Below are 72089 nucleotides of genomic sequence, written 5' to 3'. Positions count from 1 at the left end.
TCTAAATGTATTTCCATCTGCACCACAGGGATGAGCTACCCTTTCCTCTCAAATGATCCAGCCAAAAGCACGGTCAAGCCCAACTTGGCGTGAAGACTCTCTGCCTGCCCTCAGCACCTGGCTTGGAGGGCGTCTTACAGAGCAAACTTATGTGACCAGAAATTTTTCCCTTTTTTCCTGCATAACAGAGTGCTGTAAAATTAACATCACTGCTTTCAGCAAGACAGCTAATGTCTCTGACGTCCTGCAGCATCACTGAGTGCAGTCACCGTATCGTTAGACCCTGTGAGGCGAAGGCGAGTGATGGTTTACGGTAAACAAATCAGGACTTCTCCCCTCTTCTGCATTGGAAGCCCATGGGCAGCAGGAACAGTGTGTAACAGCTCCCATGTGGGGCCGTAATGAATCAGGAGGGTTCAGGAACAGTGTCGAAACAGCGTCCAGGGTTGGCAGTGAGCTTTTGGGAGGCCCAAAAGAAAGGAGGATTTCCCCTTCTAAGGACTAAAAAGGAGAGCGAGAAGGGGTTGCTATGGAGGCAAACAAGGATGATTTGCCTACATGGTGTTCAAATAAAATAAAGGATACACTAAAACTTCTCTAACGGGGAAGGAAAGAGCTGTCACTGGTTTAAACATTTAAATGAACACTTTTTACGATTTTGGTCATGAGGCATTTTCTGTGACTGGAGACAGTAAACAGTGACTCTCACAAAAGAGGATTTCTTAGTTTGTGAGCTGAGGCTCCTGAGAGGTTTAAAGTCCATAGATTTTTCCTTTCTTACTCTTCTTCTGAGGCCAGGGAAAACATGTCATGTAAAACCCTTAAGTGCAAAGGTAAAGCATGGAGAGGGTCCTGCAAATGGAAGTGGTCAGTAAATATCTCCAGCTTTACGGTAAGTAGGCAAAGATTTTTTCATTTTGAAGGAGAGCAATTAAAGATTTTAAGAATATTTCCAGCCAGGCTCCTTGACTGCAGCTGCCAGAGGCTTGAGGCAAAATCCTGCCCTTCACCTCCACTTCTTATTGGACTGGACTGTGTTTGGAAGCTGCGGGCTTGTATTGGGTTTGCGTGGCAAGGTTTTGGTAGCGGGGGGGCTACAAGGGTGGCTTCTGTGAGAAGCTGCTAGAAGTTTCCCCTATGTCTGACAGAGCCAATGCCAGCCGGCTCTAAGATGGACCCACCGCTGGCCAAGACCAAGGCCATCAGCAACAGTGGTAGCACCTCTGGGATAACGTATTTAAGATGGAGGGGGGTGGGGGTGGGTGAAAAAAAAAACAACCAATGGGACATAAACTGCAGCCGGGGAGAGGAGTGAGAATATGTGAGAGGAACGACCCTGCAGACACCAGGTCAGTGCAGAAGGAGGGGCAGGAGGTGCTCCAGGCACCGGAGCAGAGATTCCCCTGCAGCCCCTGGTGCAGCCCCTGGTGAGGCAGCTGTGCCCCTGCACCCATGGAGGCCCCCGGGGGAGCAGAGATCCACCTGCACCCGGGGAGGACCCCACGCCGGAGCAGGGGGATGTGCCCGAAGGAGGCTGTGACCCCGTGGGAAGCCCACGCTGGAGCAGGCTCCTGGCAGGACCTGTGGCCCCGTGGGGAGAGGAGCCCAGGCTGGAGCAGGTTTGCTGGCAGGGCTTGTGACCCCGCGGGGGACCCACGCTGGAGCAGTCTGCTCCTGAAGGGCTGCACCCCGTGGGAGGGACCCACGCTGGAGCAGTTCGGGAAGAACTGCAGCCCGTGGGAAGGACCCACGCTGGAGCAGTTTGTGGAGGACTGTCTCCCGTGGGAGGGACCCCACGCTGGAGCAGGGGAAGAGTGTGAGGAGTCCTGCCCTGAGGAGGAAGGAGCGGCAGAGACAACATGTGATTAACTGACCCCAACCCCCATTCCCTGTCCCCCTGTGCTGCTTGGGGGGAGGAGGGAGAGAAAATCGGGAGTGAAGTTGAGCCTGGGAAGAAGGGGGGGTGGGGGGGAGGTGGTTTAAGATTTGGTTTTATTTCTTATTACCCTACTCTGTTTTGACTGGTAATGAATTAAACTGATTTTCCCCAAGTTGAACCTGTTTTGCCTGTGATGGTAACTGCTGGTTGATATCCTTGTCCTTATCTCAACCTACAAGCTTTTCGTATTTTCTCTCCCCTGTCCCATGGAGAAGGGGAGTGATAGAGTGGCTTTGGTGGGCACCTGGCATCCAGCCAGGGTCAACCCACCACAGAGCTGAAGTGGGAAGATAGTTTTAAAGAAAATTGTCCCAGGTCACAGAAAGGAAAGAACATACAAATGGGACAATCAGTGAGAAAGCAATATGATCTTGATCCTAATTGCTTTAAGCATGCCATCAGTCTGCCTTACCCACTACATGAGAAAAAATTCAATATCTTTCATGGGTTGTTTGTGGACAGTTGGTCATGGCAGTGTGTTACTTAAAGAACATCAGCTATTTCCAAGAACAAAATCATGGGATGTTTGATGAATCAGTTAAAGATAAAATATTAGCTGGTAGAAGATTAAGAAGAAGAGACTTATTGCCTCAAAACCAGATAATACAGCTGGGAGGCGGGGGCTGGTGATGTGGAAGCAAAAAAAATGGGGTTTGTTGGAAGGGATCAGTTGGTTTGGAAGCCAGCTGAGTTTTCAACAGCCAGTTGTACTGAAGTGAACAAAACTTCCTTCAGCACAACCCGGATTTTGCAGAGGTACCAATGTTTTTATCAAGATGTTGATTGACAAAGTGAATATATCCTCCAGCCATTGGAACATTAATTAGCTGGGAAAGAAAAAAAAGAAAAAAAACAGTGAAAAAAAAGATTAGTTGTAGCAACAAAAATTCACTCTGTGGTAAATTCTGCAGTCAGTGTTGTCAATTCATCTGAGACTGGAAACGTTCAAATAGTTGTGTAGCGGCAAGCTTCCTACCAAGACTATGAAGACCATTCTTTAGAAAATAGCAGTAAAGTCTGTATCAATTAAAGATGCACTGTAGATGCTGGCCAAGAGAAAAACTGACACACTTTTTTGCTTTAGCTTCAGAAGTGCTGAAGAGTTTACAACATTGCAGATAAATCTGACTAAAAAACTATAGCTGCAGAGGAATTACTTGACTTTTTTGTTTGAAAACACTGACAGAAGGAAAGAAAAGACGATGCCTGTAGGGATGAAACCAACAGTGAGTTTCTAGCAGTACCTATAGGGACTTCAGTCTGAAAAATGCTGCTAACTGAAAGAGCGCTTTGTCAGGGTGACTGACTCCATGTGTCTCTGTTATTAAAGCAGCACTGCGGGAAAACAATTAAGAAAATAAATGATATAGAGAAACAAACTGTCATCATGGATTTCTCTATCTGAAATAGTTACAGCAATAAAGAAGATGTATCTGACTTCAACTGCACCAAAATTCATCTTTTAACAGAAGAGTATGTTGGAGTTTCTTAACTGCGCTGTAGCTTAGACTTCAAGCCACTCAGCAATCATCTTGGATGTTCAAAGCTAGACATCCCCTAGCTTACATCTTCAGTTTATAAAAATGACAGGCAAAAGTGATCTTATTTCTTAGTAATTAATTAGGCCATTAACTAGGTAAAAGAAACTCATCACTGAGAATATCCATCTCTGTCTGTTTACTTCTGTTGTTCTCTAGATACCTTAGGAAAATTTGAACTCTGCTTTATTCTGAAGCTCCCATGCATTTCTCTGAAAGCCATATTCTGGAATTGCTGCTTTCATTGTCCTTATTTTGTTCAGGCTCTCTTGGATCTTTAGATTCAAAACCTCATTGTTATAGGTAACTCTGATGCAAAATACAAAGTCAGCATATAATGCACCATCACTGCCTCAGAGAGGCAGAACTGCTCCAGTACACAACTGTTTGTGTCAAGGACGTCCCTAGGATGAATGGTATAGAAATCTGGAGAAGCTTTGGCAAAACAATGAATGAACCAACACAAAAGAAGCTGCTTAAGAAGTCTGACCATGACGTGGTGAAAGAGGTCACTTTTTAAATGTCCTGTATCAAAGCATAAAAAATGTTCAGAAAAGGGAGAAAGAAACTTGAAGGGAAAGTATCACCTAATGCACAAAGGGAACGTACAAACAGCAAAGGAGATTGAGTGGACCAGTGGAAAGGACACAGATGAGAAGGAGGGCTAGAGGGATAGCAGGTCAAACACAGCTGTTTTTTAGAAAGGAGGGTCGGGACGAAGCATTTGCAACACATTCTCACTTAATGCATAACACAAGAGAAACGATGACACAGATGAAAAGTCCCCCTTTGGAAAGGGCAAAAGAAACCACCATTGTGGGCAAACCTCAAAGGGTGCAATTGCTCTGTTTATACTGAAAGAAAAATGTTCTGCAAAGGAGCCAATTTACATAATGTGGAGGCATTTAGAGTGATTTATAGCCCCGCTCAGAGACTTCAAGGAACGTCAGGAACTTAGAGACTGCGGAGAAGCTGCAGGTGGCCCTGTGTTGTTGCACAGTTAGATGGGGCACAGCACGACATCTTTTCCCTGCTGCCGTTGTGGGGATCTGGAGGAAAGCGCCTTGCAGCCAGAGTCAGAGCACACGAGGCACTGAAGATAACGCACCTCCCACCGGTGCTCTAGTGAGTGGTGCAGGGGTGGGGATATACCCTCCATCTTCAGCATACAGTAGCAGCTGCCTGCCTTGATGCCTTCCCCCAAGTTGCCTGCCTGCCTGTGCTCTAGCTCGCCCATGGTATCTCACTTGGCAACTTCCACCCCCAAACTGAGGGTTATGGGATGGAGAAGACAAGGCAGTGCTGGGGTGAGAGGAGAGAATACACTGTCACACATCTGGTTAGGTGTTGGAGGCTTTCCTACCGCTCAGAAGGCAGGAGCATCTTTTCCTTCTCCAGCCTTTCTGGCACTCCTCCTCTGTTACAGGCATCAGGATGCAGAGCCCAACTGCACTGCCAACCTCAGGGCTCACAGTGCCCTCCTCATGGCATCCCAATGTACCCTCAGCACAGGAGGTAGCTGTTTCCCAGCTTATAATTTGCCTCTTATGCAGTACCTGGTAGCTCCAACACACACTGAGAATTGGCATGGCTTGCTGAAAGATTGTGCCCTCTATTTTGTAGCACGAGGCAAGCTCCGATGCAATGCACGCTACCTCTCTTGTCCAGATCCTTCACCCCACTGTAGCCCCTGGTGCGTGAGGAGGGTCTGGCCCATCTTCCTGAGGTGTGCAGCTTGACTGCTGAAGTCTCTCCAGCTCCATTGGCCTTCTCTGGCCACAGCTGGGAGCTAATCTGGATTAAAAAAGCATTTCTTCATTTCTTGCTGCTCCTGTGGTCATCTGGACCAGCTGCTTGAGGCTGCCGAGCTGCGTGAGTGCTCATGGGAACACAAAGGTGGATGTGCAAAATGCATGGCCCAGCTGAGGGGCACGCAGGACCTCCCTTTAGACAGCTGCCCCCCACTTTTTGCAGCTTAGAGCAGCTGCGATACAACAGCTTCATTCACCACAGAGACCCTGGCGGGGAAGAGAGCTAAATCAGTGAGAGAGGTACAAGGCTTGAGACTGTATCAGGCTCGAAATGTAATACAGCTTTCTGATCCCAATCACATTACACTCAAGTCAAGATAAAGGCGTAGATAACTCAGAAGAGTCTCTGTTACACCAGTGTAACAGGGCTGTCCGAAGTTCATGGCAGGGGAAACCTGGCACAGAAGATCTGACAGAGCTTTGAGAAAGAGTTGGCTTTAGGCGAGTTTCCAGCTCTCCGTGGACTGGGCTGCTCACTGCCTGCCCGTGCACTCAGAACGTATGCGCAGGAATGAGTGCTTGCTACCGGGTGTCGTTAGGCTGATGAACTTAAATTTGAAACCCAACTTTGCTGCTGGGAGCAAAGGCACATTTATTGCCAGGCTACTTCTAGCCTGTGCCTTGCTCTTGCAAAGTGACTGCCTTCCCCGGGAAGGTGCTACCCCAGCACCCGCGTTGTCGTTGCTCTCTGTGCCAGTCCCTCTGTCCTTTTCCTGTTCTGCAGCTCCAGAAGCAAGGCGGTATTGGCTCTTTGCGACTGGCACGTGGCTGTTCCCGTGGGTTCTGCGTGGCCTGCGAGATGGCCTCCTCTCAGCAGAGCCAGTCTGCAGCGCTGCTTACCTTCCAGCTGAGGTGGAATTGGTCACGTGCTTATTTTGGTTTAGATCAAAAAAGGTTATCATCTTTTGATTTGCCCATGGATACTATTTAGTACAGGCTTTTAAAGGGGAGACTTTTTGCTTTGTTCCGCAGGATGTTGAGCGCTCCCAAATCTCACTGATCTAAATGAGAAATCATAATCCCCCACAGGACAAGGGAACTATCTTGACCATGTTCTGGTGACAGTCACTGAGAAATGTGTGAAAGCTAGAGCTAAGCATTCTTCTTTTCAAACTTAGTGTACTATTTACTTGCCTGAAAATGCAGGGATTAGGTTTCCTCAGCTGAGTACAAAATAATTGCTGCCAAACAACTATTTATGGAAGAAAACTGTTCATGTATTTTTTTGAGAGGAGTAAAAAAAGAATGAGAATATTTCTGTGAAAATTGCCACAGATAATGTTTTACTGTTTACCTTTGAAAATAACAACATTAAGCTAAAGACTCTACCTTTCACAGTGTCAAGAGCTTCTGCTAACTGGGAGTTAGTCAGTGGATAGTGTGTGTAAAATCAATACCAGATAACTTAATTGTTGACTAATCTCAATTCACATGTTCCTAAGGAAAAATGTACTATAGAGCCTGCTGTGATTTTTATCCTATTTGGTTAATGGAAAAGGAAAGATCCCTTCCAAAAATACCCAGGCTGTTCATTTTATAGATTGTCCTGTGAAAAACACCATTCTGCAAAAGTGAGGAAAAAGGAATTACACATCTGATACAAAAGGCAGTTGGGTAATTCATCATTTGAGATCCCATCATAAAAGTTTTAGCTTTATAAAGGTAGAAAGAGATTTACCTTCACACACACAATCTAACTCATTACCCCTGTCTGATGCTATAGTCTCCACACTTGTCATTTGAGCACTATTTACATAATTTAAACTCATTAGGGACCACAATACCATCACTTACAGGGAGCCACATCTTAGATCATGAGTAGTCTCACTGATCTAACCTATGGAATAAGGTATTGACCAACATCAGCACAGATAGTGCAGCAGGGTCCCAGTGCACTGGTAGCCATAGCAGAAAGAGCAATAAAATGTCAAGGTATTATTATGTCAGCATGAAAGGTCTTATTGTTCCCAGTCCAATCCTCTTTAGTCCTGAACACATTCCTATCACACACTTGCTGTGGGATACTCAGGCTATTTTAGAATACCTATGACTCAGTTATAAATCTTCATAAACACAAATCATGGTCAGCATGGTCACAAGTGAATTCAGCATTTCCAAGGAGAAATAAATAGCTATTAAGAAGCATACTTCTCATTTCACATGTCAACTCAAATACTGTCTCACATCAGTCAGATCCATACACTTTAAAACCTGTACAGAGAGACTACAACCGCGCTTGTAAATAGGAGCAGGAGTGCTCAACGAGTTGAAATGGAGTCACTGAAACACAGAGAGAGGGGATGCCACTGGGTGCAAAACCTAGCAAAGAGACTCATGATGCAGTATGACAAAATGAGAGCCTTGACAGAGCGTGGATTGTGTTAATGTTTTACAGGTGGTTGGTTTTTTTTTAAGGAGAAGAGTCTTTATTTCCAGAGTGGCTAAGAGTTTTATTTATGACTTCATTCTTTTTGCTGTATAACAGCACTTCACTCCTATGTCTGTCTTTGAATCCCTCAGACAATATGCATTGCTGCTCTGAGCAAGCAATTCTGCCAAAGGTAACACACCTAAGCTTAATAATGGTCTTGCAGGGAGATGGGTTACATTTCAGCTGTCTCTCAGTCCATCCTCATTGTCTGTTTCTCTCTTCAGTGAAAGAGAAGTGAGTCACCACACACTTCACAGGGCTTTGCTCCAACAGCCATGAAATTGCTGGATGATTACACTGATAAGGACTTGCTTATCTGGCTGAAGCTGGTATTTCTATAAATCATTACTAAATATCAGCAATTCCAGAACTGAATATTTTTCCTCCTTTGTCTGATAAGAATTGCATTTGTAAGAGAAGTTATTTAACTTTCAGGGCATAACCCATTAGCAAACAGATGTTTGCCTCTTTATTTATAGGTTGTGATGCCTGAACCTAAAGGAAGCATCGACCCATTTCAGGTCAAAAAAAAAAAGAAATACATAAAGGAACATACATCATATCCTGCATCTATCCCCATGCTGTAGGGAAGGGGCCTGTGGCATTAACCTAAAAATCTGAAATCCTTTCCTCTATTTCTAATAAATAAACAGCTTGGGGGAGATGAGGAGAAGGGTAGTTTTTGGAATCCTGGTATCTATTACAGAAAAGGTGGTAGCACTTCATCCCTGACAGGTATCTGCAAAGTGTTTGCAAGCATGCCAGTTCCTCTTGATTAGGGCCACTTGAGCCAGCTCCAGCGAAAATGTTAATAACTCTATTGAACCAGCTACAAGAAGGATAAGATGAGGGAAATTATTATTGATGGGCTGGTTGGAACAATGGCCGCTGCATTCAGGGAAGGTGCAGGGCCAAAGGCATTAACAGAGAGTGAAAGGCTCAAGAATGGGAAGAAGATTAAAAACCAGGGTGAGAAACATAAGGATGGCCAGCCGTGGGGCTGTGTGAGTGCTCTGTGCCCTGGTCCTGGGAGTGAAGTGGAAGCCCTGCCCCACTAACACGTGCTTACCTTCCCCACCTTCCCACTTGTTCACTCCTTCAGTGTGCTGCGGATGAACGAAACAAGCTACAGAAGCATCTTTATTTTCTGTCATCACACAGTGCTTTTCACTCAGGGCCACAGGGGTGAAATCCTGACTCTGCTGAAGTCAGCGTGCATCTTACTTTTGGTTTCTGTACATCCAGGTTTTCGCCAGCCATGCTTATTTCCAAAATTTAGAGATTGTTGCTAATCATTTCCTGGGGAGAAGGTGGACAGCCGCATTTTTCAGAGGTGAAGAGGTTACAGGTGAGAAAGTCTCTCTGGAAATGCTGTGCCTCCATCACTGCTGAGCTTGGTGGCATTTAGGGGTCCTGCAGCTACCGCTGGGGTCTGCATCTGCTCTCAGGGCTTGGTTGGGTGGACCCGGCCCCTTGGGAATCCTGCAGTTTTATGAACCAAATTTGCTGAACTTCCACATTTCACACTAAAGTTTACAGGTTTGGAAACACTGACAGACATATACTGAAACTCCAAGCAAATTTCCTGCAATTCTAAGTAAGAGTCTTTGAACTCTGTGGACAAGTTGATACGTGATTTCTCAGAGTGGAAGACTTTTGCTTGTAGCTTTTTATTGTGGGTAGGTCATACCCTCATGAAACACTGAATGAGCACTGTTAATAACCATTCTGAGTGAAAGAACAGCTTGGGCAGTGAGGTGAAGTACCTCCACCTGCTGTGTTAGCCCAGATAAAAAGAGCACTTCAAATTGCCTTTACACACACAGAGGTCACTGTCAAAAAAAGGTTTTTTCATCTATCAGCTCCCTCACAGAGACTTCATAATAACATTTTCTAGCTTTTCTGGTTCTTTAGTCTCAAATTAGAGCTATTTGAATGGGAAATGTAGGGTGTCTTTCTGTGTACAAGTACCTTGATACTTTTTAGTCCCAGTTTAGGCAAGGTTTTCATGGTAGGAAAATGGCTGTGGTTAGACATTGACAGAGAGCATTCACAGCTCAGCCTACCAGTGTAAATGGAAAACCTCCCATTTGACTACTGAGAGTTAGAAAAAGAACTACAAAGACTGTACTGAGTTTTCAGATGTGGCTGAAGCTTTACAGCTGTGTTGGGTTAGGTCTGTCTGAAAATTGTTTTAGATAGTGCCATGGACATGGTCTCATTTTACCTGCATCACATTTAACTTACTTGAAACGGTCCATTTGCATTACACATTACAGGGAGCAGCCTGAACTATTACTGCTGTAAAATGTTTTCTCAGTTCTACTGATGGGGTTTTTTTTCATCTAAGGGACTGAATAGTTTTTAGATTTGGAGGGAAAAGCATTTAATTATTTCTACTCTTTCTTCCCCTAGTATTTTTCACATTAATATCCTATCTGTATTTTGGCACACCCAGAAAATCAGACGGGATTAGACTAGAAGTTTAACCTCACAGAAGGTGAGTGAAGGATGCTCTAGTTCTCAGTCATTGCTCAAGTTCCTAGAAAGGATTTGCAGTGTGACATCATAAGTGGTGTGTTACAGATGTTGATAATTCAAGCTTCTGTGATGGCTTTCTTCTGTGTGTCAAATGCCCCACCAGAACAGTTATTTTTCTGAAGGTAGCTATTCTCCTTTACTTTTCAAAATAAATAATTCTTGCTTTGCAAAATAAATGCCTACTAAGGTTTTATCTTTCCTGTCAGATTTGTTAGGTGGAAGCTGAGGACCCAGATGTTCTTCCAAAATGTTCATATTGTGTAAGATTTTAACTCCTTTGCCTGAAAAGAAGCAAATATCTTAGCTCCAGCTGCGTATCAGCCAGACCCAACTCTGGTATTTGGGTATGCATCAGTCAAGAATTTCTGATGTTGATTTAAGACACACTCAGCCATTTTGAGACAGTCAGTATTTATAGTTACTAATGTGCCACTCATGAGTATGTAAGATCATTTTTTGCTTATCTGGCTTTATCTGCACTGCTAAATGCTCCTGGTCTGCAAAGTGGTTTCTGACTGCCAAGGTTCACAGGGTGTCACCCTCGCTGTTCAAGTCTGCCCTGCACAGGTTGGCTGGTGCATCCACACTGTACAGCACTTGATGCAGGCCTCTTCTGGGTCCCAGCTCATGGCCCAATACTCACCAACTTTGTCATGTGTTTTCTCAGTTTGTAGTGTCTGAAATACATGAAGATCTGGGCTGCAGCCTACCAGAATGGTATGTTTACAGTGGGACACCAAGACCATGTAGGACATGCTTTGGGATGTGGTGGTGCAAGAATATTTGTAGAATACATAAGGGTGTCAGATCCACACGAATGGTGTTGCAGGACTGTGATGGGTTAAAGGAGGCAAACTTGATGAAACCTACTCACTCATTGACTGTTGAGAGTGGTCCCTGGTGTTGTTTGGGAGGAAAGTAATTGATTCAGCCTCGGGGTCATGTTTTATGCAGCATGGACAATCAGTGGACCAGGACCTGGGAATGAACTAGAGAGCTGTCTTTTGGCTGTATAAACATCCTTTATATCTTTATTGTTCAGTCCACTCACCCGTGACTTTTTGGAAGATACCGTGTATGTGATGGTACAGCACCTGCTCCTGATGGGGAACTTCCTTGCCCTTTCTTCCATCCCAGCTTTCAAGGTAAGGAGCAGGTGTTGTTTGAGAGGGAATTCAGCTAGCAGGAAAACTGCCAATGACCATAAATTACTTGAGGGGTTCACATTATATTTGACATTTGAGTGAAAAAATGAGTATTCTGTACCACCTGGGAGCCTTGTGTTGTGTGAGTATTAATGTTGTAGCTCCTGCCCTATGGCTGCTGAAAGGTGAAGCCCTTCTAGAAGTGATGTACATCTACTGAGCATACGGGAGCATATTATGATCAAATCTGTTTAATTCAGCTGGAAGCAATCTCTGTGAGCACAAATTTGCTGACATCCATTAACAGTTCTTTTGCATTTTCTAGCACAGCATATCGTATCCAAATTAACAACCCAAGCAGATTGGAAGTAGGCTAATAAGTAGATTGCATGGAGGGTGAAAATCACTCCAAAATAAGTAAATGTCCTACGTGAGTGTGTCCCAAGAAAAGGGATCAAAGCAAAGGGATAAAGGTGTCATAACTACAGCTCTAGTTGAATGATTGCATAGAATCATTTCTTGGTAAAGATCCTCAAAGCATTTGTCAGATGCTTTTGTCTTTTCCTTTATTCAAAGTTTCACTGAACTTCGAGGGTTATATATTCACTTTGTACTTGAATTCCTGTCTCTTCTAATATTGCAGTCTGACAGATAATAGGATTACTTCCATGAAATGCAGAAAAAGCAATAGTTATACTTGTTGTTGTATTGTATCAGAAGACACTCACTTGGGATTTCTATGAATAGGATGTTTGCTGAAGCACAGTGCTAAGCTGAGGAAATGATTCAAAGTCATTTATTTTCCACCCACTTGTCTGTCTGCCCAGAAAACTAATAATTTGTTTATTCAGTTAAATAAGATGGGACTCCGACTTGCCAAAACTTTGAAAGGAGCTTTGAAAGCTGTCAATATGTACATGAATACAAATAGTGTTTCACACTGATTTTGATTTAATTTTAGCTGAGGGTTTATGTATCTTTCTGAAAGTTTTTTTCCCCAATAGCACTCAGACTGAGACACTACGGCCACTGTTAGGGCTGTAAACTCCAGGGATCTCCTGCCTCTCTTATTTCACATAGATAACATGCAGCGTAGGAAGCTGTGGCCAAAGAAGAGGTATATTTTAGTGGAATGACCTAACTTGGTAAATCATATCCATCGGCATATTCTCTACAAACCTTTTGCAATCTGATTTCCCAGTGAAGTTTAGGAACATGTTTATGAATGAATTTTCTGCAGGTGGAGTGGAAATCGCACATGTGCCTTTCTTGTTTACAAAGGGCGGTGAGCTTTCTTCACCTGATTCAGGATTGTTTTTTCCAAGTGCACGCATAGTTCTGCATCACAGTTTTGCCTCTCTCTGCAGTTGCTATAAATGCAGAATTGAATTTGCTGAACATTGTTATGTGCATTTTTCTGGTAAATCAAGACAGTAAACCACTGAGTTCAGGGAAGTTATGCCATTAGGAAACCAGTGTGTTATCAGAATTGGCTCTCTGTCTCATTGTAAGCAAAGCTATGCTCCAAATAAGACAAAGCTTGACCAATTTCATGCTTTCAGGTTCCCTTCTGATGCCTTATCTATTCTGGGGATAAAAGCTCAGTTTTTTCAGCCTTGTAATCCTATTTCAAAGCCTTCACCTCCCCTCTGTCTTCATTGTAGCTCATCTAATCGCTTGTTGCAAATGATTGATTTTGCCCTTTTTTTCCTTCATTAGTTCATCATATATTAGAAGCTCAGAGATATCACTAGACCATTCTGAATATCTGTCAACCCATATATTTTCAGAAGTTGCTTGTATGAAGCACTCCTCTGAATACAACATCTCCTTGGCCAGTTAGCCTTGCCTTCCCCTAACAGAGTCTGTCCTTCAGTTGAAACCACTGAACCTTGAAGCAGGGGTGCGGTTTCACATGGGGAGGGCTACAGGAGAGGTCCTGGTGTGAGGACATCCCACTCAGTCCCAGTCCCCAGGTGCTTGCTTCCAGCCCCACACCAGCGCATGTTGCCTCGCTGCCGTGCTACATCTTCCTCGTCCACCTTTCTGTTCCTTCTCAGCACAATGGTGGAGGAAACTTTCTTGCTAGTGGAGAGGAGAGGGGAATTATTTAAGCCTCTGCTGTCCTCAAAGCCCTCTCTCAGGGAGCTACTGAATTGTGTCTTCTGTCAGAGAGAGCATGCACAGACAGGTAAAATAAGATCATTTCGTCCACCAGCCTGCTGGCAGCTTATCACCATAGTGTGACTACTGAACACTTTATTACATTGAGAGCCTGGTTCAGTATAGGTATCTAAGTTTTGAATAGCTGTTCACCTGGTCATAGCCTCCCATTTTTTGCTTTATTTTGTTTTTAACCTCTCCACTTCCTGAAGTTCCAAATTGCAGAATGTCCAAAATCCCCTATAATTTCCTGTCACCTTGTGGTCTTCATTCATTAATGGACACCACTGAAGCCAGCAGACATTTAGCTGCAAATTTCTTAGACAATTTTGCTGTCAGATCCACTCATCTACATCATTATGATTTGGTACAGTCATCAAGTATTTCCTTCAACTGTTCATAAACTGATAAAACAGTAGTTCGTTGCAAGCTACATTTAAATAAGCTACAAAGAAATCCAAGGGTCTATTCATTTCTTCTGCATTAGTCAATTTAGCTTTTTTTTCAAGGGACAATGTCTTAGCTTTCTTTATTTGAATCTGAATCTTCTTCCCCTTCAAGTGCAGAAGGATGACTGTGCAGTCTACAGCAGGGACAAGGACAGCACGACATACACGGAACACTGCAGGGGCTCTTGTGGTTTTTGTAAGAATTACTTTCTGACTGAAAATACAAAATCAAATTTCCCATCAGGAAACTCCAAATAAGTCTTTAGATTTGGGTTGGTTCAAACTGAAATCCTCCATTTTCCTGAACAGAGTAGAAATGTCTCATTCAGCATCAATTATTAAAAAAAAAAAAAAAAAAAAAAAAAAATTAAATTACATACCATATCAGTCTGCCTCTGCATAGAGCTGTAATTTATGGTCCTATTCTTTTTTATGGATCCAGATGTATTTTCCAGAGTGAAAATATGTTTTTTCTTGTGAAGTCAGTGATGTGGGGCATCATAGAGGATGCTGTAAGATTTGGCTTACAAGAGAGAGTTGCCTCCCTAAATGAAATGTTCACACAGTAATGTCACAAAATGGAATATGCAATGACTTATTTAGCTGAATTGAAACCAATTAAATTTATTTTATTGGAGAACACTAAAATGAAGTGTTTTGAGTGCATTGTCAATTGTCCTTATTTGGGTTTGTCCTGGTTTCGGCTGGGATAGAGTTAATTTTCTTCCTAGCAGCAGGCATAGTGCTGTGTTTTGGATTTAGTAGGAGAAGAATATTGATAACATGCTGATGGTTTAGTTGTTGCTGAGTACTGCTTATGCTAGTCAAGGACTTTTCAGCTTCCCATGCTCTGCCAGGCACGCAAGAAACTGGGAGGGGGCACAGCCAGAATAGTTGATCCAAACTGACCAAAGGGCTATGCCATACCATATGACGTCATGCTCAGTATAGAAACTGGGGGGGGTTGGCCAGGGGAGCAGCAACCGCTGCTCGGGAACTGTCTGGGCATCGGTCGGTGGGTGGTGAGCAATTGCATTGTGCATCACTTGCTTTGTATATCATTATTATTATTATCATTATTATACTGTTACTATTAGCATTACTATTTTACTTTATTTCAATTATTAAACTGTTCTTCTCTCAACCCAGGAGTGTTTCTCACTCTTACTCCTCTGATTCTCTCCCCCATCCCATCAGGGTAGGGGGAGTGAGCAAGCGGCTGCATGGTGCTGAGTTGCTGGCTAGGGCTAAACCACGACAGGGTTGAAAAAAAGACTGAGCTATCCCAGTTTATGATGGGAATCTGGGATATCTTTCAGGGGTACTGAATGTGAAAGTAAAAGCATGCTTGCTATCACAGAAAGCCATATTTGTCTGAAATTTTAGTTCTTTTTCATTGCCTTTCTGTCTAACTAATTAGAAAATCTAATAATGGTGATAGCAGATACTGACTTTTACTTTTTTTTTCTAATATTCTGACTTAAGCTTATGGCACCACTAGCACTCGATGTAAACTTCACTGATGAGCAGAACTGTGGAGCTCTTTCAGGTGTCACTGAGGTGGTGATTACATCAAACATCAACTCTCTCCTCTGAGCCCAGAAATGAGTACTGATAGACCATAACCTTCATCTCAGCTTGGATTCTGATGATATTGGGATATTCTTGACAGTGATGTATTAGTTAGCACATTGGCAGAGCCCAGGGCTCATATCTTGTCTTTAAAGACTATATATGAGCGTCCATCAGAGAATGCGAGCCTTGGATATGTCAATATGTTAATTAGCACAAGAACGTCAAGAGCATCCAGAGATCATTATTTAAAATTTAATCCATGTTTTACTAGTTCTGTTGATCTATAGCTACTGAATAAGAAGCTGGCTGCAGATGATTGTATTCACAAAGCATTTAGGTACTTAACTCCCAAGGATCACAATGGGACTTATGTTCCTAAATGTTTCTGTGGATCTGGACCAATGGTGGTTATATGTCTTTCTGATCAGCCTGCAGATGAATTCTGGAGGCATGGATGATAATGTCCATGGTTTTCATAGCACATAACCAGTTTCTCAGCGTAAGACTGAGTGTAATGTAAGTACTTCAATTCAAAACCACTAAAAACTAAAGATTGCCAGCCAATGCTTCAGCATTGTACAATTTTCTGCTGTACTGCAAATAAGTATGTCCCAGCGGCCTCAGACACTACCATGTGATAACTGCTGGCAAATGCAGATTAAGGCATTTCATGTCACACACAGTGTGGCATTTAATGCAGTTATTGCTACAGTTTGTAAGGGACAGGAAGCCCAGGCATTAAACTGAGTGACTCATTCCCTCCTTATTCCTTCATCACCCCTTCCTTGTTTACCTTTAGGTCTGTGTGCACTGAGCTGATGTTTTCAGAGAATTAATCAGAGTGATTCCAAGGTTGCTTTTCTTACTAGAAACAGGGTGGTTAGATCCTATCAAATATGAGTATGATTAGTCAAAGTCATTTATTCCTGTGAGTATTACATTGTGCTTCTTGTCCTTTATTGTCCATCCCCTCAACCCAAACACCAAATTTTCTGCCAGTCTTAGCAATCAGCTTTCCTTGTTACTTCCTTGAGCAACTCAGGACCGCCAACAGACTTGTGGTCCTCCACAGCTCATTCCGTTTTCCACATCACTTCTGAATATTTTGGCCTGCACAGAGTACAGGACTGCTCCCCAGACTGCCCCTGGTTGCCTTTCTCCTTCCAAAGAGTAACTCATTCCTACTTGGTTTCCTATTTTGTAACTATTATTAAACTGTAAGTTTCTGAAAGCTTTCAGAGTCCAAGCACACATGTATATCTGATTACCCCTATTTACAACCTCACTGACACCTTACTTAAACAGTATTAGGTTTGTGAACTATGACTTCCCTCTATGAATGTTGTGTTGATTTTTCCCCAATACTATGTATTTCTCCACATAGCTACTGATTTTATTTTTTAATGTACTGTCTTCTTCAGATGCCAGAAGCAAGGTGCCTGTCCTGCAGCACCCTAGGTCTCTGTCCACCACACTTTTTGGACATCCATGTGACATTTGCACCATCTTTTCTTCTGCTACCCTTTGTCAGGGAAAACCCATTTCTTGGCACAAAACCTAGTACTGCCAAACTCATAGGAGGTGTTTTAAGAAACTAGACTACATTGGTAGGTGGTTTTGCTTTCCAGAAAACCCCATTCTTCCCTTGCTCCTTAGACATGCTCATGTCTTAAATTCAGCTGGAGTTAAGCAATAAGGATGAAGCCAGTCAGACAGATGTTCTGTTGATATGCAAAGCCACTAAAATGAATCCTGTGAATGGGTGGTGGGTATAAGGGGGCACAGCCGACCAAATTAAACCTAGGGTTAAATTAAACTGAGACAAGAGAGGAAGCTGTGTTCAATTTCTGCCTCTTCCTCTCACTGCTGTAGGAGGATCCTCCAAATCTGTCACCCATCAGCACAGCTCAGTGCAGTGGAATAGTTTGCTGGCATCTCATTTTCCCATTTCTCTCTGTCCTCCCAAGAGCGTAGTGACATCCTGTTAGTCATTTCTCTGTCCCAGAGTGTGGACAGGTTTTCAAGTGCTCATGTGGGATGCTTTCCAAACACCTTCACATCTGGCTCTCCATCCTTCTTACATGGCTTTATTTGTGACCTTATTAAAGATTTTTTTTTTTTTTTGGTCCTTGCCAGTTTATCTCTCCTGCTGACACACTGACTGCAAAAAAGGGGCAGTCTCTAACTACCCACTCATGCAGTCTCCCCCAGCTCTTGCTACCAGTGCTCAGATGATCATAGAATCATAGAATCACAGAATGCTTTGGGTTGGAAGGGACCTTTAGAGGCCATCTAGGCCAACCCCGCTGCAGTGAGCAGGGACAGCTTTAACCAGATCAGGTTGCTCAGAGCCCCGTCCAACCTGACCTTGAATGTTGCCAGGGATGGGGCCTCTACCACCTCTCTGGGCAACCCGTTCCAGTGCTTCACCACCCTCATTGTAAAAAATTTCTTCCTTATATCCAGTCTAAATCTATTCTTCTTTAGTTTAAATCCATTTGTCGTGGTTTAGCCCCAGCCAGCAACTAAGCACCACGCAGCCACTCACTCACTCCCCCTACCCTGATGGGATGGGGGAGAGAGTTGGAGGAGTAAGAGTGAGAAACACTCCTGGGTTGAGAGAAGAACAGTTTAATAATTGAAATAAAGTAAAATAGTAATGCTAATAGTAACAGTATAATAATGATAATAATAATAATGATATACAAAGCAAGTGATGCACAATGCAATTGCTCACCACCCACCGACCGATGCCCAGACAGTTCCCGAGCAGCGGTTGCTGCTCCCCTGGCCAACCCCCCCCAGTTTCTATACTGAGCATGACGTCATATGGTATGGCATAGCCCTTTGGTCAGTTTGGATCAACTATTCTGGCTGTGCCCCCTCCCAGTTTCTTGCGTGCCTGGCAGAGCATGGGAAGCTGAAAAGTCCTTGACTAGCATAAGCAGTACTCAGCAACAACTAAACCATCAGCATGTTATCAATATTCTTCTCCTACTAAATCCAAAACACAGCACTATGCCTGCTGCTAGGAAGAAAATTAACTCTATCCCAGCCGAAACCAGGACACCATTATTCCTTGTTCTGTCACAACAGGCCTTGCTAAAAAGATTGTCCCCATGATATTAGGGTTGCTGTCTTAATCAGGAGGGAGAAGTCCTGGAGATAAACATGGGTTTGTGCTCTCCAGGGCCTTTTCCTTGATGAGAAAATTTGTACCCTGCAAGGAGCCACCCCAGGGAGCAGGGGGAGCCACCTCCACATCCTACCACCTCTAGCAAGGGGACACGCCAGCCTACGTGCTGCAGACCTACTAAGAGGGAGCCCAGCAGTCCTCGCCAGCCCCAGCTGGGCTCCACGGAGCGTGGCTGGGCAAGGGGCCCGTCTCAGGCCTGTCCTCCATCGGCCATGCTCACACACCAGCCGGGGCGAGCAAGGAGGGTGTCCGGGGTGCCTCAGCCTCCCCCCGGGGACGGCAACCTCCCACCTGCCAGCCCTGGTGAAGGCGGTCCGGCCCCGCCAACTGACTTCCGCACGGCGTCCCATTGGATCAACTTGAATAAATCACAAAGGACCTTCTCAAGCAAAACACCGCCCTCAATGTTTCTCTAAGGGTTTTGGCGTTCCCTGCAGGTTTGGGCCAAGGGGTGCAAAGCCAGTGCTGAGATTCACATGGGGCTTAATCCAGAGCATCACCGGGGGCTTGGCCGGCTCTGCTCCCTTTGACTTGTCACATCTGCAGCCGTCCCCCCTGGTCACTTGGGAGACAAATCATTGCCCTTATGTGAGCTCTGCTCTCCTTCTCATGTGAGAGAAGATAACAGAAAGTAAATCAGATGCTAGATGTAGAGAAAACCATTTTTTTCAGAGTTATTGTTATTGAATGCCTCTATATTATGCGATTTTCTTTTGGAAACATCCCTCAAGTACAACACAAAGGTGGTAAATGGTAATATTTCATTGCTGTTTCTCCAGTACGTTTCTTGGTGATTTTTGCCAGCTAGCTTTGGAATCACTTGTTTAGAAAAAAAAAGTTTGAACAGCCTTGTTGAAAACGAGTTTTACTGTTTTTTTTCTTAAAATACGTATTTGATGTTGTGTTGTTTCACTTGCTCCCATCTCCCAGAGTACAATTTTTGTTATTAAGAATAACAATATTGCCACTTTTGTCTGTTTTCCTGTTAGGTGGGGAATTGTCCTCTCCCATGACAAGATGAAAAAAAAAAGTACATCTTCAGTACTTCTTTCCTTATAAAAGGGAAAGAATAGTATGCATTCAGCAATAATTTAGTGTACCAGCTGTTGTCAGTGACAGCACTGGAAGAAGAAAATGTTCCAACCCCAGGAGCCCACAGGAGGGCACTGGGATGTAGCAGGGAAGGGAGCGAAACCGGGGTGAAACCACCAGCACCGCTCATCCCAGGGAAAGAGCTACAAGGGCTGGAAGGTCCTGAATGCTGCTTCTGCATGCCAGGGGCCAGGAGAGAAAATTTAGTCTTCTTAAATCAGCACCTACAGATGCCTGTGAAGTGATACAGCTAAGGGTCAATGCTCACAATTCGAGGTCTCAACATAGATGTTATTGTCTTTAGCATTCCTGTCTGGCCTTGCCAGAGTTAATATTTGATTAAACTCTCAGGCTGACTCTGTCCAGATTTCACCTACAAAAAAAAAGTCTTTTAAATTGGTACTGAGGTAACCTGCAATGGTCCCAGTAGAGTTCAGCACTCTCTGGCAGTGGGTCCTGAAAAAATGTGTTAGTAGGATGGGTTTGTAGCCTTGAGGTTGCTGTTACAGCCATCATGGTGTTTTGCAACACGTATGCTGTCCTGCTTGCTGCTCACCTCAGCTGTCTCTCCAGGGGAATACTTCTACATCCCTGTTAAAGGCTAGCAACCACAGGGAAGTGCTGGCTCTGCTGACAGCCGAGAGCAGAAGTACCCCTTTCAGGAACTTCTGACCCAAGTACCTGGCTATGAAGTGCCCTCCAGGAAGAATTAGTGTATTGAGGACAAGCATGGGATATGTGCACTTTCCTTGGCCTTTCTAATGCTGCTGACCCCAGCCTCCTTGCACCCAGCTTCTTTTTTTTTTTTTTTTTCTCTTACCCTGGAAAACAGACTACATGGAAGAAGAGTGTCTTCTTTCTCAGCTCCAGCCCAGACTTTTAATCTGGCTTCCTCCCCTTCCACTGCACTGAAATTTCTTGCACAAAAGTCTATAATGCTTTCTTTTTAGCCTAATCTAGCCTAAACTGTGCCACTAGCCTTACCTTCTTTGGCCAGGTAGTTACTTAGGATGATATATTTGATTATAGACTTAACCCAAAATCTTGGCTTCCCCTGCCTTCCTCAGCTTCTCTCTCTTTTTGTTCCCACTCTTTCCCTTTTGCAGGATCTTTGATGATTTCTTTTCATCTCCCCTCAGCTGTTTGTGGGATATTGGGATGCTCTTCCCTTTGTACCCTTCTTTGCCCCTCTGAGCTGTCCCCATCCACAAACTTATGTCTCCCATTTGTGCAGATGATTTTCAAATCTCCGTGAATTCACTTTGCATCCATCTATCAGGATGGGAATCTTGTCCTGCAATGTTTTCTTGTGAACAATCTGTTGCCAGCAGGAGCTTAGCATGGTTAAAGAAGATGTTAATATTTTCTCTGCACCAAGGTGGCAGCACTTTTCTTGATTGCTTATCACTCAAGCCTGCTTTCTACTTGTTCCTCTCTCTGCATCCTCAGGTCTATCTGTCTTGCAGGGGGAGTTCTGTATAAAGTATGTAGGATGTAGCTTTTCCTATCCCTTTTGTAGCTAAGGTTTCTCGCCCAGATGCTCACCGTCTCGTATCTTGCCTGCTACAGCATTCTTTGCTCTCAAAAAATGCAGTGTTGCTCCTCCAATCTGTACAGAGGGCTGCTGCCAAGGTCCTTTTGCTTGCAATTGGTTCACACCAGCATTCTGTGCACTTTTTCCAACTGCCCCCTCCTTGAGGGCATCTCACACAGGCAGCTCTCTTCATTCTCAAGTTCATTCTCATCCCTCATTTACCAGGCACAGGCTGGTTCCTTGCTCCTACTGTCCCACCATGCAATCTTACTCTCTCGCTGTGTTTTCAAATGCTGTTGCTCTTTTGGCTGTGTTACTCAAGCATGGCAGGGGATTCCTGTAAATAAATATCTGCATGGTCCCTCCTTCACATTCTTCCTTCTCTGTGAGCACACATCCTAGGTGTTCTGCAGTTCAGACATCCCTTCCAGCTGTGTCAGTTTTTGATGACTGTGTGTCATGATGAGATGCTGGGAGTGAATGGGGGATTTATGAAGTTCAATAACAAACTGAAGGAGTGGTCTAATTTAGGATGAATAAGCTATTTTCAAAGGCACAGTGGGAGCACTTCACATTGTGTGGCCTGCAACTTCATTTGCAGTACAGGCTGTGCACCAGCAAGGCTGAGTGATGAAGGAGAAAACCTGACAATGCTTCATTTCCATTTTTACATATGCAAGAAACCAGCATATAGTATCCTCTCAGGGGACCTTTAGACTGTGAGTTATATTCAGTTCCCTCCCCAGCCCCTCTGACCTCCAGTCATGCAGGTATGAGCCCAGATCACTGCTCAAAAAAAAAAAGATACATTTTAATGTAATTAATTGTCTGTAATGCTCTGCTGTAAATCAGATCCCTGGAATGGACTGGGTTAGAAAATTACCTGTTTGTGAACAGTTATTGTTAACTTTGGTGGCTGAAACCGAGTGGCAAACTGAGGCACGGAACATGACATGAGCAGGTAGGGGTGACAGCAATAAAAATGAAGAATTAGCTTGAAGAGATCATAGGCAGGATGCTTTCCATGACTTTATTCCCTCTGGGAGATGAACAGCTTGCAGAAGGAGAATATTTGATAAATCAATGGATGTTGCACTCCACAAGCTCAGCAGGGAGTAATCCCTGGTTCACTGGCTCCTAGCCCCAGTAATCCAGTTATCAGGAAACAGCAGAGCCCTGAGCACAGGGACTTCTCTCCTGACGCTTGACTGTGGAAGGGAGTTTATCCATCTCCTCTGATGAGATATGCAAGAGGCCACTACAAAGGAAAGTCATATTGTGGCAAGATAACAAATGTGACACCCCTGGCCAAGAGCCATGCTCTCCAGGAGATGATCCCCATCTCCTCCCCATCCCCTGGGTGCTGGCGGTGCCTGGGGTGGAGGATACTCCATGGGCTGCCCACCCCGGTGCAGCTGGCATGCTCCTGCCCTCCAAGGTGATGGCTGTGCCATTAGCCAGCCTCAGGGTCTGCAAGTGGCCACAGCGGCGGTGGCTGGCTCCGATCACCAGAGCATCTCCCATAGAACCTCACAGGGGCTCAGAAAGCCCCTGTTGCACTAGATTTTCAAAATAAGTCCATTTAGGTATGTAGAATAAATGATCAGTGTCTTTCAAAAGACCTTGGTACACTGTCTGTTTGGGCTCTTTGAAAATCTGCCTGTAGCTGTCACTGTGGCAGCTGCAGCTCTCCAAGTGCCTTTGAAACACGGGTCCTCCTGTACTTTTCTCAATGCAGACTGCATTTGTTCAAAACTCTGGCTCCATTTCTCAGTGGTGAGCTCATGAGCAATGTAGGAGCCTAAATTTCATTACCTTTTGAATAGGTATAACTGCTTTTGAAAATTTCACCCATCGAGCTCTTTTACAAATCTCCCCCATTGTGCACAATTAACGAGTAAGAAGATTGTCTCTTTGCAGCTGTCATTTAGAGGTTGGATAAAGGTTGAGAGCTGAAAAAAATCATCTATTGAAAGTATCTGTGGAATCTCTCATTGTCCAACAGAAAACCATTATAATGCGGGACCAGACTCAGGAGACCTGCATTATTCTATTCACAGCTCTGCCAACAGTAACTTTGTGCCAGTCACTTCTTTTTGTGTGTGTGTGTGCATGAAGGTTGCTCCACTGGTGAAATATGGGTATTGATGCTTACCTTCCTTTGGAGAGAGGCTTGGGAGCTTGAAATGAACACTACAGCAGAGGTGGCTATGCTCATACAAATGTCCAAGCATTTTGCCTGCTGAGGGAAGATAAATGCTAGAGAGACATGACGAAAAAGGTACACCATTTATAATAAACAAAACCACTCATATGCAATTTATTTCAAGACAGAAACATCTCTGGGAAACATCCTCAACATTTCTAAGTTACTTCTGGGGAAATGTCTGCAGGCTAGGCAATTGTAAATAAAACCTGTGTCCTTCGTGTTGGTAGTAGTCATGTGCCCTGAAACAGTCTATTACATTTGACATAAATAATGAATGTTTTTATAATCTAAGTTTCAAGCTTCACAGGATCTGGCTTCCCCTCCCCACCCTTTTTCTGCATTTGTCTTTTCACTTTCTCATTCTCTGTGGCCAAAAGAGGTTGTCCTAGAACCTGAAGCCTGGAATTGGCAAAACCAAAAATTAGAAAGCTGTAGCTGTAAACTTGAAGTGCTTCCTGGAATGAAATAGCCTTGCAAAGGTGAAGGTGAAATGAATCTTGCCAGTGGTCATGAGAGCCCTTTCAGTCACTGATGGAGACACCTGGGACATGGTGATTTGCCTACACTCACCTCAAAAAAGAGTGATCAACACCACACTCAGCTGGAAGATAAAAAGTGGTTCTAGCATTACTTCCCTTGCCTCGCTTTGCTTACCCCACATAGTTTGGTATGTAACGGTACGAGAGATTTCAGTGTAGAAGAGTTTAAACTGTGATGAATGATGAGTTAGTGGTTCTATTAGAAGGTTTTTGGCAAACAGACCATTTTGTTGTCCATCTGGAAGAATAAAGGCTCATGATGAGAACTAGAGCTGTTATGTCTCTGAGCGGTGGGTTTACAAATCCCAGAGTCACCAAGTCATTTGAACAGGAAGGGACCAGGGGAGGTCTCTGGTCCCACCTCCTGCTCAGAGCGGGTCACTGCCAACTGCTGACCAGGCTGCTGGGCACGGGCGTCCATCAGGATTACACCGAGAGGCTGCTCCCCTTTCTTCCTCTCGCTTCCAGCAGCATCCTTTCTGCTTTATCACAAAGCTCAGAAAGCAAACAGGGGGAAGTGTGCATCCCTTTGTCATGCAGCTCCTCTGACCAGACTCCCAGATATCCTGGGGGAAGTTGTGGGAGAAGTGTCCCACCCTGCGATGTGGCTGGGCTGCTTCAGCAGCTCCACGGTGCCTCTCCATGCCTTAGCTATGTCCTGCTGTGCCAAATGCGGTGCTGCCTCCAGCTGGCCTCTGCCCAACCTGGCAGCCTTGCACAGAGCTGGCCCTGACCCACCGAAGCTCTTTCGCCTGTGCGTGCTGATCAGGCCGTGCACAGTAGCTCTCTGCGTCCTCCTTTTTTAACGGTGGCAACCTCAGGTCTATTTTTAAAAACAGGCTTTTGAAGGAAAGGAATACCAGAAAATTTGGCTTCTCCTCTGTTCCCTCGAGCTCTCAGTGCAGCACTCTTTCGGGTGTTTGGCTTGAAAAAATTATATAAGTAGCCCTACTTAAACTTAAGGGTACACATAAGTCCTTTGTTGACTTAAAGTGAACAGTGGCAAAGCAGCTGAACACACTGACCCGGCTCACAAGAATGAGGCAGAAAACCAGATACTGAAGTCTCCTGCTCAGAATCCCACCCTGGCACACAGCTCCTGAGCTCCTGGAGGTTTTCCAGATGGTGTCCTGAAATGCTTCTTTTATCTAGAAACCAGTGATCACACTTTAACGTCTGATTTGAATAGCCTCCCCCCGGCTTCCAAATAATTCTAGCAGTTGGTAAAACATCCTTTTGCCTGTAAAAATGAGCAATTGCAAGGGGAAATGTAAATTACAACTTCATTTAATTTTTCAGGCTGGTTTCTAAATTAACTATATTTCTCCACAGTCCAGAAAGTCCTCGTATATAATCATAAATAGCCTATCTGTTATAAAGCAGTAAAGCATCAGTAATAGTTATAACTTAATTAAGCTCTAAGAAAGAGCATTTTCAGACTGTTATAAGCCAAACAAGTCTCTCTGTGCTGCGTCTAAACATTCATTACCTATAGATGCCAGTATGATGGGTACCTCATAAATAGAAATTATTGCATTGAACAGTAAACTTTGTCCCTCGGTACTTTTACCTCCAAATTAAAACATTAACAAAAAATGTGCAGAGTTCAGGCTTCCCTGGTTAACTGCAGGTGCATAGTGCTAATACGCATTTGCCTACCTTAACTATAATGTTGATTTTATCTTAACTGGCTTTATTCAGTTCATTTGCCCTGGGGGATTAATTCAGCTTCATATCATTATTCTCTTTCATTGGAACAACTGAATACCTGAGTGCAAACAAAATATGTGTGTTCTTATTTAAGAAGGTGTGATTGCTTTTCTGATCACATTATTTGCAGTGTGAAATAAACTAATTGGTTTGGGTTTGGTTTTTTTTTTTTTTGCGAGGCGGTGAACATCATCTCATGACCTATAAATGAGCAGATTTTTTTTTTTCTTTTTTCATCTAAAGAGTTAACGATGATTTTGGTGTGTTTTTTATTTCCCCTTCTACCCAGGCAGTGATTAGATTGTCCAGTAGGTGGCTGGCATTCTCCGGCGCTCGCTGGCGGCTCCTCCGGAATTACCGCAATCATTTAAGCAAGCCTGCTCTCATCATGGGAAGCAGGGGAAGAATTGACGTCCAGAAGATCCTGCCTATAGGATCCGAGCCGTCAGCGGAGCCCTGCTTTCTCCTCACTTTAAATCCAGCTGGTGAATGCAGGTGCTGAAAGCCGGGAGAGATTGGCAATGCAGCGTGACAGCAACTACCAAAAGTTCTTGCTTTTTGTAATTCCCTTGTTTCGGACTCAGTTCTCCTCGGCAGACCTGAAGCTAGGAATTTAACAAGCCTCGATTTTGAAAATGCCTCCCACTTACTGGTCTTTGAATGTGACAAATGGCCTTCCAGAGCTCAGGAATACCTAACAGCAAGACAAGTCAATGAGGAAAAAGCAAGTTTCAGGATTCAAACTATGCTAAAAGACATTCTCCTTTCACCTTATGGAAACAGTAGTCTTGAGCAAGCTGCAGTTGCTTTTTGGTTTGTTTATTGTCAAGATGTGGCACAAAGTGATATGACTTTTAAACTCTTCTGACTGTTTAAAGCCAGGAAGCAGCAGCAAAATTAAAGCAAGAAATTTATTTGAGGATTTTCAAAGCAGAAAGGTGTCTTCTGAGAAAAGCAAAGTAAGACAATGGCATCTGGAGAGTGCCTTCTGCTAGACGTAGAAACAGATAACTTCATTCTCTACAACATCTCTGTCAACCAGAGTGCAAACCTCTCCCTCCTCGGTGACGACTGGTTCTACCCAGCGTTCCTCTATGCCATCCCCACCATCTATGGGATCATAATTTTGATAGGCCTTATTGGCAATATCACTTTGATTAAGATCTTCTGTACTGTGAAATCCATGAGAAATGTCCCTAATTTGTTCATCTCCAGTTTGGCTCTGGGAGACCTGCTGCTTTTAGTGACTTGCGTGCCCGTGGATGCCAGCAGGTACCTTGCTGATGAGTGGCTGTTCGGCAGAACTGGATGCAAACTTATCCCCTTCATACAGCTCACTTCTGTAGGGGTGTCAGTCTTTACTCTCACTGCTCTCTCGGCTGACAGGTAAGCTGGCTGCTGTAGCCTTGAAAAGAAGCCTGCATAGTTATGACTCCATAAAATGCATGATTATGAATGCATATTTTCAGGTAACAAGTATATTTTTAATCTAATGAGGAAAAAAGAACAACTTCAGTTAATTTCTGGTGGTTCTGAGCACACAACTTGAGGAGGATGCAGACTGAACACAGGATACTTTTTCTAGGTTAAACTAAATGTTTGTGCAGCTTAGCTAATAGTCTAGCTTAATTAAAAGAAAAACAAGAGCAGATCAAGCTAAAGACCAGAGGGAAAAAATGCCATTAATGAAGCTCTGTTAAAAGATAGTGTGTTCATATTTGCCAAAAAGATAATTGATCCATATTTCATGAAGTGTGAAAGCACTGGAGCAGCAATTTAATGTGCAGTTAGAATCAATTCTTTCTAGCGGCTTGCTTCCTTAAGGCTAATTACATGTAGGCAATATTTCATGAAATATATTCCAAATATTCAAATGAGGATGCCTGAAGCCAGGCATCTCAGTTCACTATAACCAGTATATTTCCCTTGATTAAACCGTTTGCCCCTTATCCAATCAAAACTGTGCTTCTGTGCTGTTGGTTCAGAAACTTCATCTTCCAATAATGTTTGGTAAAAATAACATGTAATATCTATGATATTGTAGAATATGTGAAAACAAGTTTCACTTTAACAAATGATATGCTTCTAATAAGCCAGCTCTAATTTAGATTTCTGTGAGGCTTTGGAAAATGGTATCAGACCAATCAGATTTAAATTCAAAAGACATTTTAATTTGAATGTTATTTGGAAGGATGAAGCCTACCTTTCTGGAAAGGTTTTAAGTATTTATTAGACTGTTGGCTTTTACTAGAAACTCCTACGTACGTCAAAGAAGCCAGAATATTTTGTTTCTAATTTGGATGCTTCAGAAAGGCATTAAGGAATACATTGTCACCATGCTAAAGTTATAAAATCTCACAGAACTACCAGGATGTCCAATAAGAAAAATAATTTCACCTTTGTTTTGCTCAAAAAAGACCTGGGGATTGTATTTCTTGGTCACAAAGAAGTGAAACTAGGATTGCTTCAGGTAGTCCCTTGCATTCTGCTCTGTGTCTCTCCTGACTTCGTACTTCAAAATATCAGACTATTTTTGTTCAGTTTTCAAGGTAGTTCATACCCGTATTTCAATATACAGTATGTGGTCTCAATGAAAGCAGATGACTCCATAGTATTTCAGAGACAGAATGGTCAATATGTTTATTAACTCTTCCATGTTGGTGTATGTATAAAAATAGCAGTCTGTCCCAATAGCAGATGAAACACTGGCCTATGTGTAGACAAAATTCTTCAAGCAATTTGCTCTAAAAGACTTGAGAAAATAGGAAAAGTCCACAAATCCTCTAGTAAAGGACCACCTACACATTCACTCCCAAGTTTCATGTGGTGGCTGGAGCCCCCCCACCTGCTCTGAAGAAAATGTTAGGAAAACAAGTATTTCTCCAGGAAACTCATCTTTCCAAAGCTGTAATGTAAGTTGTTTTAAAGAGTGTCAGGGAAAAGAAAAATGCATCATAAAGAAGGTTATGTTAGAGTGATTTGTTGCTATCTGATCACATACCACATAAGGTAAACGTTGCAAATGCTTTTACTGAGCAGCACATCAACAGCGGTTTTTGCCTGGAGTGAGCAGAACAGAAAACAGCAGCTGTGCCAAGCTTGGGGTTTGGTGACTTTAAATTCTCAGCTTCAGCTTTATCTGGATCCTGTTAACCATCATGCTGCATTGGTAATCAAATGTTACCACACTTTTCAGTGCCACTTGGCTATAAAGGAGACAGGCATGCCTGTGGGACAAGACTTTATCTTCCCATTTCTAAGGTTTTATTTTACTCTCTGCTAATGCATCTATTGTCCACTGCAGAAGGAGATAATAACAAAACTTTTACCTTTATTAGATCTATGAATCTTAAATGCTGTGCATTGGACCACAAATGGGCCTTATCTATTATGTTTACTGAAGTTTCTGTTTTGGTATATTAGCAACAGTGCTGGGATAATTTTGTTACAAAATAATACAGTCTATATTTTGTCAGCTCACAGCCTCTTAGTCTATCTTTATTTTCTTAAAACTGTCACCCTGAACTCTAGGACCCATTATTAATCATGTCAGAATCATTAGGAAAATAAACTTAAAATGTGCAGGGAAAACTTCCAAGATGAGAGTTGACTGTGACCAGCATGGTGATGCCTGCCTGGGCCTGTGAAGGGACTGGCAGCCCAATACCCTGCTGTGGCCCCTGGGGCAGAGAGATGCTGAGCCCAGCACGTGGGGTGGTTTCGCAGACAACCATTTCCGAGGTCAGATGTGGTGTTGTACAAAGGATGAGCGGCAGCTCAGCCCTGCAGAGAAACACCTGCAGAAGACTGGGGCATGGTGGTGAGAGCAGGGTATCATGACAACTCAGGAGTCCAGCAGGTAATGCTGCTCAGGCGTGGCTCATCTCACTTGGCTTTTGCTGTCTGAGGTGAGGAGCTACTCCAGGATAGTCAGCAAAGTGTTCCCTAGTCCATGAAGAGAGACGCTTCCAGAGGAGACAGAATAAATCACCATGTCAAGGATATCTATGTCCCTCCTTCAGTATAGAGGAAGCCTTGCTGCTTAGCACAGATTAGATGCCCCTGTTTGAGGTGGTTAATGTTCAGTGATGTGAACCCTACCTGAGATGCTCACATGCATGTGAATGTCCCTGTTCTCATGAATCAAAGCCATGGACCATGGGAGAGAAAAACCTCCTAAACCATCTGCTGTGAATAGCATCACATGGCACTGTCTCTGAGGAAAGGGAGACTTGTGAGTGCGCCACAGACCTTTTGTCTGTAATTAATTTTCTGCAAAAAATAATAATAAAACCCCCTCAGTTCTAGTGTCCTCCCATTGACAAAAGCAAGTGGGAACAACTGCTGGCATTACTGAAGGTATTGTGGTGATGCCTAGAGAGACCTGGCATCAGAAATCTGCTGTGTAAAGAAAAGCATTGGAGTGTGATACAACAAAGCTGTTTCCAAAGAGGTGGCCATCGAAACACAAGACGAAAGGCAGTGGGTAGGTGTGATGGGCAGCTACAGTATGAGAGAGAGAGAGGTGAAACACATATGCTACATGTTACAACAATGGTACAAATCATCTTGTAGAATCACAGAATATCTCAAGTTGGAAGGCACCCCTAAGGATCATCAAGTCCAACTCCCTGCTCCTCACACAACTACCTAAAACTAAACCATATGACTAAGAGTGCTTAGTGATGATGACCAGATGCTCCTTGAACTCTGACAGGCTTGGTGCTGTGACCACTTCCTTGGGGAGCTTGTTCCAAGTGACCGACCACCCTCTCAGTGAAGAACCTTTTCCTAATGTCCAGTCTGAACTTCCCCTGACACAGCTCCATTCCATTTCCTTGTGTCCTATCTCTGGTCACCAGAGAGAGGGGATCAGCACCTCCCCCTCCACTGCCCCCTTTGAGGAAGTTGTAGACTGTGATGATGTCACCCCTCAGCCTTCTCCAAGCTGAACAAGCCAAGTAACCTCAGCTGCTTCTTGGTTGCTTTGGATCACCTTCTGAAGATGAGTGGCCCGGTTTTAATAGATTTTTGAACAGCCCACATCATAGGCACAAGGGTGTACCTTCCTGAGGTACACTTTTATTCTTTCCATTTCCACTTTCCTGTGTGTTAGGCAGGGTTAATAATACCAGAGCTATCATCTCCTGGTGACTGCAAATGCTCAGCTAAGTGCCAACCTCCACCACAGAGCACCTAAAGCTGCTCAGCAGTTTGACCTGCCAAGACTTAGTGGCTGTCCAGAGGATTGACTGCTCACTTGCAAACTTTTCTCAAGGAGAAACAGAGGGACAAACCGCCGATCTCAGCTTTTCCTGCAGCGGGAGCCTCCCAGGCTGCAAGGTGCTCAGCATGCATATGGAGGCAGACGAGCGCGCCTGCACAGGTTTGGTTAGGTACAGCATAGCCAAAGGATCCCCAGGTGCTTACGTTGGCTCTGTGTACAGTCATGAGATCGCATCAGGCTAAAGTTAAATTATTTGTGAGTGTGTGAGAAAAGGCAAAAAAAGAGTTAACTGTATTAGAAACGGATTTTCTGTGGAGCTGCTCCAGTGGCTGCAGGGAGCTTGCATCTGTCTAGCTACATTTGCAGGAGCTGTGGGAGCTGTTGGTGAGACCTGTTTTCCTGCAAGCTTGGCAAATTTGCAGAGCAGCCAGAAGAGGGTTAAGGCCTGTGGTGTGCTTACAGCCACCCTCCATGAGCGATAAGGCGCCAGGGCTGAGTATACAAGAGCAAGGAAACAAGCAGCTGATGCGTGTTTGTGTGTTTTAGAAGGGCTGTAAATGAGGTTGGCAGAGGAAGGACATCTGTCTGCCCTGCTGCTCTGCTCTGTTGAGGCAGCGGATTTCTTCAGCTCATCCCAGCAAAGAGGAAGTTTGGGTTTGCCCACCTGCCTGCCCTCCTCCTCCTCAGTGCCTGCGAGGCACCTGTGAGAGCAGTCACACCTAGGCCTCTAGCCCAGGCAGAAAAGCCAAGGCTGGCCCAGCAAGTGACAGCGAATTAAGGAAAATCTTTGCACAGTAAGAGGAAAAGCAGCCCATTTAATTGCCCTTGTCATGGGAGATGTCTTTATTTAATTGACTGTTTCTTCCATGACTGACAGGGTTTATACATTTGCATTTGAATTAGCCAAACTGTCAAGCACTGATCATACTTCCCCACTGTTTTGCTGACATTGCAAAAAATCGAAATGCCCTGGTGCTCATGCAGTGAAACCTTCCTGAAGTAATGCTGGTTTTGCAAGCACACAGCAGAGTAAGTGTAGGTGCAACTAGAGTTTACAAGCAGAATCTTTACTTTAAGCACCTTGGATTATCTGGATTTTAGCACCAGAAAACTGCAGCAATGCCTGTCAGCCAGAACTGCCTGCTGGCCTGTGGTGGAAGGGAGTGGCGGTGTAGTGAGACACATGAGGTGTCCTTATGTGTGAGGTTAGGTGGCTTACCTTGGTAAGACCAGCTGCAGACAGCAGGAATTGCAGTCATGTAGGACACCTGAAATGAGGACATTAGCTTTGCAAATGTTGACCTCAGTGCTTGGATGCAGGGATGCTGCAGTACTTCCAGCTGCGCTGGGTCCCTTTGAGTGGGTCACAATCACAACTTTTGCTGTTCCTCTGAACTCATATGGCAGTTTGTTTATCTAAGAAATAGAAAACTTCAAACAACCCTTTCTCCCAAAAAACAGTGGTGGAAGGAAAGAAACAAATCCAGAATTTCTAGAAAGATACTTTGGAATATGCAAAAATCTTTGTCTAGTGGACTCATCTCTTCTGTAATTTGGATGTCTCCAGCCCCTACTATTAATATTATGTACAATACCAGAGGAGGAGTAATATCTACATGTCAGTTCATTTGTTTTATTTTACAGTCACTGGATTATGTCTCCACAAGAGGATTAAGGAAGTGTGCCACCCTAAAATAAAGCTGTGGAAAGCCAAACCGGATTTCCATTGAGTTGATTTACAGAGTGACACTTTTTTTTTTTAATACCATCAGTTGTAAAGTGTCAGTTTCATAGTGGTTATGAATTTATTCTGAGTAGTCTAGTTGCAGCATTCATGAAATCTCTTCAGGTCAGTAAGGCGCTATTTTGGGGCAATGTACTTGTGCTGTAATTTACTGTACAGCCTCAGGAAGGTTTTGAGAGGGTAGAGGAGAAAGCCACTCTCTGTACTACCAAGACATCCTCTAATCCAGTCAATGTGAGTTGGCAGCATGATACCCCCATACACATGTTTTGGATACACTGACGTGATCTCAGCCAGAACATCGGTCCTTCCAAGCCAGGGAAGAAAATCAGAGGGGCTTTGGACCCCAGCCCAAAGCCTTCCCTCCCACTGAAGCACCAGGCAGCCCCTCCTCAACCCTTGCCACAGGCACAGTGTCCCTGCTGCTGCTCTTCCTGTGCTGCTGGCACAGGGTACATGCAGAGAGAGAGATACGTGTGTCCCTTTCAGCTGCGGTACAGAATCTTAGATCCTGTGTTGCTGGCCACTGTGTCAGTGTTAAATAAACACTCATAGCACCCTTGGTTTTAGCTCTCATTTCCTCAGCCCCTGCATCCATCTGCACCAAGAGAAACAGATCAAACAGCACAAACTTTCTGAATATCTTGATTAGCCGGAGCAGATGGCCAAAACACAATAGATGCACTTCTATAACCAGGAACATTAGAGCTCCCATTTATGTCAGTGGGACTGGTGTGCAAATCCAAGGTTAGAGTCAGTGCTAATGTGCTGGAAACTGTCAATATTTAAGCAATCAAAAGGAAGAAAAGTTGGATTACCTATTGTTTACATTTCAGTAAAACCTAAAAACCCCAATCAGTTGTCATGGTCTCACGATACGAGGTGCTGTACACACTGTTAATAAGGAGAGTGACTGGCCATGGAGAATTTGCCGGCTGCCTGTCAGACTAAACGCGGTGGGCTGGGGCGTCAGCATCACTGGAGGGAGATGAGCCCACGGTGGTCCCATTGGCTCAGGTGTTAGTACTCGGCATTCGGATCTGGACTACAGCTTGGCCAAAAAGAGTAGAAAGGAGTTGAGCAGAAAAAGGAGAAGCAGACACAGCGTGTCCTGTACACGCAGTGAAACATCCAGTAGATGCTTTGCTCACAGACAGCCCTTGCAACAACCTCTTTTCCTTTTATTTTTGAAGAGAGACTCCAGTGCTAGCACTGCTGAGTCCCCTCGCCTTGCTTCTCCCCAGTTCTGCACCCAAGTGCCCGCCTGACCCCGTACTATGTAAGACACCAGGGACCATGAGCTCCTGTCCGAGCTCCTGCCCATAGCAGGCCCTTCACTTCACACCTGCACCTCCTGCTGCATACGACCTCAGGTGGAGCAGGGGATTTTGGTGTCCAGAAGACCAGCCTGTGCCGTGGGGCAGAAACTGAGGGTGATGCCTGGACCACCTCGCAGTGGTGAGGCACCAAAAGGCAGCAAGCCAATTGCTATGCTGCAGAGAAAGGCAGAAAGTTTTCCTTTGCAGGAAACTTCCTTCCTGATGCCAGGCTAGTGCTCAGTTTAACCAGAGTGCAGAAGACCGTGGACTGACAAAGGGAGAAGTGTTGTCAGACCTCTGCCCATCCTGTCCTTGCCTGCCCTCTGGCTATGGCCAGTCTCTGCAGCAACGTGGGAAGGCGGAACAGAAAACAGTACCATGACACCCTGAGAGGAAAAAAATGTTTCTTCACATCTGCAAACAGCCCTGAAGCATCAGATTTAGTAATGGATGGTCAAATGACCTGGAAGAGCCAGAGATGCAGACCCTGGGCTAACACCAACTGCACTAGCTATCCAGTTCAGCAGCTGTTCTTGCCCCACCCATGCACAGAGGCTGCTGAATATCTCATAGCACTTGGATTAAAACAGAACTTTGCAATGACACCAGGCAACTTGCTGAATATTCAGACTAAAGGTGAACATATCAGCCTGTCCCCCTCATGTATCTCCAGCATCCTGTTATCCTCACTGCTTAGAAATTATGTCATATTTCAAATAGAAATTTGTCTGGCCTCTAAGCACTGCATAATAATCTAACTAATAGCATGACTGAAAGGCTGACAGAGCTGGGGTTGATCAGCCCAGAGAAGAGAAGGCTCCGGGGAGACCTTATAGTGGCCTTTCAATACTTAAAAGGGGCTGATAAGAGAGATGGAGAGAGACTTTTTACCAAGGCCTGTAGTGACAGAACAAGGGGCAACTGTTTTAAACTGAAAGTTGGTAGGTTTATATTGGACATAAGGAAGACATTTTTTACGATGAGAGAGGTGAGACATTGGAACAGGTTGGCCAGTGGTGCTGTGGATGCCCCATCACTGGAACATTCAAGGTGGGGTTGGATGGGGCTCTGAGCAACCTCATCTAGTGAAAGATGGGTTGCACTAGATGGTCTTTAAAGGTCCCCTCCAACCCAAACCATTCTGTGATTCTATAACAGCAGTCAAGGATAGCACTAGACTGTTCAGCCCCAACATGCAGCTGAAAGTTCATATGAAGGTGGTGGTCTTTTATGATACCTATGTTTACTGAAGCCACAGAAAGGACTCTAAGCATAATATAACTGACTTAGCTTTATACTAGCTAGCTCAGGTACTGATTACACTAATGCCATGACACAGTGAGAATGGCACAGGATATCTCACTTTGTCAGGTGCAGAACATACACTCCAATGTCTTCTCTTGGTCTCCTCTTTCCTTGAAAAATCCACGATTTTTTGGCATAATCTGCTCACTTGGGTCCTAGATATACTATTTTACACCTGGCTGAGATAAAATGGCTTCCGTTAGACTATGGCCATTTATCCCAATGACTCTACAGTATTTTTACAATCTAGTCAGCCACTGTGTCATCTGTAAACTTTCCCAGCAAAGGTTTTATAGCCTGCTCAAGGCAGTTGGTGTATGCAATAAATAACACTGCAGCTAGAGCAGGTTCCCAGGACCCAGGTTAGAAATGGCTCCACATACTACTACCTTTTTACCAGCATGTTTGAGGAACTGCTGGGGAGGCCATGGGGCTTGGGGTCTGCATCTAGCATGGCCCCACCTCCCAGTCCAGAACTGCTAATTCTAACCATTGTCCCATGGGAGAGGGGCTGGGATTGCATGGGCGTGGATAAGGGAAGGGGCACCACCCATGCCCTGGCACTCACATGTGCATGTCTACGTGCACAGTCACCTGTGGCAATGTGCCCATGCAGGCTGCACCTCCTGTGTACACCAGCATGGCCCACACCCTTTTAACATCACCTACAATGCTGCAACAAAATTAAAAAAAATACTAAATCTGTCGTACATGAAACAAGACAGACTTACATTAATTATCATATGTTAGTAGGATTAACCTCTCCATTATTCTGTCTACAAGTCACCTTGGGCAACCCAAATACTTGCAGTTTTCTCAGTCACACCTTGCAGCTTTCTGAACTTCACAACTTCGGAGCCACTTCTTGGGAATTTCTCCACTTTTTCAAGATTTGTAAAAAAATTAACACCAGTTGTTCCCCAGCTGGTTCCTTTAATATTCCTCCATGTAAATTACTCAGGCTTGCTGGTGTGAAAGCGTTTGGTGTTAGCAGATGTTGGCTTACATCTTCTTTATTACAGTTGACGAGTTTTCTGCTACATCTATAGCACTGCACACATGGTATAGATAACATCCTCCACATTTGGTCTTAAAGACAAATATCTAGTCATTGCTTTTCACCTTGTCTCATCATTGTTCATATCTTCACCATTTATGTGTATACCTGACTTACTGATTTTTTTGTTCCTGATGTATTTAAAAATGCACATATTTCTGTTACACAGTGACCTTTGACATTTTATTGGCTTCTCCAGCTTCCCTTATCAGTCACTGACATTTTTAAACTCCAATACTTGCTGTCATTTACTTTTGGATTTTTTCCCATCTGTTGTATATTGTGTTTTTTTAATTACTTCTTTGAGGTTTTAGCATGACTCCTCATTTTCTCTTATTCAGGGCAGCTTTTTGCCCTGCACCATTTTTTCAGGGCAAGGTGGAGGAGACAAGGGAGGAGGCTGGGGATCAGCTACTAGCATATCATTAGCATGCCCACTTTACGTTTGTGTTCCCAGTCAGTTGATCTGACAGCTGCTTTTAACTTTAGGAAACCTGCTTCTCTAAAGTTCTGTTCATATATATATAGCTTTTTATTCTCTTTCCACAAAATTAAGATAAGCACACCATGGCTGCTATGGTTTAAGGAACTGCTAATATTTAGGTCAATGATGAACTCGTCTTCCTCTGTCAGAACAAGGTACAACATTGATTTATTGCACATCACAGGCAGCACTTTCTGTGTTGAGAAACTGCCATTTTTAGAAACTCCAATGAATTGCTATAACTGGCTCTGTGAGATATCCAGCAATTATGCCATGTGTTTAGGTTACCCAGTGATGCTGGTTTTATGCACCAAAGGTGGTGCTTTCAGGAGAAATTAAGCTGATTCTGTAGTGAGATGAGGGGTCTGTGTCTGAAGCCCCAGCTTTAGTTGCCCTGGTAAAAGTTCAATCCACAGGCATGCCGAGCCCCTGGTCCCACACCATTGACAACCCTGGTGACTTGGGCCGAGACAGCAAAGCCTTGGATGAAAAGCGTCATCAGGCCTTGTTCATTCCCAAGCCCTATGGCCTGGGTGCCAGCGCCTTCCCTCCCAGCTCAGCTCCAGACACACACCACACTGCAACCCTGGCACCAGCCAGCTGCCCCACCGGGACACGATCCGGCACCATGCAGTGCGAGCACGGGCACATCCCTCTGCCTGTGCTTGGTGCTGAGCACATAGAAAGGTGCACAGCAATTAGCTGGTGCCAAGGCGCTGGTGCATTGGCTGTGTGGGGGAACGCACTGTTTTTGAAGTCAAAGGATGTTTTTAAATGAATGGGTCCCCACCCTCCTTCAGACAGCAGGTATCACATCCCGTTGCAAGGACTGTGACAAACTGTGAGGCTGGCCCCACAGAAATCTTTGACTTGGGATCAGGGTTTCATTCAGAGACTTGGCTGAAGATCACCTACAGGGAATAAATACCCGGGGTGCAAAGGGGCTCTTTCTACTAAGGCAAGCATCATCCATGGGGCTCCCACTATTTCCTGCAGTAACCTTTACATCCATTGTTTTCCATATGTATAGTTAATTTCTGAAATATCTTATGCTCTGGATGGTCGTGGTTAGGGATAGCACAGTCACTATCAAATGGTTACTATTTAAGCTCTCTTTCCCCCATGTGTGGTGCAGTTCAATGGTCTCTAAAACACTCTGTCTCAATTTTGACTTCAGTCATTCATGGACTGAAATTCCCATTCATCCAGATTCCAGGATGATGTAGCAGTATGCAGGTTTACAGACTGAAATTTGAACACATGCTTCAAAAAGTGAGAACTATGCCACTTCCATCAATGCCTCCTTTCTTTTTTCCATTTAAATGTTAATTAAAAAAAGAGAAAGTAGGCAGTACCTGCCAAAGTATGTAAGACTAGCCTATTAGAGATGTCTTTGTGCCCATATGCAATTTACTAAAGTAAAGATTTTAACAGCAGATGTTCACCCAAGAATCATGCATAATAATGATAATCTTAACTAAGTATGCAGAAAGCAGATAGACCCAGAATAGGCTGTTGGAGTGTGTTGATGGGTTAGACAGTGTAGCAATTTTGTGGATCTATTGAATTATTTGTCTTCAGAGCTATAAATATTCATAACATTCATGGTGGCAACAACAAAGAAAGTTTGGGGCATTGCATTTCTCATAAATTTCTTCTTGTTAAGACTTTTTCTTTACTTTCCAAGTGGAGCTTCACACTCAACAAGGATACACATGCTTCATTTATGCAGTCTTTGTGTAACATCAACTTTTTCTCTGTTGCTTGAGGCTTGTTACATGGTAATTGAGCCACTCCTTCATATTATGTGGGCAAAACAATAATATGATACTAGTAGAACATAATTACAAAATTTTAATGAGAAGTCTCTTCATGGGCCAAGACCAAATCAATATGCGCACATTAACCTTATAGATGGGAACAGATGACTGGGGATAAGAGGAACTGTGAATTGCACATCTTTTCTCCCTCTTTCAGTTACAGGTGGGAACAGAAGAAATATGGGGACGTGCTGACTGAGAGACAGTTCTTCTATCTTTACAATAGGAAGTGGTTGCAATTCCAGGAGCTCATTTTCTAGAGCTGAGAAGAATTCAGCATTTTCACTTCACAGTAATTTACATGACTATTTTTGTAAGACATCAGTCCATTTCAACTAATCCCTGCTTTTTTATTTAAGTTTCAGGTTCACATTTGCCCAACATCTCAAAATAGAGCTCAGTTTAAACAGATTCAAAGTTTGTAAGTGGATTTCTCACTTCAGAGAAAAACCAGAAAGCTGCAATATGGCAAATCTTTCCGCCAGCCTGATGCAGTCTAGACAGTAGGGTTGGTAATGAAGCAAAGGCAGGCAAGCTTTCTGAAATTTTGTTTGAACAGGTTTTAACACTCTTGTTTTTTTAAACCATTATATAAATTCAGGAGTGGGGCCCAGGATCTTTTTATGTAAACAGTGTAGGACATAGTAATGGATGATACTGTTTAGAGGAAACTTTCCCTGACTCTAAAGTACTCTTTCAAATTCATTTTGGAGGGGCTATGTCCTGTTTCCCTGTAGAAAGGATGGGGAGGATTTTTTTTCTTTTCGTATATTTCTTGCAAGCATGAGGTTCAGCTGGAGGACGACAGGAATGCTTGGAAGGACTGTGATAAAAAAGGGCAGTACGCTCTGGCAGAGCCTATTTCAGCCATTTTCTCTTGCTGCACTCCTACTGCTGAAAAAAGTAGGGGAGAAAGAGTTTTGAAAGCAACTTAGTGCCTCTTATTAAGTCGAATTCAACAGATGAGAGGGATGTAGTGGCCAGCACATAGCTGCTGTACAATCCTTGCTGTCATATTCGGTCACCAGGAACATCTTCTCTGACATGAGGGAGGGATGTTTCTTCCCAATGCCACTGGCAGCAACTGCAGTTATTACAGAGGACACAACTTATTTTGGCTGAAACTAAGATCTACTGACCTACCACTTGTAAAGACACCGAAGAAGATGGTATCTCCCAGCTTAAAAAAGCCTGTCTCTTTTTTCCCACCCCATACCTACCAGATATACAATGAGGGCTGTTGTAGGGGCCATCTATATTAGCTTTAATTGCTGACATAAGGGAAGGAGGAAAGGCATTAATACAAAGCAATCATAAAGGAGGAAAGCAAGCTAAGGCTGCCTACGGCACCAGCTTCCCCACACAGCATAAAGTTACCTCCCTGAAAAATCAAAAACCAGACAGTGAGACATATAGAACTAAATTAATTTAAAATCCAAGGGAAACATCTGATTTTCCTCCCATGCTTCAGTTGTTTTAATTTAAATTTTGTGGCTTTTGTAGCAGGCACAACTAAGTGGATGAAGGTGATAGGAAAAAAACATGAGGGATGCACTGGAGCTGCCACCTTTGGGATAAGGTCCTTTCTTCCCCATTTTGAGAGCAAAATTGCAACCCTTCATATCTCTATGCTTAGGAACGCATCGGAAATATGATTTTGAAGGCAAAGTTTGTTTATACTTCAGCTGGCATGTATTTTCTTGGCTCAGCTGAGGAACACAAAGATGGCTAAAATATTTTGCAGCAGCAGAGAAGCTGCATCTGGGAAGCTTTGACATCCATTTGGGGCCTTATTTTGATCTGTGTCTTTAGAGAATATATCTGTAACTGTCTTTTTCATGACAAAGCTACTTCTGTGCTTATATCTGAAGTTGCAGCTTTGGGGCTAAGTGTGTGGTATTAATGAATGTTTGCATAGTCAAAGTTTTAGAGTACATTAGGTGGTGTTATCCTTAGTTACATTATTATTAACACAAGCATAATGACACAGTTTTCCAGTTTCCTGGGCATATTAACCTCAGTGGGAAAAGAATTTACCACAGAAAACCCTTGTATGTGTCACATTTTAGCAGTTTATGGTCATTTCAGTAGTTTCGATTGTGAGAAACAATTATTCAATGAGCAAGATTAGAGATCCTAAGAGGTGTGTATAAGACATTTTCCAGGATTCAAAGAGGATGCATGCACTCTGTGGGCTCCTACCAATCCCCAATGAATTTGGGGGATTAGGTTAATAACTGATCATGCCTTGTATGTTATTGAATTCTGGCATTCTGAGTTGAAGCAGCCCTCTCACCAGGCTCGTCTTGGAGGCCTGGAGACTGACCTGGAGAAGTGGGACAGCACTGGAACCACCATGGCTGGTGGAGGGGAGGATTGCCCTGCAGGGTGAATCTTCATGGTGCTTCGTGAACTGTGATTATATTAACTGCGCTTAAGATAGCTCCGTGTGTAATTTCTTTGTGCGGCCTTCTTTGAACGAGACTTCAAGACACACAGATCACCGGCATCCCTCCTGGCCAGAAGGTCATCGGTAGCTGCTGTGCACAAGGCAGGTTGCTGCTTCACAAGTGCAGCGGGAACAAAGAAGTTCAAAGACTGAGCAGTAGTAAAGGTCAGCATCTCTTTCATATTTCCTATCAGATCAGCAACCCAGCCACATTCATCTGGGCCGTTTGACGACTGCAGAGAGATTGGAGTTGACACAAGTTCTTGACTGTATCATTTTTTATTCAACTGAATCTTCAGAAGGCATATTTTTCTTTTTAAGTTTTGGCCTTTGTTGTAGGACATGAATCATACCTCTGTTTTTTAATCTTTTTCAAAAATTTCTTTAAAAGTGGGTTGGGAAAGGAGTTCAGATGAAAAAAAGTGATATCAAACAGTAATTAGAGACTGAATGTGAGAGTAAGCAGAGGTGATAAATCCAGGGCCATGTCTGGATCTACTGCAGACAAGCTGAGCAGGCAATGTGACATGTACTCTCAGAGCCTGTGTTATGGGTTGAAAATAACACTGTTGTAAGACCTTTGAATGAGGGCTCGCACAGCTGGCTCCACTGAGGTATATAGGCATATCCATCAATGTCCCCTTCAAAGTGGATTGGATTATTTAAATGCTGGATGTTAAATATGGGAAAGTTATGCGCCTCGGGCTAACTCATTGAAAAAGAAGTTGCAGAGGACGAAGTTGTGGAAAGCTTGAAATAATGTTTGACCCACAAGGTGGAAATACAAATGCTGAAGCACAGGACCAGCTGCTGCTCAAATCCAGTCTACCTTGCTGAAGTTCTTCAGAAATGTCAAATAAATTATAAAATCCAGGGTTGACCCTATCAGGAAAGTGGCATGGAAAAGTAAAGGAGTGGAGTTTCTGAGCCCCACTCAGAAACCAACCAGGAGGTGCAGCTTTTTCACTCCATGAGCATTGACCACAGGCACATCTTCCAGTGGTCTCCCAGCCCAAGCCCCAACCCAGGGCTCCTATCACTCGTGTGTCCCCCCCCCCACCATACCCTTACAAAGAGCAGCCCCTGCAGCTGCTGTCCAGAACCCAAGCTGGCATGGGAGAGTAGAGCTGCTGAGACACAAGCTGAGGAGAGACTCATCGATGCATTGGGAAGCTGACTGGAAATGGAGAGGCCCACCAGATCAATAAAGATCAATTAAGCATTAATACTCAGAGGATAACATAGATTACTGAGGATTTCTGAATACATTAGCCCACCATCAAAGAAGTCATGCAGATAGTCAGCAAAATAATTTGATTCAATTGTCAGGCTCTTAAGAAAACATCTACCTGTGTTCCCACATCTGAGAACTTACATTTTCAAACCTATTTTCTACCTTTGTTTTTTCTGTTTTATCTTTTTGTGCTTTCAACCTCATGATTTGAGTCTGCACTGAGCCCCTTGCAAGCAAACCATCTCTCAGTTCTTCTTTTATATCTGCTATAGCAGGCTTTCAAAGGAAATGAGTGTAGTATAATGGAACACCACAGGAACTTGGGCAAATGATGGATGAATGAAGAAGGACAATAGAAAAGGTTTGGATGACCACAACTTGAACTTTGGCAACAAGCCTACAGGGGATACAAGCTGAAGTGACCACCGAAGACCACTGGAGACCCCTATGGAGCATGCGTGGTTAGACTGTTATGTAACTATGTAATTACGTAATGTATGTAAATTAAAATGCATATATGTATGAGAGGGGAAGGACATGCGGAATCTATTGTATAAATACAATTAAGAGCAGAAGTCGGTGTGCTAGCTTTGTGGAATTACCACCTAGCACCCATCTCTGCGCAGAAATGAAATAAAGCAGTATCTGACCTGTGTGTAGAAATTGGCTTATTGCATGCCAGGCAACAAATCCGCTTTTCGGACAACACCATCTCTAATTAAAATGTACTAGCAATTTAAAATGGATTAATTTTCTGACTCTCCCTATTCTATTAATGTTAATAAAAATAAGAGTGTCTCTTTCTCTGTATTCTTCAACTCATTCATGTTACTGGAAATTCACACTGGAAAATATTCTTTCAGCTGGCTATATTATGTAAGAAAATCTGTGAAATAATTACACTAACATGCCATGTTGATAAGTATACCATAAACACCTGCTGAAATGCCTTAGAATTAACTAGATTTATGAATACCTTGATATATAATTAATTTCCTTTTGCATTTATCTTCCCTAGGGTTTACTGAAGATGTTCAGTTAGCTAGTGTTTCTGTCAATAGTCTATAACTGGTGAATCAGACTATAAATTGAGCTATTTGAGCTACATTGTTTTAGTAATCTGCCTAGCTCTTCCCTTTTACTGCAGAAATAGTCATAACACTGTATTTAAGTGCTGTGATTTTCTTCACCCGAGATCATGATCTTGCACTGGAAAATTGTGCTTTGTAGTACGGCACCACTTAGTACCCAGCTCCAGAGTGCAAGTTAAAGAGGTACTAAACAAGCCTGAAAAATATTGTGTCTGGCTGCTGCAGCTGTGGAGCGGGAATAAGGGGGAGCTGGAGAGCTTGGAGAATAAGTGGTTACAGAAGACTATTGAGCAAGGTGTTTGCAGTTCATTAAAGGAAATATCATATACACAAGACACCTGTGGGACTGTATGAAGAAACATCTGCAAATGACGAGATGTCCAGATAGAGTCTTTACAAAAATAAATATAAATAAATGTAAATGTAAGTATGTATGTACGTACTTATGTATACATGCATATACATGTATACATAATGTATAAAATATATGTGTATAAATATGTATATGTATAAAAAATACACACATATATACACATATATACATACATAGAATCATAGAATCGTTTAGGTTGCAAATGATCTTTAAGATCAACCAGTCCAACCATTAACCTAACATTACCAAGTCCATCACTAAACCAATTAAGGGTAGAGTAGCAATTTCATGTTTCCTGGCTTGGTGGCTGGATTATTTATAATGAAAGTAAAACCAAGGAATCATTAAGATTGGAAAGGACCTCTAAGATCATCAGTCCAACCATCAACCCAACACCACCATGTCTACTAAACCATGTCCCAGAGTGCCACATCTACCCATTTTTTGAACAATTCCAGGGATAGTGACTCCGCCACCTCCCTGAGCAGCCTGTTCCAATGCTTGGCTACCCTCTCCATGAAGAAATTTTTCCTAATATCCAATCTAAATCTCCCCTGACACAGCTTGAGCCCATTTCCTCTCATCCTATCGCTAACTACGTGGGAGAAGAGACCAACACCCACCTCACTACAGCCTCCTTTCAGGTAGCTGTAGAGAGCGATAAGGTCTCCCCTCAGCCTCCTCTTCTCCAGGCTAAACAACCTCAATTCCCTCAGCCGCTCCTCACAAGGCCTGTGCTCCAGACCCTTCACCAGCCTTGTTGCCCGTCTCTGAACACGCTCCAGCACCTCAATGTCTTTCTTGTATTGAGGGGCCCAAAACTGGACACAGTATTCCAGGTGCGGCAGGAAGGAAAGAAGGAAAGGGTAGGTATGCTGAACAGGGTATTGCTTATAACTAGAAGTTGAATGTGTGCTTATTCTGCAAATAAGTCAATTACTCAGTTAAAACATTGCAGTAGAGACAGAGTCCTCTCTGAAATGCTGAGCTTTAGGATAATGCAGAATACAGTATGTAGGGAATAAATCGCATACATGAAGTGTCCCTGGTTTGGGCTGCCAGGTGGATGGACCCTGCTGTGCACTGCCTGGTCTCAGGCACGGCATTATTCTTGCTACCTCTGATCCCACCCCAGTGGCAATTCAGCTGACTGCAAGAGCTGGGATCCTGGTAGGAGATCAGAAACGGACTCTGGAGCAGCTGGATGGGAATGGATGTACCCTGCCATGCCAATAGTGGGCTGGGACAGACTAGGTCCCAGGCACCCATCAATCTCCAGAGAACTCACAGTGACCAAGGGACCAAATGGGCTGTGGGCAGTGTGAGGTAGATCCTGGAAAAAAACATCCAACAGGTTGTAATCATTATGGTAATGACCCTAAATAATAACTTATGAAACCTGTAGATATTCCTTCATAATTATCTTTTTTTTTTCTTCTACTGTGTACCTTATATGCATATTGGAATTGTGATTTACTTGGAGTGTACACTCCTGCCAGAGCAGAGCTGCAGCAGATGTGAAGCTCTCCTGTTTTCTGGTCCTCTCATTACACATATCAGGTTCAAATAAGTTTGCTTCTTTCATTTTCTAAAGTACAACTTTCTGAAAGGCTGAAATAAAGACAAATTGAAAATCAAAAAAAGTCGTCTACATATCTAGCATAGCAAATAATAATATGTTTTTTCTTTAAGAAAGTCAGTTAGCAGCTCTGACAGCCTGGATGCATTGAGTTATGGACAACTCTTAATTGCCAGCTACACCACCAAACAACAATTAAAGCAGGCAACTTTGCATGTTCTTTGTAGCACGAGAAACCATAAGATTTGGCTTGCAGGAGGCCAATGTACTCACAGCTCAAAATGAAACGTGTGGCAAAATCTCAATCCAGTTTCCTTCAACACTATTCTGTGAAGGGGTGTAAGCTGCTGTATGTTTTTGAAGAGAAGTCTATGATTGCACTTCCTATCTTCATGCTATTTGGACACATATATATTAATGTCAGATAGCACTGTGCTTTGTTGGCTCTGTTACAAATTAAATGAACTCAGAATCAATACACAGGAAACTGAATGGACCCATGGCAGGTGGCTCTGGTTTAAAATGAAAAATCTATTGAAAACATTGAAAATTAGAACACCAGAAAAAAATTCAGAGTCTTGAGTAAAGAAGGATTTTGTTTGGGATTTTTTTCTAAATGGAAGGGACGAGCAAGAATACAATGCCTGAGTGTTGATGTTAATAAATTATTTCTTTATTTTTCTTTTTTTTTTTAGGTATAAAGCTATAGTACGGCCAATGGAGATCCAAGCATCCCATGCACTGATGAAGATTTGTGTGAGAGCTGCTATAATCTGGATTGTATCCATGTTGCTCGCCATCCCTGAAGCAGTGTTTTCAGATCTGCACCCTTTCCATGACAAAGGGACTAATAAAACCTTCATCAGCTGTGCGCCTTACCCGCATTCTGATGGGCTGCATCCCAAAATTCACTCAATGGCATCATTTCTGATCTTTTATATAATTCCCCTATCTGTCATTTCAGTATATTATTATTTCATTGCTAAGAATTTGATCCGGAGCGCTTATAACATCCCCGTGGAAGGAAACGTGCACGTGAGGAAACAGGTAGAGATTTGACTTTCTTCAAAAATCCACATTCCCTGTGAATCTGGGAGTAAAGAGTGCTCATTCAGGGAAGTATACACTGGGTCAGACTGTGTCTGTTGTGCTAATTTTAATAGATTAGGTGGGCTAAAAGAACTAAAATGGTTGAAACCAGCCATGGCATAGTGCTAAACAGTTAAAGCATCTTCTCATGTTTCTAAGTTCAGAGACTTTGGCAGGGTGGTTACTATGGCAAACACAGCAGGAGACCCATGCCAAAGCCTGGGAAGATATTGACTAGGATGCAGGGAAAGAAGCAGACCTGGGGATAGTGTTTGGAGACTGAAGCTGAGGAGTGACACAGCAGAAAATCAAAACTTCTCAAAGTTGCTTTGTCAGAGAGAGGACCTTGGGTAAAGCCTTGCTCCACGAAGCAGTCCCACTTCACACAGAGGGAAATGCTGGCTCTGGAATTTGGTCCTCAGGACTGAAAACCAAATGGGAGGCATCAATGGGGGAGTGCAGGTGAGGGAAACCCCTTCTGCAAGGGCCCCCCAGGGCCAGGAGCACCAGTGGGTCAGGGCAGGAGGTGCAAGAGCAGCAATGCCTCCTGCAGCCAGCACTTCTCCATCTCCTGTCTGCTAGTGCTGTGCCATGATGAGAAACCAGTACAGCTAGAGAGGGACTGGGGAAGTGGAGGCCAGAGAAGGACAGTGGTGGGCACAGGGTCCCCAGGAAGGAGGACAGAGCAGGACAGTGTGGGATCCTCACAGATGCGCTGAAGTTATGTGCCTTGTGAATGGTGTGATCTTTTGAGTGTGGAATCTCAGGAGGAGAGTCCTGGCTTCTTCCCTTAAACCCTTTGGTCATTATAATTGTCCTTGTGAAAATGTCTTTCTAGGGTCTCTGGAGGGGAGTGGTGTTGGACAGAGTAACCTGCCCACCTGTTATTTGCCCTCTAATAAGCCAGGCTGGTCAATCTTCTTCTGGTCCAATAACTGACAGCCTCAGGTTTCACCTTAAGACAGTCTTTTCATTTATATAAGCAGGCCATTTGCTCCAGAATAATGCAGTCTTTTAACCTTCCCTTTGTACCCTTGAAAGCAGAGTTATTTTGTTGCTGTCACTCATGGGTGGGGGTTTTTATAAAACTTCCCAAACTGTCCCACTGCAGAGCTCACTGTTGGGCTGGGTCAGCTGGGACCCATGTATTTCAAGTGAGTTTCATGCTCTGGTTGAAAATGCGTGGCTGAAAATGTGCAAGTCCTGAACCAAGTGAGGGGATTAAGCCAGGATTTGGCCAGCCTAACTCCAGCCTTTCAGCCAGAGACTGTTTCCTCTTGACTGTTCCTGTTGTAAGCAACTGGAGAGAAAGAGTCATCTCCACAGGGAAATCCAAATCCTGCATGAGCAACTGGGTATTTTGGGTCACTGCTTAAATTTGAATGCATCTGAGCCTTAGGCTGTCCAAGTAAGAAAGCAACAGCAGGGTAACTTATTTCTAAACAACTTATTTACCTTGACATATTTACCTTATTTACCTTACCTCTTCCTTTCAACTGAGGTGTGCTTCAACCTAAGCTAAACTGACACAAGCCATTCTTCAGCTGAGCAAATATCCATATAATTGCACCCAGCTGACATCTGCACCTTAGGCTGACCTAACACAATCATCTCATGTAGCCTTCAGGTGCTAAGGTGAAATAGCAAGGCTGGAAAGCTGTGTTTTCTGCCCGTTAAATAATGTGGGATCCCTGAAATCGTTATCCTTTTCCCCTTCTGAATGTGCGTAAATCTTTCTTCCATGCAGGCATTTTTCTGCTGATTTGATGACTGTTTTGATGAGTGACAATAAAGTGAGTAGTAAAAGCAGCCCTTTCCCCCTTTGGTTTTGGGGAGAGAACTGTAAAGAAAGCAAAAGGCCAGGCTGCAGTCTAGCACCATCAGTCCATCATTCCCGTCCTGCAGTGCATTCAGAAGCTATAGGTCTCCATCTGAGATAACTGGTATTGATTTCTTTATTGTGTTGCTTCCTTTCTTTATATTGCAGATGTGGCCTCAATAGCCCTATATCAAATTAAGGATACATTTTAAAAGAATATATGGTTTAGCCAAGGAGAGCCCTTTCACAAAGGATTTAATTTTCAGCCTGCTCTCTGGAGACATTATCATCTGGTACATGTCAATCCTTCCTAAGCTCAATGGCTGATTTTCAGTTGGTGCCATTAAAGGGGCAAAAAATAAAGTCAAAATGGGCTTGTTAAGTCTCTCCTGCCTACTCCCTGCTTGCAGCTGTCCTGAGAAAAGATCAGCCTGTGTGAGCTGCTCAGTTTCAATTTACCTGTGCAGCTCGGAAGGGGAGCGAGGATGGGGAAGTGTCCGTGGAGCCTGGCCGGGCACTGTGGCCACACCAGGGCAGGAGCAAGGGCAGCAGGGCCAGGGGAAGTTTCAGGCCATTGAGGTCATACTCAGATACAGGGAGCTGGTGGCAACTAATTCCCTAGGAGTGCCTGGGAAGAGGTGCAGGGATTACCAGAGAGGAGAACATTATAAAGCCCTGAAAAGTCAGCGGTGTTATGCTTTGCATGCCTGCAAAATTATGGCTGCACAACCTCTCTCTGGGACCAGGGTATTTCAGCAGGTCTTTCTGGGCAACCATGTCTGTCCTCTCCTTTTGGATGACCTCCGTCACGGCTCTTGTCTTCCTCAGGAAGAAAGATGTGTTTTTCAGTGGCATTGTTATCTTAGTGTGCAGCACTGGTGGACAAAAGACAAAGTAAGGTTTACCTCAGTTCTCCTTTGTTAAGCAATACCTTTGGCTTGACTCCAAGCCTGTACATGTAAGTAAAACAAAAGCGTGGCTTGTCTGCATGAAGGTTATACTGTGTGCTAGCTGACATTGTAAAAGCACCTTTCCCTGACAAAGCTCAAGTTATGCTTAGAGAGGTGGTCATCCATCTGTTCACCACCACTGCCTTCTCCTCGTGGCCCAGCTCTTTCAGATGAAGCGCCCACCTTGCTGCTGTCTCAGCGTTTCTCTAAGTACAGAATTTCATCTCTCCGTTTCTCCATCTCCTTCAGCCTGAGTGCTGCACTTGGTCTCTAAGAGCCATGAGCTCCTGGCAGCACTTTTGTGTACATATACCACATGGCCCCAAGGCAGAAATTCCTGCTTCTGGGCTCTGTGAAATATCCCAGACCCCTACCCCATAATTAGTAATTATAATAATAATAAGTTAATATATATAAATTACATGAGATCATACATATTATGTGTGGATAACTAATGCAGGTGTCCACACTTTTGTTGCCTGAGCTGGGATTTTACAAAATGACAAGCTATTGGAGTTTTATCTCTAAACAGGAAAGGAAAGACTACTTCCTTATGACAGGAAAGGAAAGACTACTTCCTTACGTAATAAATTTTCAGAATTATTTGATTTTAGGGGAAAGGGATTGAGGAGAAGCAAGGAGGGTTCTTGACTCTGTGTTCATCTGAGGTCCAGGTTGCCCTGCTCTGTCCGTACCATCCATCACACGCTAGCCCCAAAGCTGCAGCACCAGGAAAAATAGTTAGTTACTGGTCTGAGCTAGGAGTAGCTGCTAATCTGCATTTCTCTTTCTTCTTCCAGATTGAATCCCGTAAGCGCCTGGCCAGGACAGTACTGGTCTTTGTGTGCCTCTTTGCCTTCTGCTGGCTTCCGACTCACATCATCTATTTATACCGGTCCTACCACTACTCAGAGGTGGACACCTCAGTGCTGCATTTCATTGCCAGTATCTGCGCTCGGATCCTGGCATTCACTAACTCTTGTGTCAACCCGTTTGCTCTCTACTTGCTCAGCAAGAGCTTTCGGAAACAGTTCAACAACCAGCTGTTCTGCTGCAGAGCTCGCCTCCTCATCCGGTCCCAGAGCATGGCCAGGAGCACCACACGAATGACCTCCCTCAAGAGCACCAACCATTCCCTGGCCACCTTCAGCCTTATCAACGGCAACCACATCTGCCATGAAGGCTATGTCTAAAGGGCACAGTCAGGGACTGCCGCATCACATAACTAGCGTGGCTGCTTGGTTTTCCTCCATGGGGATGGCAAGTAGTGCACACATGCACACATGCATGCACATGTGCATGCGAGGAAGTCTGATGTTCTCAGAGAACTCAGAGGAGCTTGAAGCATCCAACATTTCATCCTGGGCTGAGGCATGTCTGGAGCAGCAGATCATTGAGCACCAGCCCACAGGAGCTCCCTGGGAAGCGCTGTGGTTGCTTCAAGACCCACTGCTTTCACTGAGAGCAAAGTTGAGCATTTAAGATCAAATCTAGTTTGGCTCTGCAGGTTCTTCATCACTTTCTGCTCAATCCCGAACTCGAGCAGACTTAGAACAGTGACAAAGACCATGCCAGGTGCACAAAATTTGTCAGAACAGTTGCGTCCAGCAGTTCATGGTATAATATATTTTGACACTAAAATAAATCCATTTCAATAAGGTAAATACTCTCACTAAGGAGTTCAGTGTAGGTCATTTACAGACTTTTCAAGTATTAATTAATGTTCTGAGTACAGTATTAATTCATGGTATAAATGATATCAACAGTTTACTGGGCCATGTTGGTGGTCCCATCTGAAATGAGCAGTATCTTGCACCACATCAATGTGAAAGCAGTAACGTGAATAAATGTGAGTTGGAATATGTTTACAATTTTCAAATGTGTGAGCTTTTGCCATGTTGTGGAGGAGACAGCAGGGTGTTTTCCAAGCATTATTATTTGCTCTTCCTGTCTTCAAGGTGTGAGATAGTGAATGTTTCATCACCTAAGGGATACCACAAAATTTTAACTGGGTTTGGCTAGGGGTAGGCAATTAACAGAAAATGAAGCACAGCTATTTTTCATGCAGTAGTGCTTTGTAAAACACCCTAGTTCTTCAGTAAAAGCTATCAGCAATGCAAGGTCTGATCTTCAACCCACGGGTTTTTTCCTTCTATCTTCACAGAAATCTGTGGAGACAGAGTGCCAAAACTGGCTAAGAGATTGGAGAATCAGGTCTTCTGTAATGTTCACTCCAGAGCAGTTCCTGTGCCCGGTACCAGCTATTCTGGAAACAGGAGCACAGTGTCCTGCAGATAACAAACTCTTGAAGTGTGTGGGCTATAGGACAGACAATGAAGCCACACACTTGATAAAGAAAGCTGCTGCAAAATGAGGCCATAAACCAATCTGTGTAGCGGAATATTGAGTTTTTAATGGCCCTCATCCTCTTCGATGATGATCCTTTTCCTTACCATGGCAAAAGAAAAATGAAAGCTAGTAAAACTTTGTGTTGGTCTTGCTCTGTGAATGTAGAAAAAGTCATGTGTGCAGTGTAACAACCCTCAGCCCTGCATCTGGGCTGCCCAGGGATGCTGGTGGGAGCTACTGTCTCCAGGGACTGCAAAAGAGCTGCGATGTCAAAGGCAGAGCTCTGAAATAACTGATTTTGCCTTTGAGAGCGGTGCCCTCTGGGTGAGGTTCAACCCGCAGGTACGTGAGCTCAGGATGTGGCCACACCACCGTGCTGATGCGCTGCTAAGGGCAGTCCTGCCCTGTTCCCCCACCATCCCTGGGCACCAGCCCCTCTGTGACCCCCTCCTGCAGACGTGAGTGCCCCCACATCCCAATCAGCCTGAAAACTAATGTGATGGGGTTATTTTACAGCTGAGCCAATTCCCTTGCTTAGCTGACTGTGTAGCTATGGCATTAATTTCAATTTACTGGGCTATATCAAGTCCTCATTTTCAGCAGGATGGCGCTTTCCCTGATCTTTAACATGAAGCCACATACAGTACCAGAAGCCCAGTCTTTGAACATTTCAGGCAGTTTGGTCGAGTTTTGAGCTGTTCATGATGTTTCAAAATGAGAAAAATGAATCTATTTATCTGGCCTGAGATATTTTTACTAAATATTTTCTTCAGCCTTGTAAGAATTTAATCGAAGGCAAGCAGGAATTACATACTTCAACAGCAGTCACACCATCTGCGCTACATGATGTGTCCTCCTGTTCACTAAGGAACACCAGATTACTGTTGCTCTACAAGAGATTCCAATAGTTTCTGAATTTTTGCTTCTGAGGGAAAGGGGAAAGCTCAGCTGTGATGTGAGAAAATCATAAATATGGGGAAAAGAGCATTGCTAGAGCTCCCTCAGGACTAAGCTGAATACAGACCCTGCCTCCCTGAGAAAGATGCTGTTTTGAACACAGGAGAGTTATGAAGATACGGGACCGTGGAATTAAATAAATGTTATTGATTTTACCCTTTTCTTCCTAGCAGAGCTAGTGAGTCCTCCGAGGACAGGAAAGATGGTTTTGGCCCTGATCTGGAAAGTGCTTTCCAGAAATGCAGCTGCAGGTGTCCACATGTGTCACAGCCTCACCATTGCTTAATTTGCTCGGTATTCCTTTTCTCCTTGTTTTCAGAGTTGATAGGCAAAAATTTAGGGGGAGTTCCATGCAAAATGCAATCCTGTCATCAGAATCTAAGACACCTACAACGTCTTCTAATTTTTAGCAACTTAGACACAGCTTTTTCAGAAGAGATGTAAATTTTCATTAACATTCTTCATTTCATTCAGATCCCTGTCCCCCCATTTAATAACTTTAAGACAAGTAGGTGGTTCTGTGGAAAAAAAAAAAAAATCCATTGAGAAAATGTTCCTTGCAAAAAGTATTTTGGAATGTATTTCACAAACTTGCACTCATTTTTTAATACCATAGAAAGAGCAAACCTGAGGTTGGAATTGTTTCTATTTCATCCTCGTATTAAAATAATGAAAAAATTCAATGCAGCAGTTGAGGTCAGGGAAGGAATATTCAGGAAAGTTTTATGAAATATCACAGCATGAAATTGAAATATTTGTAGCTGTAATTGCTTTTTGTTTCTTGCTTCTTGTCTCATTACCTTGGTTTCAAAAACACAATGTACTTTACACTGCTGCAGCAGTCTAGTTCCTTATCTAGAGCTATCTCGGTGTTTGCTGGCACACCCACAGCACTGATTCTTTCAGCCTGGCGCGTTGTTTGCAGCTTTTCATGCATTTGATAAATTTTCAAAGTGCCCAAGATAAAACCCCTGCCCTGGCAGGCGACTCCAGAGCCCCACTCTCCGGTACTGCCCAGTCCTGGGAAGATTTGCGGTCCTCAATGGGGAGAGCCCCTGGCTGTGACCCTGGGGTGGCTCGGCACCCCGGTTCTTGGCTCAGCTCTCTCCACCAGCACCAGGAGTGTGGCAGTGGTGTCTCAGACCACGTTGTGTGGGAAAAGTTGCGTTTCAGGGCTCTGAAAGACAGCATCCCTGAAATGCCTGTCTCCAGGGAGGCTGAGGAATTTTCCAGGTGTGATCCACACAGACCTCCCCCAAAACTGGAAACATGTGAAATTCGCCTTGAACCAGATGGCCCTTTGGGTTCCATCTGCTCTGTCCCATCCAACACGTGGCAGTTGTTAATGTTCAACCAGCTGTAGGGTGTGGGTGGGGGAAAAATGGTCTCTGGGTGAGGATGCTGTCTGTTACAGGAGTATTGCTATTTACTACGGCGCAGCTACGCTTTTGTCCTGGGTCAGAAGTACTACAGGTCAATATTATTAAAAATATGTGGCTTCCATTAGATGAATTGGTGTGAAATACGAAAATAATATTTAACAGGGATATGTTTAGTTATGTCCATGCTTTCTCAGGAGAAATTAAACAGGATGAAACATTGTCTTTCATTAAGAATTTAAATTTTCTGAGATTCCTGAATTCCCTTTGCTCCCATTGAATGTGGGGGCAGATGACAATGCCGAGTAAATCACAACTTTCAGCTGTTCTTGCTTTAGTTTAGGATTGTTCGGTGCAGTTTGGCTCTAAAATGATTTTTTGTAAGTTGGGAAAATCACTGCAAAGAATGAAAAACTATAGAAACTTTCTAATATTGACACCAGGCAAAGGATTCAGAGTTCTTCAGCTCTGCCTACAAGGGGCATTTGTGTTGCAGTGTTTCCACATATTGCCTTTTAGGAAATGCTTAAATATGAAAAATCAAGGGTGTGTGTGATTCTGCTGCATGGCAACAGTAGTTGTAAGGAAGAAAAAAATGTCATATCATGGTGGAAAGGAAGGGTTGTATTGTTGAACACAAATATTTATTTATGGAAATATTTGCTGAACACAAATATTTATTTTATTAAAAAAACACCAAATAATATATAAGGTAATGATTTTTTCTTTGTTTTAAACAAACAAACAAACAAAAAAAATCGAAAAGCCTTTATTTACCTTACAATAAACCAGGAAATCTGCTATTGATATGCGTAATCCTGATTCTCCCAATTAGCTTGATTTATATGGAATGAATGTTTTAGTTAAAAAAAAAGAAAGATTACAGTTTTATGCATGGTTTGGCAGAAATAATATACCTTCTTGCTCTTTTTTTCTGACAAAATACATTTTTTTTTTACAGCAGAAAACCATCTGGGTGTATTCAGTTGGGAAAAAAACCCTGTCTTTCAGCCTTTAAAGGCAAGAAGTCAAGTGTTGCTTATCTGAGCAGTCAGCAATCCCCTGAATGTTAACTGCGTGGCTCATTGTTAGTGCTAGGCACCACGATGATAACAGGGTAGCTTATCCTCTCCATCCTGGGAAAACACAGCAGGTGATGGGTCTGTATCATTCACAATAAATCATTAGAGATTTCTTATATTGCCCTTTCCAAGAAGAAGGCGGCAGCAGTTCCAGGAGACAAGGAAATAGTTAGACAGCATTGTTCAAAACTGAAAATTTTCTGCAGCTTTACTGAAATATTTGTACTATCCTTACTCCATTTTAATTTTTTTTATTTTTTATGACACCATGTTTATACACTATCTGTTAAGCCTGAAAAACGTGCATGTAAAGAGATAGCTGGTTTGGATCTTCTGTAAATTGATATTTATTTAGGAACAGAAAGATTGTTGCTGGTCTGTAAAATGTATTTTAGCTCGAGTAGCTACAGACAGCCCTCACAGGAGAGTTCAGGCAGCCCACAGCTGGGTCTCCACCGCCAATGGTGAGCCAGGCGTGCTGCTCTTGCTGCAGCCCTCCCTTGCACACGACGTTTCTTGCACATAGACTATACAGCTCACATGCACAGACCACAGCCAGACTGCTCCCCCAAAGCCAGCAGCCCTGCACCAGCTGTGTGCCCAAACATCTTTTCTGGGAAGACCACCTTGTCCCCACCCCCTCTCTCTTCCCAAAAAAGCCGGCAGGGTTTTACCCCTAGTCATTGTGCCTGCAGCTGGGGCTGTAAGCAGCTAGGTGAGAGGAGTGCTGGGATATGCGAGAGGTGGGCACAGCATCCTGCAGGACCCCTGGAAGGAGAGGCACTACTCATCTCCAAATCATGCTTCAGGTGCAGTTAACCTGGGTCCAAGTTACAGATCTCCTATAACTTATTTCTCCTCTGTAATAGTTTCCCGAGGAAGCCTGAAGTTTAATTGCACAGGGCACCTTGAAGGCTCAGCACCTTGAAATCGGTGGAGCTGGATGTGGATTCACACTTAAACCATGAGTCCTCACCCAGGTAGGGTGTCTGTGTAGGTCATACCAGAGAAGGGATGAAAGAGGCCCCTTTGGAAAGAGTCCCGCATTGGCAAGTCCATCGCTGCTAGGTGAACAGATGAGTATTTATGTGTCTACCTTGCACTTCATAATAATTGATCACTGCAATTGTAAAATCTTTTAAGAACAGAGACTGAATAGCACTCTGCTTAATGCTAAGGTTATCAATGAAGACTATATCTAATTTTGTATTAAAATCACATCCAAAACTCATTTTAATAGTGCCTAATTGCTTGTTTATGGAAATAGCTACTTCAAATCATTTCTGTGATTAGTTTGACGACTTTACCATAAGCGGATATGAATTAAAGAGAATGATCATAGAACTCTTGAAATAAAGGATTTAATCTATCTTAAAGTAAATTAATTACACTTAATGGTAAAATGCCTGCCTTATGCTGAACATCTCTTTGTAAGTGCTGCTCTGTGTTTTCAAGGTGAGTCAGTCCCTTAGGTCCATCCAGTATGTTGCTCTGAAGTGGATGGACCTTGTGTCAGCACTTCCAGCTCCGGAGTCAGATGGCATATTATTACTGTTCCCTGCAGTTGCTTTTTAGCAGGAGCTGGGTTTGACACCAGTGCCTGCACTGTGAGGTGGAGAACAATGATTATAACACCTGCCCATCGAACAAGTCTTCTTGTCCAAAGAGTTCGAGGACTTTTGCCAAAAAAAAAAGGTGATGTTTCTATCTGTGTTTTGTGACTGGCCTAAAACCAAGCCAAAGCAGGTAGAAATGGATGGCCTACTGGCCCTGGAAGTCAGCAACACAGCTGAGCATAGTCCCTAGGGGTGGGGTGTCTCTCCCCGACCTGTTGTCCTGAAAAATCAGGCACCCAGCCTCAGTGAGCTGCCATCTTCTCTCCACTGTCCGTGGAGATGGACAGGTATATCCAGTGCACATCATACCTCCTGTTTTGGACACCTCCCTTTGCATGAGGTGTAGTGCCCCATCTCTCACCACCCAGACCAACTCTGGCTGGCCAGCATAGGCTAGATGCCTAACTTTTAAATGGCTGATGTCTGCCCAGCCAAGTTCCACCACACGTCTCCTGAGTCTCAGCCCAGGGCCCCTCACTGGCCTGCCCTGCCTCCATGCTGGCCAGCAGAAGGGCACACATGATGCCCCATTCTTTTGTTCTTACTAGCTGCTGCCTGTAGCCTTGTCACCACCATCTGGAGCCACATTAGGCAGGCTGTTAAGATGGTTTAACACAGAGAAAGGGGCTTTTACTCCTCATAACTCACCTTAATGAGACACATAGGAGACCTCTTTAGATAGTGGTTCAGGCTTTTGCTCATTTGACTGGCCCCCTGGGGTTATCTAGCTCCCTGCTGGCATGATAGAGGGAATCTACTGTGAATACACTCCTAATGGCCACAGTCATCCTTTGGGATGACTCTAGACATCTCCCTCAGACTTTGTTAGACCATAAGTCTAACAGAGCGGTGGCCTCTCTCCCCTATGCTATGGGGTTACTCATTGTAGCAGACTGAATAGGAGGAAAACTCAGAAGAAAAATGTCTTATTGCCATAGACTCATTCAGGAGAAGATAATAGCAAATCCAGAAAATTCTCAGGCCAATCTCATGCCTACAGTGCTTACACTTTTGCTATCTATGCCAGAGGTTGAAGATGAAGAGCAAGAGCAATGGCTAGTCATGGCCCTTGGTCTGGTACACACTAATAGTGTATCTGCCATGAAAGGGGTAACCTGTAGGAACAACAAAATTTATTGATGTCCAGAAGGAAATGCGGTGCTCTTTGGGAAAGTTGGGTGTGTTTCTCCCTGTTAGTGTTGTGTTGTATTTCAGGGAAGAGATAAGTTGTGCTGTACAATCTGAGGAATTGAGTCTAGGTTGAAAAAAACCTCGAGTTTTACAACCTACTCAGTGGTTAGGAGTCTCCAAGGGGAACCCATCTCATTTCCAAGAAGCAGAGCCCTATGAATGGTAGGTGAGCACTGAACTCCAGAAGGGTATTTCCAGTTCAGTTGGTTGCTCCTGGAGGAAAAATCATTGTGCATTGAATGTGCATTAAGGACCAGCTGCTGGCAGTCTAGAACAAGCCTGGAATTGATTCAGGATGGTGATCCATTACCATGACACGCACTTAAAAAATATCTTAAAGAGACCACACAGTATTTGCTTTTATAAAAAACTATGACAGAGAGAAGCAGTTACATATCATAGACTGGCTTTACCAGCAGTGCCCTCTGAAGACAGCTGAAGACACAACCCACTTCATATCAGTTTCCAATTGCATGTGTGCAAAAGTTTAGTTATGAACTACAAGACTGTACATATTTCATAAAGTGTGTGTAAATTTAATATCTCCTATGAATATTACTAATTGCTTTGTAAAATAATGTATCTATGCATTCAGCCATCTGTATAGAATGCAAATGTCTTGAATTGCTGTGTACAGAGGCAATGCAGTTTATTTTTCTTGAGACATGCTTTGCTTTCTCTTTTCCAGAGGCCGTGTAATCTGGTATGAAAACCACTGAAAAGTAATTTCCTTATCAAATGAAAATTTGCATAAATGTTAATGCTTCAGCTCCCTTAAAATAACATTTAGAAGGAAATTTAGAAGAAAAAAGTCAAAAATTGAAAGGATGTCTTCTCATTTGGAGTTTTTTCTTTGCCTTTGGATATATTTTCTAATTTTATACACCATGCTTTTAGAAATGCTCATGAATAGCCTCTATAGAAATATGGACTCAAACTGAACACTCTATCAAAAGGTAAATATTGAATTATACAAAGCTTACAGCTAATAAAGCATGATAGAAAAAATAAGAAGGCTTTTGTTGCTTTTTAGTTAGAAAAAAATCTCAAGTTTCATAAGCATTTTTATTCACTTGCTTTTTTGTCAATTTTCAAACATTAGAAAGGGTTATCTTCCAGCAACCAAATAGACAATGGCAGAGACAGTGTCACCAAAAAAACCCAGGAATTTTCTTTTCCTGATGATAATCCTCATCCCGGATCCAGTTTGCTCCTGTAGGCAACACTGGACTGACAACAGATGTGCAGACCCTAAGGACTTGGCAGAGGTTTTTTTAAATTTTTAGTACTCCCATTTCTGCCACCACTGACGTGCAGCAGCAGTGGAGATGCAGATGCAGTGTGAGGGGGCTGGGGACGGAGCAGGGGACAGAGGAGGCCACAGCCAGAGCAAGCAATGAAAAGCTGCAGTCGGTGTCACCTGTAAAAACAAAAGGCTCAGACCAATTGTGTTAGAAAAATTGAATGTGCCTAACAATTATTGGCTATGAAACTCAGCTGCATTAGGTTGATTAATTCAAGGAAAAATACAGAGGCATGTTATGGAAGCTCTCCTGTGTTATGTTGGCCTCAGTGGGCATTGTGTCTGGCGCTCTGGAAAGAAACTGTGAGTGGTCTTTGCTTTAACATCCATACCACTTCGAACATCTGTTACACAACAGTTTGGGCCCTCCAAGAATCAAATGCAGCTCGCAGCTTGAAGGAGACACTGCTCTTGTGCATTATTGCACTTGAGGTCAGCAATCCATTGCACCAAGCCTTTAACAACTTTCCCATCCTTATTACAAACAACATTGCAAGCTGGATGCAGACATTAGGCATGTAAGAGTGCTGCAGGAGGCAGAATGTCATACTAACAGATGCTGTTTGTTTGTGTCCTTCATACTTCAGTTTCTTCTGCTTGGCAATATTTGATTCAGATTTATATTGCTGCGCACACTTTGTTCCATGTTTGACTTACTATTAATAATATCATTTAAAGCTTAAACAGTATAGGTAACTGACAAAGGACTGTTTATTGAAGGAGTTCTCTTTACACGTTTGCACTAGCCAGCATTTAAAGCTTGAATTTCTTTTTCCATCCTGTTGGTTACAGCTCTGTTATATATTATTACACAAAACTGCTTCTTATATTGCATTTTCATGCAAGTGATTGGTGTATTATAATAATGAACACCATTAAATAAGCAGAATACTGCATTTGAGTAGGTATTTTCAGACAGTATGGGTATCAAAACTCAGACCTTTCACTGTAAATTTGACAAGAAAAGGTATGGAGTCCAATAATCTCCCATTAATATTTTTTGTTGTTTTTAATGTAGCACTTTGCACAAACTGGAAAGTCCCTGGTACTCCTTGGAAAATCTGTAGCATGGAGAAAAGTGTTGCAAGTTCTCTTGTAGCACTGGACATGGTGAAGTGCCTGGAGATTGCAAATTTTACACATCTGTAGTCTGGTTTCTCTCTGCTCAGGCAGACAAGGCTAGTATGAATTGTGCTGGCACATCAGCGATCTCATGAATTGTGCACATGAAAGAGTAAAGAAATAATTAAGTATCTTTGCATAGTTTTTAAGACTGGGATTTTTAAAGAAATCTGGATGCCTACTGAGATTTTCAAAAATCCTGGAGTATGAGAAATTAGCTGAATAGCTTTAAAGTGTAAAAGGGGTCTTTCATATTAATGCCAGATCTTATCTTCTAAAATTATACTAAATTGGCTTTTGATTAACCTTAGGAAAGTTTTGTACCTTTGTATGGTAGCATGCATTAGCAAGTCTTGAACAGCTTCATCATAAAATACATAGAAAGGCTTGCCTTATGCTGCCTTTCATTACTTGCAGGTAGTAGAAAAGTTCCAGAGCTGAACTTCTGTCTCTGCCCACTTTTTTGTCCTTTTCTTTGTTTCTGCTGCACGGCATCCAATGTTAACATTAATTACCGGTTCACACATACTTCCATTTGCGTGGGAGATCTTGCAGACTCTCTACTGGGAAAATATATTGCTGCAATGTTTCCTACCACAGACTTAGAGGCTTGTTAAGATAATCATTAAGAAATACTTCAAATCTCTACCTAGTAGCTCCTCAGATTATTAGGTTTTGTTAAGTTTTCTGCTACAGGTTTAAAGGAGGCAATGGAGCTAATGAAGCTTCTTTTCCCATATTATATTTATGTTAGAAGGATTAGCTGCACTTTCATTCAGAGCTGGTCAAATGTTGGCAAGGATATTTTTACTGGGAGATACTCTAGGGTCCTTCAGGCCACTTAATCAATTCAGTTTAATTAATATGATTTAGAACTGATCCTTATGCTTTCCTCACCCCCTTTTAATGTAAGGCACAGTCCTGCAAAGTATTGTGTAACCTCAACTGCCTGCTAGTCCTGCTGGAGCAGAGAACATTGGCCTTTGTTTTAGGTAGATTATTATTTTCTTTGTTATCAGTCTGAATTCATTAGTAGTAACCGTTCCTGAGTTTGTTAAAACTCCAACAGAGACTCCAGTAAAATTGAGACTGCAGCTTTCCTGTAAGAAGGGAACAGATCCAATAAGTCAGTATACAGTCACACAAAGACAAACAGATCTTAAAAAGTACTATAAAATTCAAATTAAGGCAGAGGATCTACAAATACATTCTCTTGCCCTGAAAAAGGAAATATAGCATATGGTGTTGGGGAAAACAAACAAATGTTTGCTGACAGAAAAATGTGCTCTCCTTGCTGTCTCGCCAGCCCAGGATAACTTTCTGCAATGACGTTCTCCAAAGTCTGCCCGATACATAGAACTTCTCCAGGAACAAAAATGAGTTTATGCAGGAAGGACTAACTGAAATGTTGCTACAGCCAAGTTGTGGTGTGTCAGCAGTTGAGAAATTTGAGCTGAAACATTTCTGATGTTGGAGATAAAATGTTCCCTATGGAAAGGAAACACCTCCTATTCATTCAATCTAATCTCATTTAATGTAGCCTGTTAACAAGCTTCTGTGAGTCCAAGGCTATAGCAGCAGATCAGTCTTAAAAAGTCTCCTGAACCCTACCAATGTACCTGAGCCTTTTTTTCACCTCCACATAGGAGAGCACAAAGGCAACTCTATGAAAACGTACGTCCACCTGCACGAACCTGCGCCACTCTGCTGCTCGCACAGCAAGCCGCCTTTTACTGCAAAGAGTGGGAGCTGAACCAACACTCACTAATGTTGTAAGACCCTATAATGTACCCTTATTAATTAAATGTGTTATCTTCTCTTTACTTTCTGTAGTGGGGCCTTGTTGCTTTATGTATAGTGTATGCATGCAAGCAGGTATGGATCGCGAGCGTCAAAACTGATGAGCCACCGATTGGTGATCAGGAGGGGGGGATCAGGGGACCAGCTGCGAACACACTGGGTGTATAAGCACAGAGGTGTTGGAAAGTCCCTGTAAAACCATCCCTGTTGGCTCTTTCCAGCAGCACTGACTTCTTAGCAGATTTCTTCTAGATGCTGTGTGAAAATAAGACTTCAAAGAAAACTGTGGAGAAGGACAAGTGGAGTCTTCTCATGCAATGCAAGATGATTTTTGAGAAAAGCAGACCAAGTTGCTGTGCCTGGGGAAATGGGCAGGAGACAACTGGAAAAAAGTGATGGAGAAATCCAACAGGAAGGCTGTGGTTTGCAAAAATGACTGGGCAGACAGGCTGGCATTACTTTCAGTGAAAAAACCAGGGTTACCCTAGTCTCTTTTTCAGAGTCAAAACATCAAGACACTTCTCAAAGCATAGCCCCTGCCATTACCTCCAGCATGGGCACTGCAGTGAGCTATAGCTGTGCCTTACCTAGCCTTAGCTGAACCATGTTCATTGAAAAGAGGGAGTCACATTGATTTTACTCCTGCTAAACATTTAAATCCTTTTAATTACATTGTCTGAATGTGCGTAACTGTTATGCTGACTTCTGTGAGCACAGGATCAGCTTCTCACCTGAACACAGCTGTTGGCAGCGTATGGAGGACATTATGGTGGGTCTAAACATAATTTCCAAACAAAAGCAAAGGCACACGACTAAAGACAAAAATATGATTCTTTGGTTTTTAATTTTGCTTCTCACTGCAGTGAATGTTATGATTAAAATCAGTGCAGTATAGACAAAATGCAAACACCAGAAAAAACCTGGTTCTGTGCTTTCATAGGCAACGTTACCATAAGAGCTACATCTCCACAGATATCAGGGAAGGGTTTGGCTTTATACCAACGTGAAACAAAATGCTAATGTTAATTTTCATGCTTCTAAATAATGAGTTGTAGGAAACCTTGACAGCTCCTTTATAAAGTAGTTGTTTTGATTAAGCATTTATCAGTCTTGTCAGTCAGTTTAAACTATAGTCCCAATGACAAACAAAGTTCATCTTCTCCCTGTGTGCTGCAATGATTATGAGCTGGACGCATGGCAGAGCACAGCACCACCTCTAACTCGCTTTGGGGATGGATGGTCCATCAGCTTCAAGGATACTGTGAGAACCCCTTAGACTCTTCTTACAGAAAGATACAGGGAGTTAGGCGTTGTTTTGGATTGAATATAGCCTTCAGCACCTTCCAAAGTGGAGAAACATGGGTCTGTCTTGAATACTGAAGAGGCATGTGAGTGTGGGCATTCTCCTGGGTGTATCTGCATGGTCCTCATCCAGTGATGGTTGCTCTTGTGTTTCCCTGCAGTGTTTGAAGGGCAGAGATGAAGAGTGCCACATCAGCAGATCTGTTTGTGTTTGGCACTCAGAGATCCTTTTATTTTCTAAGCTGGCTGTGCAGGGTCTTGTCAAGGCACTTTTCCACAAAGGTGAAAGGCTGAAGGGAAAGTTAGTCAGGGTGGTGTGGATTTACAGATGTAAAAAAAAAAGTTCTCAAACTGCAATTTTTAACTGTCATTTGAGCCATGTATGTGATGAATCATTCCTGTGATGAGTGTTTATTAATTCTCACCTTAAAGGGAATATTCTTAGTCACAGATATTGGTAACGGACCATCTTGAGGCATCCCGAGGCAGCTCCCATTTGTACCCCTGAAGTCCATTCTAATCCTTGGTGCTGATGCCACCAAGGCTGAAGACTTGGATCTTAGGTTCAAACTTCTTTTCAGCAGTGCTTTGGTGAATACATGTCCCTGATAGTGGTTAAGGGGCAGAGGAACAGCAGTCATGCTTGGTGGGGTACAAGTCTATCAGCTGTCACAAGCTTGTTACAAGTCTGTATCCCTAGCCTTTTCTGGCGTCTCGTTCCAGTATTGTATTTTGCACAAAGTTGGGATTTTTAGAACACTTCCATATAACTGTGGTAATTGTTTTGTATCACAATGCCTCTAGTCTGACTACAGCTGATGGTGGCATACCTGCCTTCTGGCAACCTGAGGTAGGTGTAGATGCTAGCTGGTACTAGCACATTCCAGCATTTTCCAAAGGAAGCTCCAAGACCTGATTCTGTCAGTGCCTACAGAAATGCCTAGGAGCCTTTCCACAGGGAGCTGCAAAGCAGCAGCAGTCAGGTATGGACATCATAACACCAGCCCTCATACAAGCTCTTTGCCCAAGGGATCTGGCTGTAAACATGAGGTAGCCTGGTTTTCTTGCCCTGGGGTCAGCGACCTCACACTTAACCATGGAGACAGAGCATGCATATGCTCTGTTGTATCAGAGCACTGCAAACTCACACTCCAGGTTACCTTCCAGTAACTTGCTTGCATGGCAGTTTTCATATGGAAAACACTAAACACCAGTTGCACTGAGAGATTCAAGGGCGTTTTTCAGTGGGTACACGCTTGTATTTAAGATTTATAGCACCCTGCATAAAATCATGAGTTACTGCTTATGCCAAGGAAATTTCAGTTCCCATGATAATCCAATCTTCTTCAAACCTTGTTAAGAGATGCCTTATTATACCTCTTGAAGTAGATCACAAAGCCTGAAATTCCCATTAGATTAATTAAGTAATGCTTTGAAGGCACACTTCTAAGACACTTTGTGAGAGCCCGATGAGAAATAAATTTCATCAAGACACCTGCTTTGGTACCACCTTCCAAAATGCCCAAGCCTGTCAGGGTATCTCATCACTCATGTGCCATGAGTGAAACACTTATTAGATGCTCTGCATCTGTCCTTCCTGTCTTTGCAGAATCTTTGCTTGAGTCTTTCTAGGCACAAATTCTATTACTATTTCTAAATTGTCTTTCAGCACTTGTTAACCTTCTTGGATTTTTCAGTAGTTATGCAAATCTCTCTGCATTCCTGAAGGATTATTTTAGTGTCGTAGATATCAGAAATTCTATTTAAATATAATTTTTAATCTGCACTGTAATAGCAAATTATTATTATCAGCAGGAAATTAGGATATCATCCAGTACAATATGCAGGGAACTAGGACATGGGAAACAGCAGTGAGCAAGAACCCTTTGTATAACTGCAAGATAAATATCTAGGGTATTCATTGCTTGTTATCTTGATTATTTGCCATACTGGTATCTCTGGAGGTGTTGGAAAGAAGTGAGAGAAAAAATCTGTTGTGCTATGATTTTGACTGCTGGATCTTGCTGTCATTCAAAGTGGCCTGCAAAGGATGGGAGGGTGGACCCAACTTCCCACTCGTGATGTGCTGCCAAGCCACAAATACATATTACTTTTGTCCCCCTAGTGGATGTTCGTGTTTGTGGAATCAGAGCGGGTGAAGTGGAGCTTAATACATCATTTCTTTTATCTGTGCCAGCTGAACCAGAACAGACAATGTAAAAGGTTCTCTAATGCCCTCTTGACTTCAGAGGTGCAATTTTCCCCCCTCTAGAAGCTAGAAGAAGGAATAAAAAAAAATGTTCTTTTGTTTACTTTGCTTTTTACATTTTGGACTGCATCCCTTTGGAGAGCCTATCAAACATACAACGTCTCTCTCTCTTGTAAAAGTTTCCCAGCTAAAAACCATCCAGTTTGCAAGGTGTGACACCAGCTTCTGTACCTGTGCGCAGCCCATTCATGCCCCGCTCCAGCTCCCCTTTGGGTCAGCTGGCCTCATGGCCCCCTTCAAAGGTAATTGGTTGTGACAGTCAGATCCGAAGGCTTTTGCAGCTAACAAAAAAAATACCCCTGAGTCTTGGTGACCGTAGTTCGTGCCCTGATTCCTTGAAAGGTGTAGTAATAAGTTTTGCTACCTCACACAGTGATGTGCAGTGAGTGGTGTGCTCAGAGCTAAGTCAGCCTTTCACAAAAATTTCATTACTCTGGTTCACCAGGTCAAAAGACTTAGGAAACAAGACACTTAGAGAGCTGTGACAGAAGGAGCGGTGAATGGGCAGGAAATGAAAAGGGCTTCTTCCCTGCAGCAGTTCCCACTGCACTGACTCAGGAAGAGCCAGCTGAGAAGGGGCTCAAATTGTTCTGACGTCTCCATTACCAGGGAGAGGCACAAATTCTCCTCTTCAGTGTCTCACCCGGGAAACACAGCCAGAGCCCACAGGGTTGGGTGGTTAAAGGGAGCAGAGTATGTCAGGCTGCCATGGTTAGCATGTACCTGCTGCTCCTCCTTGCTGCCCTGGGAATTTGTTCCCTCTCTCTTCTGCAGTTGTGGTTACAAGGAAATACTATGGTCTGCATGTGTTAAGTATTTGGAGATCCATATGCAAGTTGTACCACAGTTGTACTTACTTTACTGTTAGCACAAGCGATACTCAGTTGGCTTGTGTACATTCAAAAGATATGTAAAGCTTCTATGTAACATTTTGGTTGTCTGATTATTCCAGCTGTTTACAGATCTGAGCCAATTAAATTACAACAGATGTAAAGTTAATATATTCTAGAGATTTGAGACAGGGCTTTGCATGTTGCTGACTGCAGGTGAGAGAAGGGAAAAGAGCAAACCTGACAACACTGAGAGCAGGACCACGTACTCTTATGTAAGGAGCTGTCATGAATGGGTGATTTAAATTGCTTAAAGAATCATCGTCAAAGGTATCAGCAAAAGTGGTTTTAATATGATGTTGTAAAAGTGCGACTTAACAAAGTCTGATGGCAAGGTTCACTCTATCAATTACTGCATGGAGGAAACACATGAAGGAAAACTGAGTTACACTCGGGTTAGAATGATTCACAGAGAGACTGGGGATGCAAAAGGGTACAGAGGACCCTCCCATTGAGTCATGAGGTTCAGAGTGGACCCTTTTGCTTTCTAAACTCCTTCCTCAGAGAGGAGTCCAGGTGCAGCTAGGTGCAAACCTAGTCTCAGACTTGGTCAACAGTTTATGTCTAAGCAATTGTACGCGCAAAGTTTATGTAATGTTTCATTAGCATCGATTCAGCATGCAAAGTTACCAAGACAAAATCAAAGTTACCATACTGCAAGGTTATGCATGATATTGGTTGCTTACCAAAGATCTGCCATTGGTAAAAAGTCTCTGCCTCAAGAAGCAACCTTGAGAGGCATCCCAGCTCAAGGGAAGATCACCGCCATGCAGCCGCACTGCCTAGCAGGGAGAGCTCAAAGAAGGCTCAGTTAGGCTGTCATATTTATGGGATAAGGTGGTTGGCTCATAGTCAAATTACATGCGTATTGCAGATCAGTGGTAAGAGTCCAATTATTTGACAAGCTGTTTAGTTTAAACCAGTGTCATAATTAATGTTAGTTATATACCATTTTACATACAGAATCAGTTGATCGTATACGTTTTACATGCTGGATTGATGTAATTTGTTTTTATTTTTTGCCAAACTTTGACATACAGAATGATTATAAACAATAAACATAATAAGGTTAAAACTAACAAAACTACAATTGGATGCAGCATCAAATTCAAAATTCCAGTTGCTGTTGGTGACCATCCAAAACAAGTTTCCCCACCAGTGATGTTCTCCATCTTTTTTCATTCTTTCTAGGACATGGTGTATCTTCTCCGCATCATGATGGACAGTAATCAGGGTTCTTTGTTCATTGGTTCAGATTCGTTGTAGCAATTCACTCAGGTCATCATATTGCAATAGTTTTCTCACCAATGTGAGATTCATTCCAATAAGGGTAGGTAATAAATCTTGATGCAATGTATAGTTAGATCGTAGCAGTTAGTAGGTTGTGACAGGAGCTGAATAGTTAAACTAGCATCCCATAATTTTGGTAAAATTACAAATACAGGTATTTGAGTGATTATATATATCTACAGTGGTGTTGTCTATATAGAATCACAAAGGGTTCTCATACAAATACATTCATTTCCAATATATACAAGTACAGTCCCAGGGGTTTCATCAGGTTGTATTTCAAAACAACAAATACTTTGTTCAGTGTCAAGACAAGTATCTTGGGCCTTAATGGTATTACTTTCACAAATAAATCCTTGTTGTTTCCTTACAACATATGCATCAACATCAATAGTTTGCCATTTGTTCCCATTTTGTTGGGCCCATGCTCTATGTTCTAATGGATAGAGCACAGTTCCATGGTGATTACCAGCGCAAGGATTGGGTATATGGTGCATACCAAAGCATTGTGCATTGTCAAAACAAAAGCTGTGGCTTTACTGTCGATGGGGTCGTAAGTGAAATTAACTAGATACCACCAAGACTGGAAATCCTTTTCAAATTGAGTTGCATTATCCCAAATTGCCTTTCGAATCTCAGTGGGCAAGGTGCCCTCCTTGCCTTCCCTTATATTGCTGTTACAGTAGATTGCACCCACAACTCAGAAACACGTATGGTGCAGAATGTACTGTAGTTACCATGCTGATTAGCATGAATAAAGGAAGTGAGGGTCTCCACCCCGTGCATCGGGCTTGTTGGCATATAAGCCAAATTTGGTCCATGCTCACGATGATTGCTCCTGTGAGAAAGATAAGCAATCCTCCGACAGTTGACCCAGTCTCAAGGGTAAATGTACTGGTATCATTCCCTGCATCATTCCTGGAAAGGGAAAACAATACAAGTCTCAGCGGGGTTTTTCTGGACGGATTGCTCCTTAGTGGCTCAACTTGTTTAACTGCTCGATCTAAAGACAAAAGTCTCTTTTCCCACTCAGAATATCTCTGTTCTGTCTCTCTAAATATAGCTGAGGTAAACCTTAAAGGCCTTTTTGGCCTACTTGGCCTGATCTGGAATAGATTGCAATAAGTACCATGTTCTGCAAAACCCCATTCTGCTATAATAGGGTCATGGGGTGTACTGGCCCCAGTGACTGATATGTCTTTAATTCCTGTATTAGAGTTTTGACTGCCTCTTCATGTTCTGGCTTCCGTTTCCATGGTTTTCCTTTTCGTAAAAGTGAGTGCAGTGGACAAGCAATGATAGAAAATCCAGGTACATGTTTTCTCCAGTATCCTAAAGTGCCTGTAAGTTGTTGTAATTCTTTACAAGATTGGGACATCTGCAATTGTTCCATTTTACTTAGGGTGTTCAGTGGAATTGCTGCACTACCTGCAATCCACCAAGTACCTAAAAATTTTACTTCTCTACTTGGTCCTTGACATTTTTCAGGTGGAACTTCAACTTCTGCTTTATATAGTGCCTGTCATAGTGCTGCTGCCACTTCTCCCAGTTATTCAGGGGAGGTTCCTCCGATTAGAATATCATCTATATATTGGTACAGTTCCACATCTTGAGGGAGTGAGACTGTAAAAATTCAGCAAGCACAGCAGGAGCAATTGTGGGTGAATGTTTGTATCCCTGTGGGAGTCTGTTAAAGGTGTATTGTATCCCCTCCCAGGAAAAGCAAATTTCTCTTTATCCTCTTCTTGTAAGGGGATCATAAAGAACATGTCTTCCAGAGCTAGCACTGCCATCCATGGGTGTGCGGCCGCTTGTAGCGTGGCTGTTAAAGTTGTAATATTGGGTACTGCAGCCATTAGTGGAGCTGTGTTGGCATTTAAGCGCAGATAATGAATTGTTAGATGCCATCTCCCAGCCATTTTTCAGACTGCCCAGACTGGTGAATTGTATGGGGAGTGGGTTCTGGAAATAATAACTCTGCTATTATCTCAGACACTCCATTTCATGCCACAGCAGAAACTGAGTATTGTGGTACATTAATGATCTTTGAATCAGGGATTGCAGGGGCTGCGTGGAGTACATGCACTGTAGTCTCCTGATTTCTATCAGGATTGGGGTCGACATTTGAACTGAAGGACCACACGCTGCCATCCAGCAGGTGCCAGGTTCAGCCGTTCAAAACATTAAAACCCAAAATATTTTCGTTGTGATCTTTAACTTCAAAGTGAGTAGACAACATGCGCCTCTTGCCCAGAGCCATAAATTAGCTTTCACAGTTTGGCATATAGCACTTGTTCTGTTCACGCCAGTAATTTTAACTCTTTGCTGTCCAGGTAGTACATCTCGGCATCTTGTTGTGTTAATATTGAAATTTGTGCTCCTGCATCTATTAGGAATTTTACCAATTGTCATCGAGGACCAACTGAAAACAAAATATATGATCCATTATTATTAATGGTTGGACTGGATGATCTTAAAGGTCTTTTCCAACCTAAATGATTCTATGAGTCTATGATTTATCCATTGATAGGATTCCACTTGCCGTACAGGCAGGTCCAGTTGACATCCTGGCGTTACTCGTTTTTTGGCCTTATGCTTTGCAATTCATCCCTAAGGGGAAGGAAAGGGGGAAAGGGTTATCGCTCTTTCTTGGAGCTAGTGATGGCACTGGAGTATTCAGACTATGCTCTCTCCTTTCACCATCATTGCATTTCTGGAACACTTGAATTAGACTCAGGATAATGTCAGTAGTCCATCTCTGAATTGTGGCTCTGGGAATGTCTAGTGCCAATGCTTTCCTCCACAGTTCATTTCTCCACTCCCAAGACCGTTCTTGTGGGTCCTTAGGCATATTTTCCTTTGGCCTAGTTCCTGTTCCCTGTGGAGGTGTTCATTTTACTGGACGCACTTAGTGGTCTCCTGTTCCAGGCCTTGGGTCTGATTTTTCAGCTAATGGATCATCCCAGCCCATTTCAATGGTTTTACAACGTTGTGCATTAATTCTGCCCAGGTAGGGAGTTGGTTGCAGGGATCATTATCACCTAATCCTTCATTGTGTTCTGTGTCTCTTTTCATTTCTTCCTGTTTTGCGAGTAGGGTTTAAGAAATGTCAAAGCTCCTCTTAGCAGTGGTCTTAGCATCGCATAATCAATCGTAGCAGATATTGGGATATCATTGGATTCTTGTTTATGCATGGCTTGTATGCAGGCAGCTTTTGTGATGGCTGTAGGAAGCTCATTAAGAGATCTTATGGGGATTATGGAGGGTTCACCTTGCTCCATAGCACCTCTTTCTCCAGCCCAATAAGCTACCCTGCTGGTGATAAATGGGATCCATTTGCCAGGTTGGGTCCTAAGCTTAAGAGAACTCCAGATGCCAAAAGCCATTTGCTTCATCTCCACTCAGCATTATTTGGTTGCCACCACTTAGGCAGACTCACCACAAATACTCTTTTTCAATTTCACCTGGGTTTCTGCCGTATTTTTCTTGTAAATTTGCTAATTGTAATGGATCCCGGGGAATGATTCACACAGTATATCATGGAGCACCACCCTGAGGTCCTTCAGACTGTTCTGTTTTAATGATGGGTCTGGCTTCACATTCAGGGGGATCTGAGGGAAACAAAGAATCATCTTCCCCCAGCTTGCTATCATCAGGGTCACCCTGTATGTTCCCATCCCATTCTTCAGGAGATACAATTAATTTCCTTATCTGTACAATGCCAGGGGGATGGGGAACGCGCATAAGCATCGTTTCGACCTTTTCTTCCAACTTTTGTTTTTTCTCCTTTTCTTCCTGTAACTGTTTCTGCAGCTGCTCAATTTTCAAAGACAGTATTAATTCAGTCACCTTTCTGCTTTCTATTTCTTCCTTTAGATCCTGCTTCTTTTTATTGTTATTCTTCCTATCCTGATAAGCAGCTTCTAAACAGGTACCTAGCATTTTGCAAATAATTCTTTCCCCTTTTCCATCCTTTATATACCCCCTTGTCACGTTTAGCTGTTCTTCCACAGCTTCCCAGTCATGACAATTATTATGAGCCCATTCTTCTGAGAATTTGGGACTCAGGCTTATTCCATGCTTCCGTTTAATGCCACTCAGTTTATTACCTTCCTTCCTGACATGAA

At 43.2% G+C, this 72089-nt stretch overlaps 1 protein-coding gene across 1 annotated transcript; it reads left to right on the top strand.

Moving 5' to 3' along the window:
• The first annotated feature begins 26839 nt into the window (after window positions 1–26839).
• On the top strand, window positions 26840–50605 carry GRPR (gastrin releasing peptide receptor). The gene is made up of 3 exons (XM_075727545.1): window positions 26840–27258; window positions 46250–46601; window positions 50213–50605. The coding sequence occupies exons 1-3, from the start codon at window positions 26840–26842 to the stop codon at window positions 50603–50605; spliced, it is 1164 nt and encodes a 387-aa protein (XP_075583660.1).
• Window positions 50606–72089: the final 21484 nt, after the last annotated feature.

This window comes from Pelecanus crispus, chromosome 1 (assembly GCF_030463565.1).
Source record: "Pelecanus crispus isolate bPelCri1 chromosome 1, bPelCri1.pri, whole genome shotgun sequence".
NCBI classification, from domain to species: Eukaryota; Metazoa; Chordata; class Aves; order Pelecaniformes; family Pelecanidae; genus Pelecanus; species Pelecanus crispus.
Note: the sequence above shows the minus strand (reverse complement) of the source record. Positions and strands in the feature narration are given on the sequence as shown.

Excerpts from the sequence above, each read along its gene's own strand:
- GRPR (XM_075727545.1), top strand. The coding sequence starts at position 26,840 with ATGGCATCTGGAGAGTGCCTTCTGCTAGACGTAGAAACAGATAACTTC. Across the intron at positions 27,259-46,249 it reads ACTGCTCTCTCGGCTGACAG|GTATAAAGCTATAGTACGGC; the intron begins GTAAGCTGGCTG and ends TTTTTTTTTTAG. Across the intron at positions 46,602-50,212 it reads ACGTGCACGTGAGGAAACAG|ATTGAATCCCGTAAGCGCCT; the intron begins GTAGAGATTTGA and ends TTCTTCTTCCAG.